The sequence below is a fragment of the Toxorhynchites rutilus genome, chromosome 3 (assembly GCF_029784135.1).
Source record: "Toxorhynchites rutilus septentrionalis strain SRP chromosome 3, ASM2978413v1, whole genome shotgun sequence".
In the NCBI taxonomy this organism is placed as follows: Eukaryota; Metazoa; Arthropoda; class Insecta; order Diptera; family Culicidae; genus Toxorhynchites; species Toxorhynchites rutilus.
This window is the reverse complement of record NC_073746.1, coordinates 61,631,812-61,703,900: the sequence shown is the minus strand read 5'-3', so window position 1 is coordinate 61,703,900 and position 72,089 is coordinate 61,631,812. Positions and strand designations below refer to the sequence as shown.

The 72,089-nt window shown below is 39.5% G+C and overlaps 4 protein-coding genes across 7 annotated transcripts in view; 2 read left to right on the top strand and 2 right to left on the bottom strand.

The window, feature by feature from the left end:
• The window catches only part of LOC129773179 (zinc finger and BTB domain-containing protein 17-like), a 14,915-nt gene extending 3,456 nt beyond the window's left edge, over positions 1-11,459 (bottom strand). Inside the window, exons 1-2 of the mRNA XM_055776755.1 lie at positions 11,371-11,459; positions 9,748-11,298 (exon numbers count right to left, since the gene is read on the bottom strand). Coding sequence (XP_055632730.1) covers positions 9,748-11,298; positions 11,371-11,433 — 1,614 coding nt within the window. The 5' untranslated portion in view covers positions 11,434-11,459. The remainder of the gene's footprint in view (positions 1-9,747; positions 11,299-11,370) is intronic.
• An 8,097-nt stretch (positions 11,460-19,556) lies between these two features.
• On the top strand, positions 19,557-20,531 carry LOC129778406 (uncharacterized). Its single transcript, XM_055785288.1, has 2 exons — positions 19,557-20,088; positions 20,149-20,531. The coding sequence occupies exons 1-2, from the start codon at positions 19,639-19,641 to the stop codon at positions 20,479-20,481; spliced, it is 783 nt and encodes a 260-aa protein (XP_055641263.1). The 5' UTR covers positions 19,557-19,638; the 3' UTR covers positions 20,482-20,531.
• A 19,978-nt stretch (positions 20,532-40,509) lies between these two features.
• On the bottom strand, positions 40,510-43,660 carry LOC129776393 (zinc finger protein 540-like). Of its 2 annotated transcripts, XM_055782018.1 has the most exons (7): positions 43,524-43,660; positions 43,131-43,344; positions 42,844-43,032; positions 41,463-42,766; positions 41,000-41,401; positions 40,802-40,935; positions 40,510-40,744 (listed from the first exon to the last, which is right to left on the bottom strand). In XM_055782018.1, the coding sequence occupies exons 2-7, from the start codon at positions 43,195-43,197 to the stop codon at positions 40,588-40,590; spliced, it is 2,253 nt and encodes a 750-aa protein (XP_055637993.1). In that variant the 5' UTR covers positions 43,198-43,344; positions 43,524-43,660; the 3' UTR covers positions 40,510-40,587. The 2 variants fall into 2 exon arrangements, with proteins under 2 accessions (XP_055637993.1, XP_055637994.1); XM_055782019.1 differs by having other exon boundaries at positions 42,844-43,029; positions 43,131-43,653.
• Positions 43,661-48,336: 4,676 nt separating this feature from the next.
• Positions 48,337-71,866, top strand: LOC129775248 (zinc finger protein 490-like). Of its 3 annotated transcripts, none has more exons than XM_055779729.1 (8): positions 48,337-48,499; positions 50,870-51,125; positions 51,182-51,289; positions 68,191-68,337; positions 68,469-69,781; positions 69,847-70,275; positions 70,345-70,478; positions 70,542-71,866. In XM_055779729.1, exons 2-8 carry the CDS (start codon positions 50,870-50,872, stop codon positions 70,693-70,695), a joined length of 2,541 nt encoding a protein of 846 aa, XP_055635704.1. In that variant the 5' UTR covers positions 48,337-48,499; the 3' UTR covers positions 70,696-71,866. The 3 variants fall into 3 exon arrangements, with proteins under 3 accessions (XP_055635704.1, XP_055635703.1, XP_055635706.1); XM_055779728.1 differs by having other exon boundaries at positions 68,191-68,391; positions 70,542-71,865; XM_055779731.1 differs by lacking the exons at positions 48,337-48,499; positions 50,870-51,125; positions 51,182-51,289 and adding an exon at positions 67,500-68,123 and having other exon boundaries at positions 68,191-68,391.
• Positions 71,867-72,089: the final 223 nt, after the last annotated feature.

Sequence of the window (72,089 nt, the reverse complement as noted above, 5' to 3'; positions counted from 1 at the left end):
CTACCAACATGACTCATAAGTGATACACACAACGCGTGATGGTGCGCATATTGAGTCGCAGTTTGGTGTGAATAACATTCCACTCGCATACAATTTACTAACACAACCACCCGACCGGCATAACCGTACAATGTTAGTTTCACGGCGTTACATAATTGTTCACCAATACAATCACCACACCCGGCACGATCAGCACGAGAAACTGTGGTTCAGCTACAGCGTTAACCGAGTCGCGTCTTTTGAGCAATGCACCATCTCGCGTCGCCTGACCAATTTGCACCGTTCTATCTGTTTTCATTAGCCACAAGAACAAGCGCTATATCGCGCCAAGCTACTCGCGCTATACGCGTCTCAATTTGCGCCTAGCCTAAAAGTGTTATCATGTAGATTATTTGATGCTATGCAATTCATGTCTTCTGTTTGTCTATTAATTAGTTTTTTTTTTTCCTGTTTGAATAGATGAGCAATTTATGAGACGTAGTCGGCTAATAGATTTTCCGTGGTTTTGATTCCAAGACTCAGATGATATTCCGCTATTATGCCTACAAACTCTTTCTGACTTTGGTTGCAGAATTCTCCCGTATTACTTCTTTCCAAGAGCAATTTTCTGTTGATAGAGTTTCCCAGTAGAAATATCAGCTGGTTCAGACCAAATGAATTAATCATACGCTGAGGCAGGTATTAAATAATTATTCTCTTCATGTAGTAATTTCGAAGAACTAAAAAAGTTAACTTACGGTATCTTGCTGCCATGCGAAAATCTATCTATATATAATATATAAAATATATATATATATATATATATATATATATATATATATATATATATATATATACTGCCATACAAATGAAACCAAATTTGGCATGTGGAGGTTTTAGGGTGCAATAAATGTTTCTATAATGGTATGACACCTCTCCCTCCTCTGGAATGGAGAGGCGTCCCATGAAAATATTACAAATATTTCAACCAAGAATTTTCGGAAAACTATGAAGGAAAAAGGGAAAATTCGGAAAATTAAATTCCCATATGTTCTACAATTACATAGTGACAAGGGCTGTTAGTCCAGTTGATGTTTGTGCTAACGAAATTGATCTTTGTTCGAAACTGGTATTGGATTTTAATACGATGAAACGCGCTCCTATATCTTCTTCTATCTATACCAAAACAAAGGGTCGCCGGATGTGTTGATAAGAGCAGAACTTGAGGAACGAATTTAACTGTATTTATTCTATCATATTTTCTGTATAAAACATTTATTCCATGTAACGGAGAAACATGTTATTTGCAAGTGGTTGAAAAATCTTGAACGAGAATTGTGTCTGAAAATAATCTAATATTATAATGATGAGTTTTGTTAGAAATACTAGGATTTTTATAGTAAAAGGTAAATTCAACGGGGTCGATTAGAAGATCAATCAATGAACAGTTCTGCGATTGGACCCATGAACTTGCTCATAGTAAGAAAACGTGGATGGTATTGATAATAAAACACAAATTTTGGGCGGGACGAAGTTTGCCGGGTAAGTAGTTTTATATAAAGAAAGAAATTTGTTTGACGACGAAAACGGGAACGAACCCAAAACCCGGCATGATAATGTATAACGACAACCACTCGGCCATAGGAACTCTAACTTGTGTACATTCTGTCAAATATAGGGTTGGGGAAAAAGAAATGTCGTATTTCTGATCGAAGTTCGACGCTTTATTTAACATACTTTAAACTATCAATTTAAGTCAAATACGCGCCGTTTTGTTCGTAAACTTGTTGCCATTCAGAAGGCAACTTCATTATCCTCCCGTAGCTTCTGGCGAGTCATCAAAGATGTGTGAGGCCGAGCGTTGTCCTGGTGGAAAACAACACCATTCCTATTGATCATTTCTGGCCGCTTCTGGTCAATTGCCTGCTTCAAACGGTCAAGCTGCTCACAGTAGAGAACCGAGTTGAGGGTCTGGCCATAGTTGAGCAGCAAAACCTTCCTGGCCGTCAATCCGAGCTTGGCGATGGTTTGGGCCGGCTCACCGCGCTACGACCACGACTTTTTTCGCTTTAGGTTGTCGTACGTGATCCACTTTTCGTCACCAGTCACCATCTTCTTCAAAAGGTCGAGTTCGTTCCGTTTCAGCAGTGCATCGCAGGCAGTCTTCAGAAAACAAACGCAACGCTGCGCTTGAGTTTAATTTCCATCAGCGCGCGCTCAAAGAACACTCGTATTCTCTCTTGATGCGAAGCGCACAAACTTCATAAGCACGACAGCACAAAATGTACCCGGCGCAGAACTCAGATACTAAACATTTCTTCTCACTTGTGTGATGCACGTCTCATTCTATATACACACACACATACACATTAAATTCTAGCGCATGCTTTGTCTTCGTTCGTTCTAAGCAAAGCATAAAAACAACAGCGCGCCACCATTTGAACCGTATTCGCTTGTGTGAAGAAAAATATCTCAACAGAGAGAGCAATCCAGATTCAAGCGCACAGCACGGCGCGTAAGCACGGCGCAAATTTTAGCGTAAAACTCAGCTCAAAACTGGGCTTGCGCCCACGGCGCTGACAACCAAACATTTCATCTGTGTTTCGGAGCGTGCTTATTCGCCAGAGCGCATGTGCGCAAGGAGTGGGAGCTCAACTAGGTACAAAAATCGTGTTGCGCATCAGCACCGAGTTGCATTCTGAAGACTGATCGTAGGTGTTGATTCGGTCTGAAAGATTTTTTTGCGTCAACTCGTGTGGCACTCATACATCCAGCTTTTTTTGGAATCCAATCTTCTGCAAATGGTTCCAAACGGGTTTATGGTCTATACCCAGTTCCTGGCCAATCGAGCGAGTGCTGACACGCCGGTCTACTTGGATGATTCCAACGATTTTATCGGTTTCCACGACGATTGGCCTACCAGTACGGGGTGTATCTTCGACAGCCACTACACCAGAACGAAATCGATCAAACCAACGCTGTGCTGTGCGAATCGTTACAGTATCGGGTCCATAAACTACACGAATTTTTTCGGCCGCCTTCGTTGCAGTTTTACCTTCAGGTAGTAAAAATGTAAAATATGGCAAATTTCTTGCTTGGTGGACTCCATCTTTGACGCGCTATAACTTGAGACTGAAAAGGACAATCACATCACTGTCAAAACGACACTTGTAGCACAGATTGTCGTCTTTAAATAGCCGTATAGTATGACCCGATGCGATAAGTACAACATAAGATATGTTTAAGTGTTGCCATATATTGACAATACACGATGTTTCTTTTTCCTCAACCCAATATTTCAAGGGATAGCAGTGTCAAAAATGAAAAATATAATCAGACTACCCTTCACTTAACCTCTATCGAGCTAAATAATCATATAGTTTGCACTCTCTGAGACTTCTGAGAAATCAGGATCTGCTACATTAGTTGAATATGAATCATTCGCTTTGCGTAGTCCGTATGATCCTGCTGTTTCATGATGCATGGAGAGGTTCGATATGTATATGTTAGAGGCAAAGAAGAAAATAAACTTTCTGCACCGAAAGCGTACATGATGGTTTTGCTTGCGTGCTGGTGTATCATGAAGTGCGAACCGATGCAGAGTTGTCTCGTTGTCTTTTGTGTCGTGATTTGTAGCACGTAACAACAAAAGAATGCCGCATATTAATATTGAGTTCCGCTGTTCGGTGAGAAGCAGTAAATACAAATAAAAGATCGAGAATAAGGGAAGCAATATGGCTGTGTTTCAAATTCAGAATATCGATGTGACTACATCTCGATTGAATGACAACGACGAAATAATGCGCCACCAAATTGACCGTTACCAATGAAGTTGTCTGTCATATCTTTGGTTTCACAATTCACGAACGGGACCCAACAGTCATGAATTTGACTGTCTATTCAGAAAACCTATTTTTTTCTAACGAGACCGTAATTGAACAAAATTAATATTGATTTATTTCATTTTCTACTTTAAGACGAAAAAATATTACACTCTTTCACTTCACATTTTACTTACTAACATTATTTATTTTATACCTATTTTCATATTAACATTTTACATTAAACATATCAGTTACGTAAATGAAATACATTAAAAATAAGATGGTTTGAATGATATGATTTTTTTTATTGTTGTCGGCTCTTATCTTTTTTTCTCTATTATAGGGACTTTCAACACATTTCGGCTGGTTCGTCATTTTTACTTCCATTTTTGGAAGAATGTCGGGAGTGAGAATTGAATTCATGATCTCTGCGTGAGAGGTATGGATGTTACTACTACGCCAGATCGCCTCCACATTCGGCTATTATCGACACATATTCGTTTGATTTTCATCAACGAATGGATCAAAAACGTAAAACCATTCAAACATACTTTCAATAACAGTTCGGCTGAAAAGTTCATAAGGCTGACGTAAAATTGCATGAATTGGGCTTTGAATTGCTTCCGCATCTACCGTATTCTCCAGATCTGGTCCCCCAGCGACTATTTCCTGTTCGCAGACCTGAAGAGAATGCTTGCTGGCAAGAAATTTAGGATCGATGATGAAGTGATTACCGAAATTGAGGCCTATTTTGAGGAAAAACCGAAAGAGTACTATTAAAATGGTATCGAAAAGTTGCAAGATCGCTATAATCGGTGTATCGCCCTCGAAGGCAATTGTGTTGAATAATAAAATTGAATTTTGAAAAAAAAAATGTTTTACTGCGTTACCTTATAAATTTTTCAGTCGAACTGTTACATGCGATTTGACGATTTAGTGAAATTGTTTTATTTTCAATAGTCTGCTTTCAGATCAGCTTTTGAGCTATTGAAACAAGTAGACCTTTTATCTCTCGAATGAAGGGGTATAACTTCTCTCAGCTTGCCAAAAGCCGGAAAATTTTAACGTACACTCCAGTACAGTAAAGAAAGACGTAGTATTTATCTTGAGAAATTCGTAGAAATCAATTGATACAAACATCTTTGCGATCTATCAAAAAAAATTCTAGTTATAAGCCTTCTTTCATTTATTACATTCAGCTTCTAGATTTTCATTCTACAATTCCTTACATTTCTATTAGACGAAGTCCTACGCTCAAAATCGTAGAATAACGGGTTTTGAAACTAAATGTTGGTCATGGTTATTCATCAAATAAAAGTGCGGATTTGATTTAGCAACATCGAACATTGTTGGTTGTCAGTCAATCATCAATAGGCATACGAAATGGAAATAGTTAGCGCTCATCTTCCGAGCCAAGCAGACGCGTTTCACGCTTTAGCCAAAATAGGAAGTCAAAACAAGCTAACTTTTCTATCGTTCCGCTGCGTCATTATTGTCGCCGAGCCGTTTGCGTGTTGTCGCATACTACGACTCCGCGATGGTACGCCGCGAAAACACATTCCGCATAGATTATGCGGTGTTGCAACGAAAACCGGACTATGAGAAAGTGCAAAATTTCGTTGGGACTGTTCTGGGTTTAAAACCAGGTGAAGTGACACGAATCCAATGCAGCCGAAGCCTTGGATGTGCCTTCGTGAAGGTCGTTGATCTAGCGCTGGCACAAAAAGTGTGCGAAGAGCACGATGGGAAGCACGAAGTGACAGTGGAAGGAGGGGTGAAGCTTCCCCTACGAAGTACGATGGAGGACGGGGCAGTGGAGGTCAAATTGTTCGATTTGTCTGAAGATGTATCGGATGAAGCCATCACTGAATTCCTTTCCGCATATGGTGATGTTATCTCAATACGAGATCAGATATGCGGAAATGACCAGCAGTACTTCTTTCCGGGTATCTGCACAGGTGTTCGAATCGCGAAAATGATCGTGAAACAAAATATTGAGTCGTGGGTCGTCATTGATGGCGAATTAACATTGCTGTCTTATTTTGGACAGCGTCAAATATGTCGACACTGCCGGGAATTCATCCATGTCGGAGCGTCCTGTGTGCAGAACAAAAAGCTGCTGGTGCAAAAATCGTACGCCGATGCTACGAAACAGCCCGCAGCAGCAACGGCAAAGCCGATTGCGAAGCCGCCAGTCCAAAAAATAGCGAAACCGAGTCAAAATACGTCAGCATTGCGATTCCCGCCGTCGAAAAAGCATAAACAGCAACAACAGCCGATGCCTGTACAGACAAATAAACCGATCGATACGCAGTCGGTAACACAATTTCCTCCTCTCACTATTCCCATCATACCCATATCGGATTCGAAACAACCATCGGATAGCAGGTCAATGCCAAGCACTTCTGGTCAACAACCTCCTGCTAGTGGCGAAGTGTACCACGGACCTGCTAGTGGAAAATCCGATGGGAACGAAACAGACGAAGCGGCAATTTCAATCACACGCTCGAGAACACGCCGGCAATGCAAGAAGCGCCGGGACGAAAGCGACGACGAGCGGGAACAGGCCAATATATAATGACTCATATCGCCAGTTACAGCGTCGCCACTATAAACATAAACAATATTACCAACGAAACGAAGATCAATGCCCTCAAAACCTTCTGCAGAACGATGGATCTCGACATCGTGTTCTTGCAAGAGGTAGAGAACGAGCAGCTGCTTATTCCTGGCTACAATGTCGTCATAAACGTTGATCAGTCAAGGAGAGGGACGGCAATAGCACTAAAAGAGTACATACGTTTCTCCCATATCGAAAAAAGTTTGGACGGCCGACTGATTGCTCTTCGCGTCGAAAACACGACGTTGGCCAACATCTACGCACCATCGGGCACAGCAATGCGCGCCGAACGAGAGCGTTTCTTTAATGACACAATTTCTTTTTATCTACGTCATAATACCGACAATATAATTCTCGCTGGCGACTTCAACTGTGTGCTGCGCACATGTGACTCGACAGGCTACAACAACAGCCCCGCCCTCCAATCCACCATACAGCAGCTCCAACTCAGCGACATCTGGGTGAAATTGTATCCCACGACTCCTGCCCCCACATATATAACGCACAACTCTGTCTTTCGGCTCGATCGCATCTACGTCACCCATGGACTTTGCAGGCATCTGCGAAATGCAGCAACACACGTGTGCTCGTTTACAAATCATAAAGCGCTAACTGCTCGTATATGCCTCCCAAGTCTCGGACGCGCATACTGGTAGCTACGTCCACATGTTTTAACAGCAGAGAACATAGATGAATTCCAAATCTCATGGCAATATGTTACAAGACAGAGGCAAAACTACCCAAACTGGCTCACGTGGTGGCTATCATTTGCTAAGAAAAAAATTCAGTCCTTTTTTCGATGGAAATCCCGAGAAGCGTACAGCGTATTTTACGCAGAACATCAACGACTATACACGCAATAAAAGCAAGCGTATGATGGGTATTTCCAGAATCCTGCAATGCTAACCACAATAAACCGTGTTAAGGCACAAATGCTCGCGCATCAGCGCAGTTTCTCTCAAAATTTCATGCGCATCAACGACACCATTATTGCTGGAGAAAACATCAGTACATTTCAGCTGGGTGTGAGACGTAGGAAAAAAAACATTATCACAGAAATGCGTGGCGAAAACGACGAAACTCTAAACACTTCCGAAGCGATCGAGAACCATCTACTTCGGTATTTCACGAGATTGTACACAGCGACAGAGGTAGAGGACACATCTCGGTATCCATTCCAATGCGAGAGGGTGATACCAATAAATGACGAGTCGAACGAAGCTTGCATGGCTGAGATAACAGCAGAAATTTGGTCAGCAATTCGAACATCAGCTAAGAAGAAAGCGGCGGGGAGTGATGGGTTACCCATCGAATTTTATCAACGCACATTTGACGTCATCCACCGAGAGTTGAACCTTGTGTTAAACGAGGCCCTAGTATCGGAGATGCCGTCAGAGTTCGCGAACGGTATAATCGTGTTAGTACGAAAGAGAGGAGCAGAAAACACTGCACGAGGATATCGACCAATCAGCCTTTTGAATGCGGACTTCAAAATCTTGAGCAGAATCCTGAAGTCTCGCCTCGAGCGTGTAATACAGACTCATCAAGTATTGAGCGATGCACAAAAGTGCTCTAACGACGGGCACTCAATCTTTGAAGCCACTCTTTCTCTGAAAGATAGAATCGCACAGCTGAAAGCGAGCAAGCAAAAAGGGAAGCTGATTAGCTACGATCTCGACCATGCGTTCGATCGGGTATCCCTTTCTTACCTTCACCAAACTATGCGGCAGCTAGGAATAAACCCAGCTTTCGTAAGCTTATTAGTTCGAATTGTCGAGCGATCTTTCTCTCGGTTACTAGTGAACGGACACCTCTCGGAGCGCATCCGCATCGAACGCTCGGTTCGGCAAGGAGATCCGATGTCGATGCTGCTCTTCGTCCTATACCTCCACCCGTTTCTGAAACAACTAGAGCGACAACTCGGTTCCGATCTTGTTGTGGCCTATGCAGATGACATATCTGTGATTGTAACCAATACAAATACAATAGAGAGTATCAATGATCTATTTAATGATTTCGAGCACGCTGCGGGAGCAAAACTCAACAGGCTAAAAACTGTTGCAATAAACGTCGGGCTCATAGATGAGAATCCATTGAATGTTCTGTGGCTGGTCACAGCAGAAAAGGTGAAGATCCTGGGTGTGATTTTTACCAACTCGATCCGGGAAATGGTAAACATAAATTGGAACGCACTTGTATCGAAATTTGCTCAGCAGGTGTTGTTACACTCGTTGAGAAATCTAAATTTACAACAAAAAAATATTTTACTGAACACCTTCATTACCGCAAAGATATGGTATGTGGCATCAATCCTGCCAACGTGTTGTATCCACACATCGAAATTAGCGGCGATCATGGGCTCCTTCCTGTGGCGCGGAATACCGGCGCGAGTTCCAATGGAGCAACTGGCGCGTGACAAAGAAGCTGGTGGATTGAAACTGCATCTACCAGGCATAAAATGCAAAGCGCTATTGGTAAATCGTCACATGCAAGCAAGTGGTTCCCTTCCCTATTATCAATCCCTTCTGAACCAAGCTACTCCTCCTTCCGCAGACCTTCCCTGCCTCAAAATCCTTTCCCAACAAATCCCCCTTCTCCCCCCACTTGTTAGAGTACATCCCACGAGCGATCTAATACACCGCTTTTTCTTGGACGCCTCGTATTGAAAGGAGAAATCCGGAAGCGAATTGGAAACGAATATGGAAGAACATTGCGACGAAACAGCTATCATCATGCCAGCGGAGCAACTTATATTTGTATATAAACGAAAAGATAGAGCACAGAAAACTGATGAGAACCATTCAACGAGCAGACGGTGAAGGCTGCTTACATTGTAATGCTGCAGTAGAAACACTACAACATAAATTCAGTAGCTGCCCCCGCGTAGTAGGTGCATGGGCTTACATACAACGGAAGATAACTGACATACTAGAAGGATGGCAACTCCTGTCTTTCGAAGAATTGATTAAACCAGCGCTGCCAAACATCGGACCTACCAAACGAAGTCAAATACTGAAAATATTTATATTATACATCTCCTATGTAAATTCAATGAACGATAGAATCGATGTAGGCGAACTTGCATTCATTTTAAGATGCGAAAATTAATTTAAATGTAAATAATATTTTAAAATAGAATGGAATAAACGATATATTAAATTTAAAAAAAAAAATGGAAATGGGTTTCAAGATGGATCTAGTGATAAAGATTGATAATATGCAGAAAGAATTTAAAAGTTTTTTTTACATTCATTTATTTGGGAAACGATAAATATGCTAAGCGTGATAAATGGATCGCTGTCTTTTACGATAAACCTGCTAAACCCCTTTGCTGTGCATGGAAACTTGATGCCGGCGGACTAAGTTAGGTACGGAAAAACGCTTGCCACAATCGGAACACTCATAGCGTTTCGTGTGACTCGCTTTATGTCGCGAAATTGAAGTGCTATTGTATGTTGTATACGAGCAACCCTCATGTTTACAGATAAATTGTTTCCGTCCGTCTTCAGTCAATACGAAAAGATTCCGATTGGAAGCACACTGGTTGTTTCCCGTATGGTATCGTTCTCGGTGTTTTCTTAGGATTACGGTATCGCGGAAGGTTTTATCGCATTCCAAGCATTTGTGACATCGCTCATTGGTATGGATTCGTTTGTGCATCAGCAAATTACAAGCCCTGCTGAATTTCTTCGAGCAGTAAGGGCAGGTAAAATTCCTCTCGCCGGTGTGTTTGCGACGATGTCTCGCTAACAATAAACGGGAACCGCAAGTTTCCCCACAATCTTCACATTTGTATGTTCCATTGGCTTTGTAACGGTGGCGCCGAACGTGGGACTGAAACGAACGTCGCTGGTTGAATCTCTTTCCACAGTAATCACACGTGTGTCCTTCCTTATCTCCCATATGCATGCTCCAGACATGTGTGTACAGACTTCCAGTGGAAATGAATCTTCGGAAACAAAAATCACATTTGTGTGGCAATAGGTGCATCATTCTGTGACGATTGAGGTTTAACACACTTTTAGAAATAACTGGTTCCGCCTCGGAGCTACAACTTTCACACCGATGGGGCACCATATCGATGTGTTCATTGAGATGTTCATCTCGATGCTTCAGCGTTTCGTGCGAGGTGTCACAAATATAGCAGGTAGTCAGGGGGAATTGTGCGAGCAGCTCTGCATCCGCCTTCGCTTTTCTATCTATTCCTGTGAGCAAACTTTTCGATTTTATACCATTCTTCCGTTTCGGTTTGACGAGATCTTTCCAAGAGTAGATAAACTTCTCCTGCTTTACAGTATCTTTCTCCGAATTAATGCATTCATTTTCTAGCATTTTATCATCGCTTGGAACGAGAATTTCGGTAGTTTCCTCGAGTTCTTCCACTGATTCAGCGTTTTGTTCTATGGTCATATCTTGGTCATTCTCATTTTTTACGTCGTTAAATGTGATATCCATATCGTTAGGTACCACAATATCCTGCAATTCTATTTTCGTCTCTAATATATCCCTACTAACTTTCAGTACTTCATCAGCAGACGAGATTTTCTCTTCGCTGGTTTTTGTAGACTCATACTTTGCATAATACGTTGGAAGTCTATCTTCAACGGCCAATTTTAGCAGCAGCTCTGTGCTATTCAAAAATTCTTGCCTAACACCATAGGCAAAATCCAACTTAGTCAAACAGTTGGTGCATATCTTTGTAGGATACAGCGGGTTTACCTCCAGCTCAATCCCGGTAACTGCTTCCAGCATTTCCATCACGCTGACCTCTCGCTCGATGGTAGCCAAAAGCGGAAGTAGGAGACTGTCCGATTTGCTCAGACATAGTCGGCAAAAACGATCCCGTGATACAAGCGCCGATTGTTCCGATGCCATCTGCGGAACGGGAAATAGTGTTCAGCGTTTTTACCCTAAAAGGATTTGCGAGCATGGAGAGTAAGACAGTACATGTGTGTTGCGTAAATCTTTCGTTTTATAGATTAGATTTATGAAGTTGAAATACATTAACATTGACCATATATTGAAACAATTCCGGAAATAAATACCTTTTGTTTTTTTAGTAGATGACGTAGAACATGTTATCCGAATCAAGATGGTGGAGTTAACAGGTGGCTCGTAATTTACACTATTTAGTAAAGACGTTTGAGGAATGGCAATACGAAAAGTTTGGATTTGTTTATGTTATTACTTACGTTGGTATGGTTACATTTGATTTCGTCGAAGGTATTTGAAGCATTATAATAAATAAACAGTTGTCGTTGAAAATAGTAACGTAGTAACCTTTATGCATATGCTTCCGCCAGCTGGCTCGGCTAATGTGATTCAGGGAGTGCTTTGATCGTGGTACCGCCACTGGCGCATAATTTGCAGCTTTGTTTTTTGTGCTGGTTCATAACGACAATCAACCGTGCCGGCGAAACTGTAGTCAATGTTTAGTGTTGTTTGGATACCATCTATGTAAATAAGTTCAAACTTACGGGATACGTCCGAACGGCAATTCTGACATTACGTTTTACCTTCCACTCTACTTTCCTTGATCCGAATTATTATTTTAATCATACACGATAAATCGATTTATTTAAAAAATATATATTTACCCTGAAAGTTAGCCCGAACCAAGGAGCTGGAATTGACAGGTGGTTCGTTTTCGACAGTATGAGGACCAGGGGTTAGACACCAATTGAATATAGGCTATCCAAAATCAAAATCAATATGGCGTCATTTGTTTATCAACATTTCATTTACGAAGATTGAAATCGAAAAATGCGCTGCTTTATTCTAACTGCATGAGCGATTTTCATATTTCGGTTTCACATGGAGGTGTTCACATTTAACATGGAGTTTAAAGTTAGCCACTATTCGACTATATAACCGGACCGAGTTGTAAACAACAGTAATTGATAGAACCAAAATGTCAGTGAACCGCAGCAATATTGAGTACACTGGCAATATGAGGGATTTGACGTTTTAGTCGTACCCCTGATGAGGACAAGGCATGGAAGATGCGAGAAGTGATGAAAAATGACAGCGACTTTTTTGGTTTATAAACAAAGCTGGTCTATTTTTATGCTACATAGCGGTCCCCACCAACATATACCTACGCTGGGCCGGTTTCAATCGAACTAGCTGTTGTGTCTCACAACCCGAACGATCAGGTGAGTCTCCAGCTAAAGCAGTACGGCACAAGCCCGGCGGTAGCGGCTCTTTCATATACCCACTAGCAAAGCTCCCACAATCGCTGCCAATCCCAGCAGCAACGGCAACAACGCTCACGTCCCGTAAAACAGCAATGCAGACAATAACTTGCAGCAGTCACCGAAACACAACAATGATGCCAACAGTGTAAACAAAACCAACGTTTATGCGCAGCAAATACATAGCGGTATGCACTCCTCATTGCATGCAATTTGTTATCCACTTTCTCGGAAAACTCTAGTCATTCGTTTGGTCGCTGTCAATTCGAACTCAAGTAATGGCTGAACAGCAGTTCTGACATAACGTTCCACCTTATTATACCGCCTTGGCCCGAACATTGCACCATATCACCCAGAGAAATGCTTACTAAAAGAAGCTACCCCATTTTGACAATGCAAACAGTCGTAGAACCCAGCAAACATTAAATCGTATAATTTTGCACGTGCCAAGTCTTACAAGAAATCCGAATAAATCATAATCGCATATAATATCAATCAAAGTATGTGTCGTGTATAATTGAAATCGCATTAAATGTAAAAACTCGATTTTAAATACCATTATCAAATTAAGTCGCAATGCGGTATAATAAACATCAATCTTATGATGCACATTGTCGTCAAATATATTTAATCCGCATCATATGCGTATATTACGCTGATGCAGTTTGTGTGTCGTATAAGCGTATAATTTAAATCAATTCAGTACTGTAGTGAATCGTGTTGCATGCTGAAGAAAATCATGAAACAGTGAATCATATTAGATCCTAATAAAGAACATATTACATCATATTGAAATGTCAATGAAATACTGATGCACTCGAAAGTTTTAACCGCTGTTGAATTAAATTTCAGATAGCCGCGCGAGATAGCTGGTGGATGATAATCCAGACGACCGGAGTTCGAACCCACATCGGAGCAGTTTTCATCAAACATCAATCTGTGCCATTTCAAACATTCATATTCCACTCCCAACACAAGTCAATCAAACAATTATTATTTCTACAAACATAAATACTCATATATAAAAATGGCGATTCGGGAGGCTATAATAAACATTTCACGAAAATATTTTGCGCCATTTGTTTTTTTTTCTATGTCTGTAATAAATCGTATATGAGTATGGCAAAAGTCGCTATTATAGCCGGCCAAAGTTGCATATTCATCCAAACAAATTCGGTAAGCATTTGCCATGTATGTATATGGCCTCCACTTTTGCATGCATATGCCAGTTAGGCGCATTATATGCCAACCAAATTTTAGGGCATATGATGTTATATATACGCTTGTTATGCGATTTAATGTTTGCTGAGAATGTATTGATTTGCTGTACATATTACCAACCCAAGGTGGCTCAGTAACTTACACTATTTAAAAAAGACGTATGAGGAATGGCAAGACGAAAGATTTGGATTTGTTTATGTTATTTCTTGCGTAGGTATGGTTACATTTCATTTCGTCGAAGGTATTTGAAGCAGAATAATAAATAAACAGTTGTCGTTGAAAATAGTAACCTAGTAACCTTTATGAATATGCTTCCGCCAGCTGGCTCGGCTAATGTGATATGATTTATTCAGAGAATGCTTTGATCGTGGTACCGTTACTGGCGCATAATTTGCAGCTTTGTTTTTTGTGCTGGTTCATAACGGCAATCAACCATGCCGGCGACACTGTAGTCAATGTTTAAAGTCGCTTGGATACGATCTATGTAAATAAATTCAAACATACGGGATACGTCCGAACGGCAATTCTGACATTACGTTTTACCTTCCACTTCACTTTCCTTGTTCTGGGTCATGCTGATACGATCAAATTGGTTGTCAAAACGAATCCAATAGAAATGTCAAGAGATATCCAATAATCAGGAAGGAAAAAAACTAGAAGTGGGTTATATCTGTGATATAACCGCAAGGTAGACACTGACTCTGTGATCATTCGTTTGAAATTGCACCAGAATCAACTCTCAATGAATGAATGAATAATTATTTCTAAAGATTACTGAATGTTTTCCTTGTAAGTGTGTAAGTAGACGATTAACATGACATTCAACTATTTTGAACTTGTTGACGGTCCAGAAAAAACCGTTAGGTTTGCGAGGTTTTGCAAAAGCAACTGATGAAGTTTGATATATAATTCTTTTTTTTTTCTCGTGAGAATAATACACGAGAGTTTTCATGACCACTCCACGCGGAAGCATAATAGGAACTGATGCTCCTGGATACGATTGCATCACTGGAATGGAATGTTCAAATCTTCCTTCGCTCGACCATAATTACAAGCAAACATTCCCTCATGACCATTCCATGCAGAAGCGAAACAGAAACTGATTCTTTTAGATACGATTGCATCACAGGAACCGAATGCGCAAATCTTCCTCTGCTCGAGCGCATTTGCAAGCGAGTAAAAGAAATCACAGACTGCATGTGTATTCGCGATGACGGTTTCTCCATTCCGATCACCACAAAAGCAATCATCATCAATGAGTTAGGGTGTTATGATTTCAATAGCCTGTTTTCAAAGCATTTTTTAAACTATTGAAACGATTTTTGGAGCAATAAGTGACAGTCATATAACCCTTTGGCATTTTATCTTTCGAATGAAGTGATTATTCCGTTCAGCCAGTTAAGAGGTATGCCCGTTCAAAACCTTGCACTCCAGCTTCACTCTCTCGTTTTCGAAACTTTGAACTTACACCCCGGTACAGAAATGAAAGACGTAGTCCTACGTCAAAAAGTGTTAAGGTGGAAACAGAATGCCGCGTTGTGCGTCGCTTCTCATCAGCTGTCATTGCTTGCGTTTTGTACTAAAGCGTTTGCCTGACGCAATCTGTTGATTTGTAATCACAATGTAGCGTTCGCATCGCCGCTTTTCACGTAAACAAAAACGAAATAAAACACTCAACAAATTCATTCAACTAGTGAATCTTGTATTTCATTTTAATAATTCTATGTATGCAGATTACAGCTAGTTTAAAAATTGGAACTGAAAAAGACATGAACCGACATCGGAGAGCAGCCGTCGTCGTACTAACCGAAATAATATGCGAAACACTGGCTCCCGTAGATGGTGAATTTGACTTTCGAACTAGAACCGCGATTTTTGGTATAGCTGATGCGACAAAGAGACCGCGATTGTTTTCTGACTTCGATGCATCTGGTGGAGAATTTCGCAACGGCGCTTCACAACTTTATAGGTGTAGTGAGTTTTGAAAGTTCTATGAATTTGAGAGAATGGTGTGCTAAAGTTACACTTCTTATGGATTTATCAGCAGCAGAAATATGAATAAGAACAATTCTAGTAAGGCTCCGTATCAGCTACGTGACACACTCACCGGTTATGTAAAAGATAATTAAATTAATTAAATGTGAATAAAAAATTAAAAAATAGACAACATGGCGTTTTTATTTCATTCCTCAACAATTGTGATCATTTAGGACACAATCAAGGTTTTTTGCGATGGATCATGGCTCGGAGGTTATGCTGCATACATTGTTTTCACCATGAGCTTAATGTCACGGAGATCAATATTTTTGTGCTGCTGTTTGTTCCATTTCCGTGGAGTTTTGTGATTACTCCCAGCAGCCAGAACACAAGTTGTTTCGTCGATTTTTTCTACACGAGAACTGATCATTCAGGGTCGTAGTTGCTGGCAGTTCCACTATAGAAAAAACAGTTAAGACATTGAGTATCCATATAACTAAATCTTTTATTTACCTTCATTTGCTGATAAGTGTTTACAAAATCTTTAATGCTTCAAAATACTGTCATGATGAAGCCGCCGTCGGTGCCAATCCTATACTTGGAGCTTGTGAAAGCGCATTTATTACGCGAATATCTGTCACGTAAAGGCTCTTCCACTATCGTTTCAACACTTCCACTACAAAAAAAGCATACAAACAAATCAAATAAGATGTCCTAATATTTGAAAAATGTTCAACTGTAACATACCTCCTTGTTTCAGTGCATTTGGTATATCAGTCCAAATTTTCTTTCTTGTGTGGCTGGTTTCACACAGTCGATGTTCCTTCGAACTGAAGCATTCGTTTGTTTTCACAAATTCAACGAGATTTGTTTCACACTCCGTTTTCAACGAATTTCAGATCGTGGGAAAATCTTTTTCTTGTTGTGTCCATGGCACCAGTAGAATGTTTTTAGAAACAACACATTGACAAATTCGACGCAAGCAGTTTAGAACAAAGTAAGAGTTTAGTACAACGATGCAAATGACACGACGCATCATTGTGGGCAACTATATGGAAACACACATATTCAAAATAAACTGTCAAAGCACAACTGTTGCAACGCGACGCATAACGCGGCATTCTGGTCCCACCTTTACTTTTGTGTTTGATCCACTATATGGAGAAAGTATTGCAATCAAAGGCAAAATTAAACTAAATTAATAAAATATTCGAACTACATTTTTGCATCAATTAAGGCTGGCGTTCAGAATCAAAAAGGTTCAACTGTTATTATGGCATGAGCTGAAATTTCAGTATCATTGAGATAATTTAAATAAATTATAATTTAATTTTTTTTCCCACCAAAAAATACGTATACAAATATTTTTCTTTTATTAAAACAAAAATAGCAATTACACAAATACAACATTTTTTCCATTCGAGTTCATGCAAAAGGAAAAAAATCATACAAACAGAAAAACCTCAACATTTTGGTTTTTTTTTGACTTTTCCCCGAATAAAATTTCGCAAGGCCTTCAAAAATTTTCGGAATTTCATACTCAGATTCTGCTATGCGACTTACGAGAGTATTTTTACTCGTATTCGGATAGTCTTTTAATGAACATTTCTAATCACACTGATCACATTCTCGAGTAAATTTCTGCTTCGGACACAAAAAACAGTCAGGCTTGTTTCTTTGATCGAAGAAATATTTAACAGATAGTGTGAGGGGAAAAAAGTTACAAGATATATTTTTTTTAAGTAAAATGCACTTGAAGAAAATGCATTATTGAATCCACATAACCCAGATGGCAACGAAAGGTGCTATTCTAAATAGCAACGATTATAGCAACCCGAGATGGAAAATGTGAGGTGGGAAAAGTTTTAAATCTGTGACGTCACAGATTTTGTTTATTTGTGTTACTTTTCTTATAATAGTCCACTACATAGGAAAAGTATTGATATTAAAAGTAAAAATAATCAGATGAAATGAACGAACTTGTTTTTTTCTTCAAACAATGCTAGCACTCAAAATCATAATGTCCCAACTGACATTTTAGCAGAAACTGAAATTTCAGTATTATTGATGTGTTCTTAACTTAATTTCAATTCAATTTTACTTCTCGTTACTTCGACCAAAAACGTAAATGAACAAAGTCAGAGTTACAGAATCGTTTGTTCCTTTGACGAAATAAATGTTTTTCGTCAAAGGAACAAACGATTCTGTAACTCTGACTTTGTTCATTTAAATAAAATTCATTTAAATAAATGATGATTTGACCAAGACGAGTTATTTAAAGTTATTTTTTTTTCTCAGCATTGAAATCACTTTAGAAAAAAAAACGAACTGATTTTATTTACAGATATAAGTTCAAAAAAATTAAATGTCAAAAGACAAGCCAATACTCAGTCTTGTCCGCCACAGAGCTGATACGGTTCCGACAAGGCGCTTGCAGCCATATGGTCCACTAAGACACAAGTCCAACCGCCAGCCTTGTTTTGGATTGACTTAAATATCCCCATCCAGAGAAATCGAGAAATTTTCCTTCACGAAAAATTTCTAGACCGGCCCTTACAAAACTTTAAAATTTTTATCTTTTATATCTGCACCACGCGCGCTACGCTCAAACTTTTGTAGACTACTTTTATTTTTTTTCAACTACAATATAAAAACATAAAATAAAAATAGTCCATCATCACCAAGATCATGAGAGACATAATAGAGATTAATACAAAATAGAAAAAAAAAATGTTAAAAAATTAAATCGTCTACAGTGTATGGGAAAAAGGTTGCATGTTTTTTTTTGTGTAAAATGCACTTGAAAAATAAATTTTATTGAATCCATATGACCTGGACTGAGACGAAAAGTGTTCCGCTAGCGCCCTAGTTTTAGACAAATGAAGTGTTCTGCACCCTAATTGTGAAAAAAGTAATTACAATTGCTGACAAGGGATAAACTTCCATGAAGTTGCTCTAGAATTCATACATAGTAGACATTAGAATGCTAATTCTGATATAAGAAGAGATCAAAGAAAAGATGTGTTCGTGACATGTTCTGTTTATTTTTTAGATGATAAATGTAATGCGAAAAATATTTTTTGGAAATATGTTATTATTTTCTATATATCCTTTTCTGACGTTATTCATTGACACATTCAATTTTGCACCATTTGAGTAACTGACTTGATGTCTGGTATGTGAACTTCCTATTTTCCTGGCTAATAATACAATCAAAGTTTAACACAACCAAAACCCGTGAATCTTCCCATTTTCTATTCTTCATCTCGATAGCAACCCACCGGTGGGGATGCTCTAATATTTGCATCAAGGCGCCTAGAAATATATCCTAAGGTGGGCCAACTTGCTAAAACCACTCTTCAGCCATCTTGGAAGTCTACTGTGTTTTGTTTATAAACAAAACACTATACGCTAGTGCCCAAGCTCGCTCATTATCAGTCTGTCTCTTTCACACTTCAAGCAAATAATTGATAGAGGCGAATGAACTGCAAAGTTTAAAGCCTCTTAAAAACAAAGAAAGAAGAAGAAGCAAATAATTCCCCTTCTGCTTTCTTCCGTACTGTTTTCATATACCACTCCCCTAACCAACTTAGTGACGAAACGGCCTCACCTTAGGATATACTTCTAGGCGCCTTAGTTTGCATTATCAAAGATTTGGTTGCTTCTTTTGCCAAGGATTTATATGGGTGTAGTCGTTTAAAATTGCATCGTTGGATGAGCTCGTCTGGCATCACTGGTTATTTATTTACCTCTCTTCGAATGCAACCAAAACATAACAACGTGTTCTCCGGCATCTTTACACTCGACATAACACCCTGCCCAAATGGCCAAAACCAAGCGAAAGCTGCCACCACCTGCTCCAATTCAGCATGAGGATGACGACAGCGGCTCCGATTACGAGGTGGACCGTATCATAAGACCCACAAAGGTCGCCAAAACTGTGGAAGAGGAATTCCCGCTGCCAGCTCAAGTGAAGAAGGACCTGAAACGGAGTAAAGGAACTGCTGAAGATGAATCAGATGAAGAATCCAGTGAGGATGAAGACGATGGAGCTTTGCCTACACTTACCAAAGCCCAGATCGAACAAATCTTGCAGACCGTCAAGAACAACAAACGGTTAGTGCTGAACGTATCGAATGTGAATTTCACCACTGCCAAAGAGGAAATCGAGCAGCACTTCCGCCAGGCTGGTCGTGTCAAGAGTGTGCGGATACCTAAGCGTAGAGCCTCCGGATTTGCCTTTGTGGAGATGCTCGAGCCAGAAGGATTTCAGGTAATGTTACCTTGTCATTTGTTTTTCTTGTCACGGTGCTTATCTTGTTTCCATTTTTAGAAAGCATTTCTGTTGGATTGTAGCTACCTCGATGGACGACAGATAAGGGTTCGCCTCTCGGAGAGTGGCAAGAAAAAATCACACCAGAAAATTCTACTGCTCGAGCAAAAGAATTCAGAAATCCGTAAGATGCGGAAAAAGAACAAGAAGATAACGGAAGCAACAGACGTTTCGTTGGTTCCGAAAGTGCTGCCCAAAGAAGTCGAACGGGATCCAATTATGGATAAGCAAAAAGCGAAACCACACACGAAGAAACAGATTAAGGCACACAACAAGAAAGTTTCGATGAAAGCTAAGTTTAGAAATCTGGCTAAGAAAGGGATCAAGGTGTGATGTGTTAGGATGAATTGTTACGTGTGTCGAATAAATTTTCCATATTTTAAGCCTCTGTTTTGGTGTTATCGAATGGTTTTAAGTTTTTCCAGGATCTTATTTTTCTATTAGAAACAGCCTTGAATGAACCAAACCCTTTCGTTTGGCCCAAGTCGGTCCCTGCAGATCGCTAATTTTAACATTAGTGGTATCGTTCCTAGAGTAGACACTTAAATCGAAAAGTCCTCTAACGGTTCGTTGGGACCTGTGCGAAAAAGGCGAAAAGTTCACAGCCCTATTCTGTATTCCGACGGATTTCCATTTCGTTCGAGTTATAATTTCGCAAACCCTAATTCGAACGTTTTACCCATTTAATGTTCGAAGAGAAACAGATCGAATGAAATGGAAAAACAACTCGAACGGAATACAGAATGGAATTTTATCAAGTTGTTCGAAATATTTCGAATCGATCGAAATACAGAATATGGGTGTCAGTGTCAGTCCTTTAAAATAGGCCCTTTCTGAAGCAATACACTTTTTCCAACGAACAATCCAATCGGTGCGTGTTCAATTACATTCGTGTCATTTTTGGTCAAACATTCGTTCACAATGATCGACCGAGAAGTTGATGCTAATGCACGTGGTGCATAATCCAAGTGCTATCTGTCCATGAATCTTGCCGTTTGCGATGAATTTTGTCTCTAAAACGTCTCATAACGCTTAGGTTTATTGGCAGTTTGACCCTCCGGGAGGAATTCCGAATCGATAACATCATATCTAAAATCGTCGAACAAAAAAAGCAAACTTGTTCTTAAGGCTGATTTAGACGATGCCAGTCAGCGCTCTAGTTGAGGTATCCAGTGAACAGAGAACAGACACTCTGTCCAAGTTACTTGTACCAGTATCGAACAAGTAATTGGCCTCTAACTTGAACAGAGTGTCTGTTCTCTATTCACTGGATACTTCAACTGGAGCGCTGACTGGCATCGTCTAAATCAGCCTTTAATGACACTGTAAACAAGCTAAATGACAGATCGCACTAACAATTTATATTAAGTCCACTGACAGTAGTACACTGAGAGAAATAATTAGTAAATATAACGAATTTTTTGGTAAATACTACCAATCTATAGTCATTTTCGACCGTACTAATAAACACATATGTCAAGCAGAACCATGATTCGGAAGCCCAATATCGGCTACATTTTCTCGCCGAAAATGCACGTATCAGAATTATATCCTTATTATACCTCCGTATTGCCTTATGGGAACAATGAAAATGGTTAATACGCACTTTTCTCACCAATTTTCAGATATGACTTACTAATGTTATCGAGTAAAATATACTAATCTCTGGTAGGGATGCGGGTTTGTTGACAATATGTACAAAAAATTTGTACATTCTACTAATTTTGCATTACCAAATATATTTAGTAGTTTTCGACCGAGGATTTTTCTAAGGGTACCAACAAATAAAAATTTGAAATTACAAATTCCCGGAATATATTTGACAGAATGTAATATCGGGTTTTTCAATAAGAGCGCTACAAAAGTTTTTTGAAATGAAACAAAAACGCTTTTGGATATCAATGAAATTCTTTATTCATGTGAAAGTACAATTGATGCCATTATGTATGGAACTCGATTTCTTTTGCATGGCCACCACTGGCAAGCTTGCAGAAGTCCAGACGCTGAACCCAATTTTCGACGGTTTTCAAGCATAAATCGGTCGATACTGTTGCAATTCCACGTTCGATATTCGTACGAAGTTTATCAATCGTCGCTGGCTTGTTGGCATAGACCATAAACTTGACGTATCCCCACAGGAAATAGACTAACGGCGTCAAATCGCACGACCGAGGCGGCCAATTAACTGGGCCATTTCGTGAGATAACACGCTCACCAAACTTGGTTTTCAATAAATCGATTGTTAAGTTCGCTGTGTGGCTAGTGGCGCCGTCCTGTTGAAACCACATATTGTCAAAGTCCATATCCAATTTGGATCAAAAATATTCGGTTATCATTGAGCGGTAGCGATTCCCATTCACAGTAACGTGCCGGTCTTGATCATCACGGAAGAAACCGGACCATTAACCGCGTAATTTTTTCGGGATGCAATGGTGACTCATGGAGTACGTGTGGATTGCTACCTGACCAATAACGCATATTTTACTTATTGATGATTTTTCGATGAAAATTCGGATCATTTTCAAGTTATTGCTCAGCCCAATTCACGAACATATGACGCTTATGGTGGTCAAGCGGCTTCAGTTCTTGCGTCAATTTGGTGTTGTAAGGATGTAGGCTAAAAATTTTTCGTAAAATTCGCCACAACGACGTCACAGAGATGCCCAACGGTTGAGAACGACGAGTGAGACTGATTCTGGTCTTCCTCAATTGATGCGCTGACGGCAGAAATATTCTCGACACTACGGGCCCTTCTTTGTCTCACTGGCACGGGAACATTTTGTACTGTGCCTGTGGATTCAAATTTTTCGACTAGACACTCAATTGGTTGATCTGGCAGGACGATTATGACGACCATAAATTGGACGTACCGCTCTTAAAATTGACTACGAATTTCGGTGGTAAATTTTAATAATCTTGACTCGTTGTTGGATCGTATATCTTTCCAATATGAAATGGTAAACCTTACTGAAGAGAAATGTCAAGAGAGTGGGAAAAAATATGGCGTCGTTTGCTGTCCCTATCGGTATACTTTTGTAGCGTCCCTATTGAAATACACGTTACAACGAAACTCTCAGAAAAGTTGCTGATACATTCTGAAGAAAAATAGGGAATATTACACTACGCCTCGAAAGCGGAACTTTCCGAGGTCAAACAGCTGGACCTTTCAAGCAATCTTGTAAGCATCTAGATCATCACTAGAAAACCAGAAACAAGCTTCTAACTGAAGAACTTCGAACATAGGCACTAGCAGTGATGTCACTTTTTAAGTTGCAACTTCTGGCAATAATAATAAAAAATCAATCAACAATCGATCTTCCTACTTCCTACTTCCAATCGATCTACCTACTCGGGATGTTGCTGCCGAAGAAGCTGCTGAGTGGTTGATGCTGAATAGCGAATTAGGTAAGAAGCACGAAAAGGCCACTTATTGTCACGAAAATGCATTACCAGAATTTTTACAACATATCCATAGTGTCAGCATGGTTTTCAACTGGTATAAGTTTTCAAATAATGTCACAGATAATTTGAATCTTTTTAACAGTATTTTAATTTTAGATCGACATTAATTTTCAGAAAACTTTTCCCAAAACGAAAAATGGATTGCAGGAATTACTACAGCTGGTACCACAGATTACAGGATATATTTCTAAAAAGTCGTGGACCTATCGGCTGTATAGTTTTTCGAAAGATTGATATTATAATTATAGTAAAGTGCATCTCAGCTGTTAGATATTATAAATTGATGTAAGTGCGCTTTTTTGTTTCGACAGATAAGCAAATTTGTACACTTTTGTTTGCTCTAACAGTGTTGCCATTATCGATGCTACAATGAGGTGGGTATTCCAATCATGCCAAAATTAGTTGTAGGGGGTGAAAACTTGGACTAGTTGCAGAGAACATTCTTTGTTTTATATGGCGACGGATGTTATGAGCTTCAGTGGACATCAAGAGCACTTGTCGTACTAATTAAACTGACTGCAATCCTCGGCCCCTTTTTTTCGAAAATTTCGCACTTTTCTTTAGCACTTTCTCAGTGGTTACTGTAGAGTATAGAATATAATGATTTAGAATATTAGAATAAAATAAAAGAAGAATAATAAGAATAAGATATAAGAGAAACATGCCATGAAAACGAAGGTCCAATCAGAAGACGGTAAGGTGTGAGCCATGTTATAAAAGCGTGAGCAATTCGGCGCAGCGATTATCCTCTCATTCCACACCGACCGTCGACAGAGACGAACGTGCTTGGAGCTCTATTCACTACCTGTTTTTTAAAAGTTATTTATTTCTCTTTTCAGATTGTCTACCTGCGATGTACTAATTGTCTTGGTTTCGGTCACGGAACAAAAAATTGCCACATGAAAACTCGTTGTGGCAAGTGTGCTGCTGACCATCCAAGAAGCGCTTGTAGCCTTCCAGAGGAAGAATCTCGCAAGTGCGTTAACTGTGGCGAAAATCATCAAGCCACCAGCCGTAGCTGTACAAAACGTACGGATTTCAAACGCATCCGGAAGCAAGCTACGAATAAAATTCACCAGAACCGAAAGAAGGCTCCGAAACTGACGGAAAAAGAGTTTCCTTCAATAACTTCTCGTCAAATATCCATTCTTTCTCCTCTTCCACTCCCTACAGGTCGCCCCCAAACGGCCTCTTCTAGCGAAAAGCCAAAAAAGAAGCAACCGAGCTATAGTAAGGTTGCAGCTATTGGTTTGCCACCTACGCCAACATTTTCACCTCACTCTTCTTCTAGTGAGGATCTTTATAGAATGCAAGAACCTGCAACCCTGTTTCTTGAACTAGATCGACAGACTAGAAGTTGTCGCAACCAACAGGAACAAGTGCAAGTCATGCTACATTTTTATTATAACCATGGATCGGTCATCTCTCAGGCTAATTAATTGGAATGTCTGCTCTCTCAATTCTCGAATTCACTGACTTCTTATTGACATACAGCATCGACGTAGCTATCGTTACCGAGACGTATCTTAAACCGAATATTAACCTTCGAGTTCCGAATTATCGTCTGTTGAGAATGGATCGTACTGGTTCTGGTGGAGGAGGTGTTGCCCTAGCCATCAGATATCGACGTTTGTCGTGTCTCAAACTCAACATCATCGATTGGGCTTATCATCATGATTGCGGTCTACTATCCCAAACAGACGTCAATCAGAGATGGCTCGGCGTTGCTTCTTAAAAACGATATCATCAAGCTAACACGAAGGCAGTCGAAATACGTCATCGGCGGGGACATTAATGCTCAACATCAGTCGTAGGGAAACCAAAGGAGGAATCAAAATGGAGTGACTCTAAATGATGATCTACAGTGTGGGCACCACAGGATTTTAGCCCAGCAACCCCCACTCGCATTTCTCGTTCTGGAGTAGATTCCATAATTGATTTCTTCATTACCAACATGGATCGCCACATCGGTGATCCTATTGCCCTTAACGAGCTGAGTTCGGATCACTTCCCAGTGATGGTTGAATTGGGAGTGAATGTCGTAGTCAGGAGGCCACAATGTAGACGAGACTATCATCGTGCGAATTGGGTGGAATTCCAGCAGCTTATCGACAACAATATTGATCTCGATCAGCCTCTTGAATCTCCCGAAGATATCGAAACAATAGTCAGCTATATTCAAACTGCAGTTATTGAAGCTCGCCAAAACCACATCCCAGAAACGATTCAGGTGAGTGACTCTGTTCAAATTGATCCAATTACTAAACATTTGATTAGACTTCGGAACCTCTATTGAAGGCAGCACCAACGTACTGGTATTCGAGAGAGGAAACGACAGTATAATCAGTTGACCAAGGTTATCCAGGCCAGAATGATTAATCTCCGTAACAAAAAATTCGCAAAAGATATTAGTAAACTTCCGAACAACTCCAAGCCATTTTGGAGGCTCGCTAAATTCTTAAGACCAAGTCTAATCCTATTCCTCCTCTTCTTCAACCTGATAATTCAGAACGATTGATAACACCTGCCGAAAAAGCTAACGCAATTGGCAACCATTTCGCTAGTTCACACAATCTTGGCCAGAACATTACAAGTCCATTTGAAGCTTTTGTGAATGATACTGTAAGGGCTATTGGCAATATCCATTCTGCACCTCAAGATAATGAAATCATCTCGACTGAAGAGATTATCTCGGTTATACGCTCGTTGAAGAATATGAAGGCCCCCGGCTTCGATAGTATATTTAACATTGAGTTGAAACATCTTAGTAACAACTTATATGAAATTATGACTTCTATCTTCAACAGATGTCTATTACTTGGCTACTTCCCCTCGAGTTGGAAGTTGGAAAAACTGATCCCGATACTAAAACCCGGAAAAGATCCTTCTTCTTCAAAGAGCTATCGACCAATTAGCCTCCTCCCAGCATTTTCGAAGGTATTCGAAAAAATCATATTAAAGCGCATTCTTGCTTTTGCAGATGAGCAATATATATTTTTGGATGAGCAGTTTGGGTTCCGAAAGGGACACTCTACTATTCACCAGCTTCGTAGAGTATACAACATAATTATACGAAACAAGTCAGTTTCAAAATCATCTGCCATGGCACTTCTTGATGTTGAAAAAGCATTCGATAATGTTTGGCATAATGGTCTCATTTACAAGCTTCAGAACTTTGGTTTTCCTACATACATAAAAATTATCAAAAATTATCTTTTTGATAGAGCGTAAAATGTTTGTATAAACAATATTTCATCAGAAAAATTCATCGTGAATGCAGGTGTTCCTCAAGGATCCATCTTGGGACCAATTCTTTTCAATATCTACACTTCAGATATTCCCGCACTCTGATGGGAAACTGTCATTATTTGCAGATGACACTGCCATCATTTACAAGGGCAGAAATATCACAGAACTAAGAACTAAACTTTAAAGAGGATTAGACGCTTTGTCTGGATATTTCAATAATTGGAAAATATGCATAAATGCAGCAAAGACACAAGTCATATTGTTTCCCCATAAGAACACTCCAAAGCTTGTTCCTCCTCAAAACATGACAGTCAGTCTTTTTTTTTTTTTTTTTTTTTTATTCTTAAATCGTTTATTTTTACTGGCTCAGTTACATAAGTTTAAAGGAGCCAAACTCCTGACTGTATTGTTACAAGTATATATAAACATTTTTCCTTAATTCTAATGTTAATGGTGTAGAAAACCGATTACTCGCGGTCTACTCGAGTTTAGAAGGGTGACATATTTTCTTCAGGAAAAGGAAGGGATAAAAGGATATGTTGACAATGTTCACTCTCACATTCACACTCACATTCATTACACTCAATTCTTAAGCCTATCTTATATCTAATATGTTTTTACATTTCACCTTATTCTATTGTTAAAAAGAAGGGATTTGATTTCTCGCGAAGGAAAAGGAAAAGGAGAATATAAGGATATAAGGACAATCAGACACGAAGATCGATAACTTTTAGGAAGACATATATTTGGGACATGTAATCAAGGTCTAAACCAGCCAACATATCTCTCACCGGCACATTGGGCTGCCTTCCTCTAGCCCGAAGAGAGTTTTCTGAATTCGATCTGGCAACAAGATACTCCTCGCACGACCAAACAACGTGTTCGACGTCGTGGTAACCTTGGCCGCAGGCACAGATATTGTTTTGAACCATGGTTTGAGGCTAACCTTAGGGATAATTGAGTGGAGCCACCGGCCCAATTCATCTTCGTTCCATTTGCGTTGCCAGTTAACGATGGTATTTTTACGAACTAAAGAATAAAATTCATTGAAGGCGATTTGACGCTGATAAATTTCGCCTTCAATTGCACCTACTTTTGCTAATGAGTCAGCCCTCTCATTACCCGGAATTGAGCAATGTGAAGGGACCCAGACAAAGGTAATGACATAACAGCGTCTGGTTAAAGCACTCAAAATTTCTCGTATTCTCTCAAGGAAGTACGGCGAGTGCTTTTCCGGCCTCACTGAACGGATAGCTTCGACAGAGCTAAGACTATCCGTTACAATGTAATAGTGTTCAACAGGTCGTGAGGCGACGCTGTCCAGCGCCCAGTGTATTGCTGCTAATTCAGCAATATACACTGAGCAAGGATTCTGAAGACTGTGGGAGGTGCTAAAAAATTCGTTGAACACTCCAAATCCTGTGGACTCATTCATAGAGGACCCATCAGTGAAGTACAAATTATCACAATTGATACGCCCATACTTTGCATTGAAGATCGTAGGAACGATCCCCGATCGATGATAATCTGGAATTCCATGGATTTTCTCCTTCATGAACAGATAAAAAAATACAGAGGAATTGATGTAGTCAGGAAAACAAACACGGTTGGGAATATACGAAGAAGGATTAACCTGCATGGAGACGAATTCATGATATGAGCTCATGAATCCAGAATGAAAATTTAGCTCGATCAGCTGCTCAAAATTTCCGATCACCAATGGGTTCATAACCTTACACCGGATGAGGAACCGAAGAGATAATAAATTGAAGCGATCTTTTAGTGGGAGTACGCCTGCCAAAACCTCGAGGCTCATGGTATGCGTTGAGGGCATACATCCCAACGCAATACGGAGACAAAGATACTGAATTCGATCGAGTTTAATTAAGTGTGTTTTGGCAGCTGATTGAAAATAGAAACTGCCATACTCCATCACTGAGAGAATAGTTGTTCGATACAACATTATAAGATCTTCGGGATGGGCTCCCCACCAGGTGCCGGTAATTGTCCATCTCTGTTTTCTCCGTGGAGAATTCGATCCCTAGCCCAATGGCCCAGGTTGAAAAATTGTTCAAGGTATCTTGTAAGGGTTCTTGCAGGTCGGATTCGTTTGATCCTACGACAGACACCACTCCATCATCTGCAAGTTGTCTTAGGCTGCAATTTTGTGTAAGGCAATTGTCGATGTCACTTACATAGAAGTTGTACAAAAGGGGGCTTAAACATGAGCCCTGGGGGAGGCCCATGTAAGAGAACCGACTTACTGCCGAATCTCCGTGAGAAAAGTTCAAATGTTTCTCACAAAGCAAGTTATATAACATATTATTCAATAGAGGCGGCAGACCCCGAGAGTGTAATTTGTCTGACAAAACCTCTATTGAAACAGAATCAAAGGCCCCCTTTACCTCCAAGAATACTGAAGCCATTTGTTTTTTTCCGGCGTAAGCCATTTGAATTTCTGAAGAAAGCAACGCAAGACAATCATTCGTCCCCTTGCCCCTGCGGAACCCATATTGTGTATCTGAGAGTAAGCCATTCGTTTCAACCCAACGATCAAGGCGAAACAAGATCATTTTCTCCAACAATTTCCGTATACAAGACAGCATTGCTATTGGGCGGTACGAATTGAAGTCGGACGCGGGCTTTCCGGGTTTTTGAATAGCTATAACTCGTACTTGTCTCCAATCATCTGGAACAATATTATGCTCCATAAACCGATTGAATAAATTCAACAAGCGATGTTTCGCCACATCAGGGAGGTTTTTCAGCAAGTTGAACTTAATTCTATCCGATCCCGGCGCAGAATTGTTACATGAAAGGAGAGCAAGAGAGAATTCTACCATCGAAAACTCGGAATCAAGATCGCACCTATCTTGTGAAATATCTCGAACAATTTTTTGTACAGGAACGGAATCGGGACATACCTTCCGTGCAAAATTTAAAATCCATCGATGTGAATATTCCTCGCTTTCATTCGTTGAAGAGCGATTCCTCATGTTTCGAGCCACTTTCCATAATTTTTTCATTGACGTTTCTCGTGACAAACCTCCCACGAAATTTCGCCAATAAGCACGTTTTTTCCCTTTGATCAAGTTTTTAAATTGATTTTCAAGGTCCAAATACGTTTGAAAATTCTCAATGGTTCCACGTTTCCGAAAAGCATTAAATGCGTTCGATTTATCCTGATAAAGCTTGGAACATTGGCTATCCCACCATGGATTGGGAGGCCTTCGACGAATAGTGGAACCTGGGATGGGTTTCGTTTGAGCGCGAACCGCGCTGTCATAGATCAAACGAGAAAGGAAGTTATACTCCTCCAATGGAGGTAAACCATCTTTGGAATTGATGGCTAGAGCAATCGCGTCCGCATATTTTTTCCAGTCAGTGTGTCTTGTGAGGTCATATGCCATGTTTATAGATTCAGAAGAATTCGACCCAATGGTGATGGAAATTTCGATTGGCAAGTGATCACTACCGTTGGGATCCTGGATTACATTCCACTTGCAATCTAACGATAGTGAATTCGAGCAAAGCGAGAGGTCAAGAGCACTTGGGTTAGCAGGAGGTTTAGGTACACGTGTTGTTTCCCCAGTGTTCAAAACGGTCATATTGAAGCTGTTGCAAAGGTCATATATCAACGATGAACGATTGTCGTCGTACTGTTCCCCCCAGGCAGTTCCGTGAGAGTTGAAATCTCCCAAGATCAATCGTGGCTCAGGAAGGAGTGAGCACATGTCAACAAGTTGCTTGCGGCTAACCGCAGATCTCGGAGGCCAATACAAGCTGACTATACAAAGGTCTTTGCCTCTGATGTTTGCATGACAAGCAACAGCTTCGATCCCTCCAATAGGTGGAAGGTCAATTCTAAAAAAAGAGTGACACTTATTGATCCCCAATAGTACCCCTCCGTATCTGTCATCGCGGTCCAAGCGTATTATATTAAAATCGTGGAAAGAGAGATCATTTTGAGAAGAGAGCCAGGTTTCGGACAGTGCAAAAACATCACAATTGACTTTATGAATAAGAAATTTGAATGTATCCAATTTAGGGATAAGACTACGACAATTCCACTGTAAAACAGTGATATCTCCGACCTCTCTATTTAAATTAGACATCAAGAGAGATAATCATTGCAAGGCGGGGCCATGTTTGCATCAATTGTTGCAAAATTGTCTTCAATACTGGAAGCATTGAGATGACAATGGTTCTGATGGAGTCGGAAACATTAAAACACTTGAAGATTTGATCCAAAAGGTCAGACAACTTTATAAATCCCGATTGGGAAGTTGAGCTGGACGGAAAAATAGGGACAGTTGGGGTTTTTGATGTCCCCTCGAGTGCTGGGTCGTTCGAAGATGAACTATTCCCACGGAAACCAGGAGGAACCTGATTTTGATTGTCCGCTGCACTCGATTTTTTAGGCAAGCTAACAGGGGGTATCACCGGTGGGACTTGTTCTTGAACTTTGGGAGTGGTCACATTTTTGCGCCGGTGATTCCCTTTGGAAATAACCGTTGTGCCCCCGCTAGCTGTGTCCGCTTCTATTTCGTCAACTGGCAACGTAGCGAAAACATTATGTGTGTTGATTGGTTGTTGCTCTTGAGCCAGTGGAGAAGCGCCCTTCAAAATTTCCGCAAAAGTGCGCTTCGAGCGTTCCTTCAAAGAGCGCTTCTGTTTATCCCAGCGACTCTTGTAAGTTTCACAAGCTGAGAGCTCATGTGGGGATCCCCCGCAATATGGACATTTATGCTCAGTCGCACTGCAGGATTTCCCCTCATGTTGCTCTCCGCAAGTGGCACAGCGCTCCTTGTTGGCGCAATAATCTGCTGTATGACCAACTGACTTGCATTTGTTGCAAGTCATAGGCTTTGGCACGAAGAGTCGCACTGGAAGCCTTAATTTATCCACCATAACGTAGTCAGGGAGGGCGGAACCAGCAAAAGTTACTCGAAACGAGTCGGACGGCGTGAATTTTTTTTCTTCCCCATTCTGGGAAACTTTTCCTAGTTGCTGGCAGTCCAAAATTTTAATTTGCTTCAAAGGGAGCTGTTTAAATCTGCCATCTCCCTCTTTTATTATTTCGCTCGTCAGACCCGTTTTTGTAATCACCCCCGCAATTTCTACGTTATGGCAGGGCACATATACGCGATATTCTATTACAAAACGATTGTCGACAACAATATCGTTAGCGTGCTTCCGATTAGCCACGACAACACGCAGTTTGTTCGGTCTAACCTTTCTAATTTCGACCACGGAGGAATAATATCTTGCCAGATCTTTAGAAATTTGAATGACATTTAGTGATTTTCCTTTTGGTTTGGGCCGGAAGAAAACAACCCATGGGCCAGATCCAGGTGAATCTTCTGGATAGACCTTGACACGAGGAGAGGAAACAACTGAGGGGGAGGACGAGGTCGATTGTTGAGCGGGATCAGGAACAGTAGGGCTGGGAGGCAAGTTCGGGAGTTGATCGGAAGCGGGAGCAGGAGATTGAGGGGGTGAAGAGGAAAGGTTTGCAAATTTTCTTGAGGGTGGCTTGTTTAGGTGACTTAACTCTCCCTCTAAAGAGACATCCGAGGGGGGAACGCGTTTGAGCGACTTTCCAGCTCCCGTAGATATGGAGGGGTAGACAGTGGATTCAATCTCCATGTCAAAGGTTCCTTCTTCATCTGCCATTTAAAGTGGCAGATGTACACTTTTTAGTTAATTTTTCAATGTTTTGTTTGTTTTTTCTTTCTTAACCTAATAAACTTAACCTAATAAAATTATTGATACTTATAATGCACACCACACCAGTCCGGATAATCTCCAACGCGTATCAATCCTTCGGTGCAGCTGAACCGGTGTATCGCACCACAGCACGATAATGGTGTCGATGACGAGAGGCGATAAATTCACCAGCACACAGCACATAGCGCCCGCGCTGCAGGCCTTCTTCCTCCTGCTTGTTGTGTCCGCTTCAATGCAATTCAGTTACAATCTAGGGAATCCCGTTATTGCGCACAATAACTTGACCAGTCACGAGAATAACGGTATCACTTCAACGATACACGATCACGAAATATATGCGTCCGGCGGCGTCGAACTTAGGAAGACGAATCTACAGTCAGTCTTAATGGCAATAGTATTGAATGGTCTTCGGAAGTAGTGTATCTGGGTCTAACTTTCGATCGAAAGCTTACCTTCAGAGCACACATTGACAAAACAGACACAAGATGCAACATTTTAATCAGGTCATTGTATCCCCTGATCAATAGATACTCTCGATTATCTCTAACGAATAAACTTACAGTATACAAACAAATAATATTTCCAGTTATCGCATATGCGATGCCCGTTTGGGAGTGCTGTGATCCAACACATAAATTAAAACTTAAACGCATACGAAACAAAATTCTTCGTATGATTCTAAACTCTCCACCCAGAACGCGAAATTCGGAGATACATCATCTGGCCGGGATTAAAACCTTGGATGAAATTATCAATAGTAATTGAATGAAATTTGAACAGAGTTGCGCTCTCTCAATACACGGAATAATACAAAATCTGTATGATTATGCTACCTGACTCTCTAGTCGTTACCTTTCAGGGTAACGGCTTCGGATTAGGGTAGATATATTTATTTCCAGTTAGATAAGTAGTTTAAGTTGGGACAATGCAAATAATTTGGGGAGGGTATCTTATAAGTTAGATTTAGGAATAAAAAAAGGTAACAAAAAAAAGTCACAGGAGGGTTGTGTCCGAGACACGACCGCATAGTTGACGTAGGATTCCGGTAGGACTCCACCGAGTTTATCGAGTGATGATGACAGAAGGATGGTAAACATTCGTTATGTGGTGCGTATCAGATAAAAGAAGTGGAACGAGATATGATGTGATCCTAGACGAGATGCCTCCTATGTTATGTATGGATGAAATAAAGAGAAAAAAACTCACTAATGTAATATTTATTTATTTATTTATTCATCGTCTTCGAGAGTATCGTACAGACTGGTTATACTTATGATATATTCTTAATCCTAGCTTTAAAATAATCTTTGGTCATGTTAAAATCAAAAATTTGGCAGACATTGTTGAAGGCTCGAAGGCAGGAACTGAATGGATTATTGTAGCCATAGCATGTTCTATGTCCGGGAACAGCAATTAATGTGGAGAAACGCAGCTGACGTTGAGGAACGTTTATTGGAATATGCAGAAGAAGATCTGCACACTCGATGTTTTCACTGAGGATGTCGAATACAATCAGTCGTTGCATCTTCAGTCGCCTTGCCGTGAGCAATTCCAAGTCAATTAGACGACAACGTTCCGAATAATGGGGAAGATGGACGGGATCATTCCACGGGAGATGTCGCAATGCAAATCGAATGAAACATTTCTGTACACGCTCGATACGTACAATCTCGGAAACGTGGTATGGGGCCCAGACCGGTGCAGCGTACTCTAAGTTGCTCCTCACTAAACTACAGTACAAAGCTTTAAGTGCATATACGTCGGTGAATTGTGACGCATTCCGACGTATAAATCCCAGGATAGAGAATGCTTTGGAGGTGATAGCTGAGATGTGATCGTGGAAACATAGCTTTGAGTCCATGATAACACCCAAGTCACGGATAGAATGTACACGATCCAAGAAAAGAGTGTCGATGTTGTATCGGTAGTCTATCGGCTCGTAGCAACGACTAAAGGTGATCACCTTGCATTTACTTGTGTTCACACGCATGCCGTTGTCTTTGCACCACTGCGCTAGAGAATCTATATCGGCCTGCAAGCTGCAGCAGTCCGCAGCTGATTTGATGACTCGGAAAATTTTAAGGTCGTCGGCAAACAATAGTTTTCCAGAAGATATTCGTAGGCACAAGTCATTTATGAAGATTACAAATATCAATGGCCCTAGTACACTTCCTTGGGGGACTCCGGACGCTATATCGAATGTTGTGGATGGTGCTGAGTTCACCTCAACAAAAGCTTTCCTACCGGTCAGGTAAGACATCAACCAGTCGGATATCCAATCAGGAAAACCCATGTGCTTCAGTTTTCTCACCGTAAGAATATGCGGAACAGTATCGAAAGCCTTCGAGAAATCAATATAAACAGAGTCCACTTGATTTCTGTGTTCAACTTCACGAAAGAGCACGTTGGTGTAGCATAATAAATTGGACGTTGTGGAACGATGGGGTACAAATCCATACTGGAACTCAGATATCATCGATTTCGCTGCAGACAGTAGCACTGTGTGGATCAGTGATTCGAGTAGCTTCCCTAGGCAACATAGGATGGATATTCCACGGTAATTTTCAACGCGCCGCAAGCTGCCTGATTTGTAGATAGGAATCATCTTCGCAGTTTTCCATAGGCTAGGGAATGTTCTTTCCTCGAGCGACTTGTTAAAGAGTATTGTCAGAGGAAAGGCCAATGATGAAGCGCAGTTCTTCAACAGGATAGGTGCTAAGTCGTCCACTCCGGCTCCTGTCGTCGCGTCTAGTTTTTGCAATGATCTTAAAACTTCCTCGTGGGTAAAATTGAAGAATGGTAGGTGGATATGATGCGACGGTAGGTTGCGAAAACATCCAGATCCTGGTTGAGGCAGCTCAGTCATGAACACGCTTTGGAAGAATCGTCGAAAAAGATCAGCAACTTCATCAGTTAGGTTTGCTGTTGTGTTACCGTATTCGACAACTTGTGGTACTCGATTACTCGCTCTTTGTTCTCTAACGAATTTCCAGAACGCCGTAGGGTTCCGTTTCATATCAGATTGAAGTCTCTGCTGGTAGGCCCTGTAGCTGTTCTCTACAAGATCCTTATAGCATGTTTCCACGATGCGAAGAGATTCACGGTTTTCGTTTGATTTATTAATGAAGAATCGTCTGCGTGCTTTACGCAGTTTGTTTCGCAGCCTTCGCAACTCTGCAGTCCACCAAGGCTTCCTGGTGTTCCTATTAATAGAACGGTGGCGTCGGGGTACTTTCGAATGTATGATCTCAAACAGGGTATCATAAAACATATGGGTGGCGGAATCAACTGTACGATCTTGAAGAAGTTCCTCCCATTCGACCAATGAAAATACGCTATTTAAAGAGTTGAAGTCACATCGTCTAAAATCCAGGTCAAAGGAATCAGTCGTGGCTGAAATATGCACACAGCTCTGCATGTCCATTTGTAGTTCGAATGGTGGGTGGTGCGGATCAACGGGTAGAAGTGGTGATATCGGCGGCTGGCCTTCAAAATTATCTGGAGCGTTTGTAAAAACCAAATCAAGTAGTCTGCCATTGATGTTTGGGATAGAGTTGATTTGTACGAGGCCATAGGATGAGATGGATTCAGTGAGCACGAGTTCTGGATCGCTAGAAGCATTCACAGGCAAGTATCCGTTGACATCCTCATCAAAACCCCATTGCAGATGAGGAAGATTATAATCGCCGAGCAATAAAACGATATCGTTAGATATCGTTAGATAAGTGTGGTTGGAATACAACGCCGTCTCAGAGTTTGGTCGAAAGTAAATGCCGAGGAGGTACAAATATCGGTTGGATAGTTTCACACAGACTACCATTTGCTCAAGCGTACTACAATGAGGTATCGAAACCTCGGTACAGTGCAGTGTGGCTTTCACTGCCACAAGCACTCCGCCACCTCTTGTGAGGCTACTGGTTGCTTCACTACGGTCACAACGAAAAAGTGAATAATCGGATGATAATTCAGCGTCGCATATATCGGACCGGAGCCATGTTTCAGTAAGAATGACAACATCATAATGACTGCTCGACAATCCTAGCTGTAAGCGTGAAGTTTTAGTGCGAAGGCCTCTGACATTTTGGTAGTAAATGGAGGAAAAGTGTTGCTTCGGCGAGAAACTATCGCAATCACCACAGTCAGTAACCGGAAGCACAGGATGATGAGCTACAGGATCGTTCCGCTGTGTCGATGCGTTTGTCGGACGCTGGTGGCTCGAAGATGGCGATGAGCTAGAAGTGTTTCGCATTTCAGGCAGCGCATTGTTCGGAATGAAGGTGTACTTGCCTGCAATTATGGGTTGGATGCCAGCTGCCCCGCACTCGAGCACAGGACCGGGACGACTGGGTGTCGCTGACATCAATGGCTCGACTGTGACGAGGGAGTCAGAGGCATCCATAGAGCTTGCAGGTGTGCGTCCCGGTTGACTGGTTTGTGATGCATGCGTGGGTAGTAGACTAGGAATAACATATGTTACCGAGATGGAATTGCTCGAATCACAGCTGTACTTGCCTGAGTGAGAGGCTTGGAGAACCCCCAATCCAGACTCAATCGCAGGACCGGGATGGCTGCTGGGCGTTGGCGGAAATGGCTCGACTGCGATGAGAGGATTGAAGGCCTCCTTCGTGCTTGATGGTATGCATCCCGGTGAGTTAGTTGACTCAGGAAGTTGGTTGAATGAAGAGGATCTTGGTTGCTATGTTGAATAGTCCACCATTTTGTTTCGCCGTTCTCGCTGAATTTTATAAACCGGGCATTCACTGCTACAGGCAGAGTGGTCAGTTTTAATATTCAGCTTACGCTCAACACGCAGTTTCGCACAGTTTGCACATGTTTCTATGCGGGATTTGCATTCTTTAATCGAATGGTTATCACTGCAAATAGGGCAGATAACTTTCTCTACTTTACAGTCGACTATTTTATGATTGAACCCGCAGCATTTGTAACACCTTATGACCTGCAACCCATCAACCACTCGACATCGATTCCACCCGCAGTTCAGTTTCCCAAGTTGTATCACATTGAAAAACGTCTCGGGGTCCAACTCGACTATTGCGCTGTAGTTGTCGTATCTCCACTTCAGATTGCAGTAAGTTTTGCGCAATTTGAAATGTTTCAATGTTGCAAAAACTTCGTTTTGGTTAATCAGTTTACCCTTTAGTTCGCTTTCGTCGTATTCGTCGCTCATTCCTATTATTTTAATGGTTGGTTTAATGGTTGGTTTTAATGGTTGGTTTATATAAGATAATTACCAACACCGAACACAATTATCACTTTTTTCTCATCAATAAAAACATGTTTCTTTAATATAGAGAAAACATATTTGAAATGGAAAAGGTAATTTTCTTTAATATCTTTTATTTTCTGAGTGTCTATTCAACCCAATGCGAATTTTAATTGGACTGACAGTGTCAACTTTCCTTGGGTGAAAATGAACACAACATAACAGACAGCTTAAACCAAACGCACCTTTGTTTTTATTTATGAAAATTGAAATGAAACGTTTCATATATCAAGTCATTTTTAACACAACTGATACCATGTACAATTTTACACTTACACTTGTGCTAAATTTTCCACAATACACGATCGGTCATTGATATGAAATTTCACGAAGCAACCAACTTTAAAGTTTATTTTTAAATTTTATTTGCTAGAATTAATCGTATTACTCATCTTACTTGCAATAAAAAAATGCCCCCAAATTACATATATTTGAAATGCCGATTTCCCCTGGGCACCTTGGTTTTTATGTCTCAGTTAGGGAATACATTTCGGTAGGAACAAAAGCATCCCCTACTTTCATGTATTTGCAATGCGGATTTCCCCAGGCAGCTTAATTTCGATGTCTCTTTTAGGGCACACATTTCGGTAGGAACAAAAGCTCCCCCTACTTTCATGCATTTGCAATGTCGATTTCCCCCAGGCAGCTTGATTTTGATGTCTCTGTTAGGGACCCGCCGCATTTGTCATCAATTTCAACCAATCAGAAGTGGGTATTTCCGTTAGGATGGGGGCTGAGATTTTTCAATTGTTCGATAGTTAGTTTCATGACATATATTATTTTCTTCAATATAAAAAATTATTATGGAGTACCGAGATCGATTGACGCAAAAATTTAATCAATCCATCATGAAATGACTGAGCAATTAGCTTTTGAAATTGGACAATTTTCACGTTGTGCTCGATTTTGGATTTTCAATTTGTACCCCCATATGTTCCCGAAAGACGTAATCCTACGTCAAAAAACTAGAAAAGTTTAGGCATGATTTTAGGATAATGAAACAATCGGATAATGAGTATGATGAAAATCATTACAGAACTTGACATTGCAACTTAAAGATGTAGAACCCTAGGTTGATCACTTGAAATGTAGTATTATATTATGATGTAAACCAAATTAAGAAATAAAAAGAATTTAAGTGAAAAAAAAGTGCGCAGCGATTATTCTTACAACGGACGCGGAACGGATAACATCGGCAAGCAGCAGCAGTGGAAGTAGCACTTACCAAGGCGATCACTGAAGCGGTGGCAAACAGTAGCAACGGTCTACTTTTAGTGGCAGCAGTTACCATCACAAGCGGATCGTTTCGGGTACGCTCTGTCTGGTAGAGGAGCGAGTATGCGCGCTTGCTTGGCATCGGAAAAGTGGAAGTGGCTTGTTGAGATTTCCCCACGGCAGCAAGAGGCGAGCATTTAAAGTTGAGCGGCTAACAATCCGACTGTGCCGCACATAGATCTCTAGTGGCAACGACTGCAGCAGCGGTATCAACACCTAGCATTAAACAACCTGTGTCTCACTGTGTCTCGCATCGGTTTACTAGTGGCAGTAACAAACATAACGAGCGGAGCGTTTCGGACACGTTCTCTCTCTACTAAAAGAGTAAAAAAAAAGTTTTCTTGGAATCCTATTTACGTTGGGCATCAATTAAAGAGTTATAGAGTAATAGACGATCATCCTGGCAGTCGCGCCAGTTACATTTACGGCATAAATCAAGAAGAGTCTTGTTTCCATCAATAGACTCCAGGCTTACCTTGAGACGAAAAAGGCAAACAGTACACTATGAGCATCACGCGGATCACCTGCATCTACTCAAATATTAGTCATTCTTATAATAAGATGGTTCACTTAAAACAACTTATACAGTGTCTTGAATGTTTCAAATGAGAACTTATGCTAATTAATAGGGCTCGATTTTTAGACCTCGTTGACCACTAAAATTAGTTTTTGTTTATGTCGACCCCTGGGAAGCCGAAATCGACCCTAAAAGGTCAATATCGACACTTTGAGAAACCCTGGTCTAGACTGTATTTTATTATGTTTTTGTTTTTTATGTTTTCTTCAATAGTTGCATTATTTTTAAATAAATTATCCTAACTAGTAAGAGAAATGTTGGAAAATAATGCAATTATCAAAATGAACATCAACTGAAAATAAATTTGCGATCACACTGAAGGGGTATTAGGTACGGAAAAATTATGTAAGTATAACGTGAAATTCATTAGTTCATGAGTTCATTCTGTATGATCATTCTGATTATCGTCAATATCACGTGAAAAGTTCGCTGGAGAAAAATCACATACGTTTTCACGTAACATCAACGGGTAGATTTTTTTGAGTATACGCTTCATATACCACCTCAAAACATGGGATATATGATGCTATAAATACGATAATTACACGATTTAATGTTTGCTGGGAATTCGCCATCGCTCCATAATTTTGCTTTTTCTTAAAGATTCGTAAGTCGATGAGACGAAATTGTCCATTCCTGGACCGTTTTATTCAATAGATGAATTGCGGTACGCGCGGTATGGCACATTGCACTCAATTACGATGGTAACCGCAACGTGGACCCGTAGCGATCACCAATAACTGTTACGTTCTAGTGGGTATTTTACGAAAGATTAAAAAGTTTGAATCAATTCTATACTATACGCAGCATGATTTATTTTCATAGAATTTCGATTTAGGAAATTAAAGCATATTCAACTGCCTTAGTCATCTGCCTCAACTTCCTCCTCGATCAGGTCCGTATCACCCTGGCTGTCGTATTGAAAAGTCGTACGATCGATGTCTTCTTCTCTATGGTGTGTTCGTTCATGTTTTGATTTGTCTGTCCGATATCTAAACTTTTTGTTGCATATTCGACACCTGTAAAAGAAAATTAATCAGCGCAAAAGAAATCCCCGAGCATCAATACGAATATACTTATAATTCAGCTGATCCGAATGTTTCAGACGATGTTCCTTCATCGATCGTTCGCGTACGAAAGCCTTTCCGCACACATCGCACGCGTACTGACGAATGTTTTTATGTGCATTCATGTGCTCATTGAAAGTTTTCTGTAACAGAATGGCAGGCATCGGATGTAATATTACGTATTGCTGATAGTTATTCATTTTTTACCGTGAAACGGAAGTTTTTGCCACATTGGTCGCAACAATAACGTTTGATACCGTCGTGAACAAACTCGTGCATCTCGAGACGTTGTCTCGATGGAAACCGTTCCGGGCAACGCGCGCAGTGAAACTTCAGCGTGTGTTTCGCCCTGTGATTGTAGTACTGACCCTTATTTGTGGCAACAAAATCACAGCCTTCCGTTTGACACTTGATTGGCTCGACGAAGTATTTTGGATGCATGTTGGATACTGGTTTGTCTGGATTTTTCAGGCCGTCATGCGCCGTACCGATATGGTCACTTAGACAGTACCTGGTCCGATATCCTTTGCCACAAATATCACAGTGAAATCTGTTCTCACCAGTATGGATGCGCTCGTGGACGTGAAGATTTGTTTCGTTGGAAAATGTCTAAAATTCAAACAGCATTCCTTCTATGTAACGTGTTCAAATGCTTGACGTGTAGACTTACCTTTTCACAGTACCTGCATTTGTACGGTCTTTCCTGGGTATGAGAACGTTCGTGACGCGTCAAACGGGTCTTCGTAGCGAACTTTTTGTCACAATGATTGCACGGATACCGTCCATCGCTAATCGCTTCATGGGAACGCATGTGTTTATGGAACCGTTTCCTAGACACCATCTGATGACCACAAATTTCGCAAGTGTATTTCGTCGTCGAATCTGATCTATGGTAATTCGACATATGGCCATACAACGCCACACGGGTAAACGTTTGTATCGGGCAAGAGGCGATCGGACAACTGATCGAACCAGCATGCATTCGAAAATGCCTGTGAAGTAAAATGAGAGAAGTGAACTTTTTCACCTTCCCACTTTTATCCACACATCGATCACAGTTGTAAGGAATCATATCCACATGATCCGGCAGATGTAAATCCAGTGCGTCGGTGTCGTCAAACACGATGTCACAAATATAACACTTGTTTGGGTCGGGTTTTGTCTCCTTCATTTCCATGTTATAGAAACGCCTTGGCTGACGTTTCCCCAGTGCAAGGTGCTGTTTCGCATTCGTTTTCTGTGCTTTCTTAGGGGCTTCGTCAAATTCTGGCTCCGAATTAGTTTCGTCTGCGTATATCAACGTCTCTACCATCTTTTCCTCTTCTAAACACTCCTCCTCCGTTTGTTCGTTTGGTTCTTCTAGGTCTTCCATTGTTTCTAAATCTTCCTGAATATTCCTTTGCATTTTGGGGTAAACATTGAGAGTTTTATCAGTGGCCATAAGCTTTTCCACTGGCATATTTTTGGAAAGCTCCTCAAGCGCTTCATTTTCCACCTGTTTCTCCAAATACTCCTGCTTCTTCATTAGACGCATCCGAATGATATCTTTATGTTGGCGAAGTATTTTCTCGCTATACGATTCCGTCGTGACGCGAATTTTCTTCTGATAATTTTGCAAATGCTCCAACAGGGGCTGTATCCTAGTCAGAGAAAAGCTCTTCAGCGTACGATGCGTATCTAGGAACTCCTTTCTTATATTGTACGCATAGTCGAGCCTTATCAAACAGTTTATGCACACCTTTTTAGGCAGTTTGTCGCCGAAATTAATATTAATCCCCGTAACGATGTTAAACATTTCCGGAACGAGCACATTCTGAATACGGGACATAAGCGGGAAAAGATTCGGAATCTCACGCAGACACAAGCGACAATAAGAATTAACAGCTTCGTTTGGAACGTCCAGTGGATTTGTAGTTATTTCAACTAGAGGAAGTGGAAATTCCACCGATTCCTCGTCAAGTTCTTCCTTGATGTCTGATGATTGGAGAATGTCATACCAAAAAACCAGATTCAGATAACAATTATTCAAGTGAATGAGAAGTACCGATTACCTTCACTATCTGTGTCTAAATCATACAAACGTTTAACATCAATTGAAGGCTGCTCGCTCTCTGCCTGGGAAGAAACTATTGGCTCAATTTCCAGTTCTGCGACAATTTGATCGTCTGAATCATCAAGCTTTTCAATGATCATGTCGTCCTCATAACATTCCTCGCTTGTGTCCAGCTTACAGTCGTCTGCTGAAATGTGAAACAATAAAAATGAGTTATGCATCCACATTATACTTCCCCATTTCTGGAATCGGTATTTTTTGGAGGCTCAGAAGAGTCAGACTCACGGTTTCCGTCACACCTAGCATCGGGAGTGTCCGCAAATATATCGTTAGATAACAGATGTCGATGCATTTTTTCAATCGCTATGCAAAAATTACATATAACGAAAAACCTTTCCGACCTCCTTCCTAAACATTACGACGCTAACCACGACAAAAAAAAAACAGCTGTCGCCGTATCAATTCCTATGAACCGTAATAACAGATATCAGCTGATAATCTGCGACGAGGAAAATAGTGTTAAAATTTCAATGGAAGTCTTCATTTAATGTTATTTGGCTAGTCAAAACACGCAATCCTGGCATTTAATCAACCATTCTTCCATAATATTACTGATATTAAGGGTCTCTTTAATATTAAACTTTTATTAGACACAATTTTCGTTCAATTTTTTATCACCATTCAGCACCATCAGTTTTTTTTGTAAAACTATGTTACTCTATTGCATAGAATACACAAATCTGTACAAATTTTCATTCAGATTTTGAGCTTTTGAGTCTAGTTTCATTTCGTAAACAAACCACCCACACCAACGCATGGCGGTTATCACAAAAATTCCAAGATGTGTGGAATAAAGGTGTGACCGTGTCGTCAATAAGTGCCCGAGGGGAATCGGTATAAACATACAGAGGACTGTGGAAAGGGGTTTGACTGCAAATAGAGATGTCTAAATTTTTCGTTTATTCAATTGTCGATTAATCGTGGGGTCATTTTTAAATATTCGATTCATTCGAATAATTGTTTTTCAGTATTCGATTAACCGAGCGAATATTTATTTCTTGTAATCAAAAAGAACAGACATATTTGTAATAAAAAAGTATGATGTCATAATTTTAAAAGTTACATTAAATATAATTTTGAAATAAACATGGTGCAGAATAATTGTTTTTGAATGAAATTGTATTTTAGTATATTGATAAATTTACCATTTCATGATTTTTTGAGGACGATTGAAAAAAAAGTACACAATGAGAATGATGCACAATATTATTATTGTACCAACATAAAAATTTCTCTGTTCAAAATTACCTGTTCTTTGAATGTTGAATGAAATAGCTGATTTGTTTGAATATTTCTGCTTGGTCCTTATAGCTACTAGTTCAAAAGAGGTACATTTATAGAATCATTGACCACTAGTATGGTATATTTTCCTCGGCACTCTGAATTTGAATACTACTATTTTAGAACGGGAGCACCTTTTCTAAGTCCGCATTTTACTCCTGCAGACCCTGATTTTCTTCTTCCCAGTCTCCTCCACCACCAGGGAATTATTTTTATGGTTCAACCGTAAATGATTTAGCATATCCGAAGAATTTCGACGAAACACCATGACGGTTAACACTCCTATACTCGCGCATAGATCTGAGAGACCAAGAAATCAATAATTCGTTCATTTCTCAGAAAACATCAACACTACGACATTGCGATTCTCTCTAGCTTCGTCATTCGTTGTTCATCATCGTTTGGCGTATCATATAAGTTGGTACGAAGGGGACGTATATCACTTTTTCACCACCTTCGGTCTGAGACACCGACGCGCGTACAGGAGTAACTTTTTTGGACAAGTGACTTCTTTTCCTATTTTAAAAATATAATGCGTTATATCATTTTCGGACTATTCTTATTTGATTTTAGTCCTTTCGTCACCGGATTGAATGGATTCATATATTATTCGTCGATATACTCGTCGTTAGATTCATACGTGCAAAAGTAAAGTACAAATGTTTAACATTCTTATAGTTGTTCACTAAATATAATGGTCACGCATATACACACTTGTGCAATAAATGCACTTGCGGAAGAATTGTAAACTGTAAATTAAAAATTAATCGGTGGCTTATGGTTATTTTTACAGTTACAGCTTCGGGTTTTTTCTATAATATATGAGCTGAACAATATCGACAATAAAACAAGTCGCAGGAAGTTCCTAGAAATCCTTATATCATCTTTTTATGCCCCATCAAAACAAGGCATTAAGTTTTTGTTAACCAAGAACACAGAAACAAAGAATATTAGATATAGGAAAACTTGAAATTCCAGAAATCTTACAATCGAATAATTAACCGACGTCTCTAACTGCAAAACGCGGGAAAAATACCTCCATCACCGACCGACACCGAAAGTCGATTTATTCTCTTGAGCTGAAACATATAAGATAGAGTATATTACAAACCTAACTTTAACCGTAAAAGACTTACCTTTCAATTTTTCAATGCTCTTATTCCTACCAAAACAATACCTCACACAAAGAGCAAAAAAAAGATATTGAAAAATATTGCAGATTGTTTACATCAAGGAGCGTAGAAGTATATCCTAAGGTGGGCCAACTTGCTAAAACCACTCTTCAGCCATCTTGGAAGTCTACTGTGTTTTGTTTGTAAACAAAACACAATACGCTTGTGCCGGAGCTCGCTCGTGATCAGTCTGTCTCTTTCACGCTTCAAGGAAATAATTCCCCTTCTGCTTTCTTCCGTACTGTTTTCATATACCGCTCCCCTACCAACTTAGTGTCGAAACGGCCTCACCTAGTACCATAGACCCGTCTTGGTTTACATACAAAATCCAAGATGGCTGAAAGGCCTTTCTCATAAGTCGCGCTACCGTATTGTATCTATCGTGAAAAATTCAGCCCAAGGTGCATATAAAGTATCGTCAATAAGTTAGCGAGGGGATTGTTAAGTGGTGGAGAGTGTTAGAGGGGATTGTTTACAAAAAATGCGGTAAGGCAGGGTACGTATATGGAAAGGTAGTCTGTACTGACTAGTGCATCAATAATAGTGAGCCTGTGACTTGTTAGCTTTGCAAGTATCATGGAGCGGTATAATAAATTTATCTAAATAAGTTTATATCTATTGTATTTTAGGTTAATGTATATATTTATTCATTGCATCGTAAAGATAATTTATTTAAATTCGAAACCTAATCAAAACAAAGAGTAAATTGTGGTTCGGTAATTCGGATTTATTAAGATTCGGATAATTAAGTCATCAGAACCGGCCGAATCGCTAGATTTTTCATTAAAGATGTTGATGATGCTGCTCCCGATTTCCTTTGACGGAATATCCCTCTGTGGATAGTCTTGTTTAGTCCCACTAGAAAGCTAGGCCGATTCTGCGGATGTTACGGATGCTTTTACTAGATTCAACTCTTGCTTGATGTCAATCAAAACCTTTCAGCGAGCCGTCCGGTTTTGATTTCCCGAGGCATGAGAATCGTTGGCCTTTCTGACAGTAGGAACAGCTAAAAATAAACTGTTTTGTGTAATAATTGTAAAATCTGGATTTCTTTAATACCTGCCATTTCTTCCGAATGGTCATATCCATCGGGAATCGATGAAATGATAATTTGTGGGATATGTTTTCATAATTCGCGTTGGACTCGAGCCGGGTGCCACTCATCGAGCCATAGGGTTGTCTGAAAATGGAAATATTATATAAATATATTCCTTCGCAGTTGAGCCGCCAGTTTCAAAAAGCTGCACAGAAACAACACATTCAAGGTACTAATTCCGAAAAGCCTTTAACGTTAATGGTTCACTAACTTCTCTATCCTACGTATTAATAACGTATTTTCATATCGAATATCGAAACACGTAATATTTACAACAACAAAAAAACACTTGTTATGAATTGCTTTGCGATCGCTTCTTTTCGTCAAAGCAAAGAGGTCATAGTTGAGAGTGTATAAGTGAATCGTGTCTTACACACTTCGAGTCCAGGTTACCTTGTCATAAACGTACCCTGGCGGTAAGAGCCGGTGTACGTTTATGACATTGACGAAAAGCAGCGATCGCTGAGCAATTCATAGCAAGGGTTTTTGTTTCGTTGCAAATATTACGTGTTTTGCTCCTTTTTTTTCTCATAAATACGCCAATAATACGTGGGATAGAGGAGAGAGGCGGCTCGACTGCGAGGGAATATATACAAAATATTTCCATTTTTAAACAACTCTATGGCTCAATGTATGGCATCCGGATGCGTGAGCGTTCAGTCATTGATGCCCGGGCTCGAGTCGACCTCAAATTATGAAAACATATCCAACAAATTATCATTTCATCGATCCTCGAGGGATGTGACCATTCGAAAGAAATGGCTTCGATTCTTTGGACAGGACCTAAATAGCATACTAAATACATGTACATTTGCTCGCTTCACTTCAGTCCAAATTGTTTCATGCATATCGATTGGAAGTACAATATCGTCGAGAACTGATACCAACAGGTAAATTTAAATAAATCCAGATTTTACAATTAGTACCCAAAATAGTTTTTTTTAGCTGTTCCTACTGTCCGAAAGGCCAACAATTTTCATGCCTCGGGAAATCAAAACCGGACAGCTCGCCGAAAGTTCTTGATTGACATCAAGCAAGAGTTGAATCCAGTAAAACATCCGCAACATCCGCGGAATCGGTCCAGTTTTCTAATGGGACGAAACAAGACTAGCCCGAGAGGGGTATTCCGTCAAAAGAAATCGGCAGCAGTACCATCAACATCTCTGTATCGGAGAGATACAGAGAGCTTCAGGAAGCTAAAATCCGAATTACCGAACCGCAATTTCCACTAGGTTTTGATAAGGGTTTGAATCTAAATAGATTAACTTTACTGCAAAGAATAAATATATACATGAGGCTAAAATACAATAGAAACAAACTTATTAAGGCTAATTTATTATACCGCTCCATGATACTTGCAAAGCTACACGTCACAGCCTCACTGTTACTGATGCACAAGTCAGTTCAGACTACCTTGTCATATATGTACCCTGGGTAAGGGCACAGCTGATTCGTATGTATATAGTGATGTCTAAATTTTTCATTTATTCGATTATCGATTAATCGTTGGGGCATTTTTCAATATTCGATTCATTCGAATAATTGTTTTTCAATATTCTATTAATCGAGCGAATATTTATTTCTTGTAATAATCACGTATGACGTTGTCATTCTGGTCGCGTGGTCTATCGGGTTATCGATGTTAGAAGGCTGGAGAAAAAAATGTTGGAAAAAAAATATATAGCCTTATTCTTAACCCAAAAATGCATTAACCTTGAGAAAGATTTCTTCTTTCATTAATCGCGATTACAGTGGCAATTATTCGATGTATTCATATTTTGATTTTAAATTATTCGATGCAAAATTACTCGATTATAATTTCAGATATTCGATTATTTGAATTAATCGAACGATTAACCGACGTCTCTATATGTATATAAATACTGTCAGATACAAGCGTTAAAGGTTGTGTGCTGTTTGATTTTCAAAGCGTTTCAACAAAATCAAGTATTTCCGGGTATTTAACACTTCATTCACTTATTGTGCGATCAGTGCGATTGAGTGATTGGTTTTATAATTCGGTTCTAGAAGCACTGATTTACGGGGTAAGTTTTTCAATATTAAAAGTAAGGCGCCTAGAAGTATATCCTAAGGTGGGCCAACTTGCTAAAACCACTCTTCAGCCATCTTGGAAGTCTACTGTGTTTTGTTTGTAAACAAAACACAATACGCTTGTCCCCAAGCTCGCTCGTAGTCCGGCTTTTTCATGCTTCAAACAAATAATACCCCTTCTGCTTTCTTCCGTACTGTTTTCATATACCGCTCCCCTAAACAACTTAGTGACGAAACGGTCTCACCTTGGGATATACTTCTAGGCGCCTAGACTTCCTATAGAAATCGATTATAAATTGAACGAATACTGCGCAACCAATAATCGAAGCAAACGAATAATTTACGTGGATTAATCGATCCAAACCAAGAGAAAATAAAATAAGTAAAAAACAACTTTTTGAGTTAAACATGCAAATTTCCAATGAAATAATCTGTCCAGTTGAAGGATATTATCGGCAAAACGAGGGCTTAGGAGATTTTGCGGATTAAAACATATTGTGACGTAGAACTACGTCTTTCAGGAAGGGTGCCAATCAGAAAACAGGTCACGTTTTTATGAAATAAAGTTAACGTTAATAACTATTTTCACTGTGAACGAATTCTCATGATTTGCATACCAATCGAATTCTCTAAGATTTGTTTGATATGCTATACATTACAATTCGCTAATCTCTAAACGATTTAAATTCATGTAAACTGGAAGAACTTCTTTTTTTTCCATTCTTTTTTCCCATACATTTGTTCTGTCGATTTGTGTGCTAGCCCTACCCGTATTTCGAATGCTTATAACTCGAACATTTCGTAACAGATCGGAAAGATGTTTGCATTAATTGATAGGAAATATTTCTACGCGTCTATCACAATTAATGAAATATTATTTTTCATGAGATGAACAATTGAATAACTGTAAAATGTCGCGTTATTTAAACGCCTTAATTGCTAAGTTTTGATTGGCCCGATTTACGGTTTCCCCAACACAGACTTCTAAATCGATGTACCTGTGGAAATGCGCTCTGCAAATATACATGCAAGTCGGGGGTATTTTGGTTCCCACCGAGCTGTGTTTCCCTAGCACGGACTTCAAAATTTATGTGCCTGGGGGAATCCGCTTTGCAAATACTTCAAGTCGGGGGTATTTTTTGGTGTTGTGCACTTTTGTACTCGCTCGTCGTTGTGCAGACTGGAATATGTTTCCTTAAAACGTACTTTTAAACTGAGAAGCTTGGAAAAATCGTCATTTCAGATACTAGAGGTGAATGAATTTTCGCGGTTCGAGAACTACGTAAAAATGAGATGTGCAATAATTTCAGAGGGAAATGTAAAATACAATGATCGTTTAACAATTCTTCTATTCACATATTTTGGTAGTCTTATGCATCCTATCAAACGTAAAAGGACGTTCAATGAATTTATTTGTAACGAAGAACGTAATCTATTACAAAAATGTCGATGTGTTCTAAAATAATATTCGAAGTGGTAAACAAGTGGATTGCATAAAATAACTGCGTAGTTCTACGTCGAAAATATGAGGTCATGTCTTAGATACAACCCCTTACATTTTTTTTTCATTTGGAAAACGCTTGCGTCTATTTATGCGGACAATCAATCGTTTCAATGAACATTTGTTCGCATAGCTAGACGTAATCACCAGGTTGCTCTGTCTGTAGCGTTAGTATTTACATTTCTGATAATATTCAAAACGTCTCCGTCGGTAGTTTCACCTGTTATCGGATAAAATCAAATAGGTTTGGAAATTTAGTGAATATCTGGAAAAGGTGCTCTGGCTACGAATCCAGAATCCGAATCCGAGTCTATATTGCTAGAAACCAATATTATTTTAATTTTACTACTGATCTGATTGTTTCATTATTTACTTGAAGTTTCAAATGCAGAAATTTAGGTAATTATAACATTAAAAAACACAATTGGTTCTCTTTGTTCATCACAGTGCAGTGTACAGAAAATAGTAATTATATGAGTAGCGTTTCAATGGTTTCTTTTATTCATTAAACACTAAGTAATAAGACACTATCATGACAGGTATGTTCGGACTCTACAAAGAATGTGATTCAAATGTAGATTTTGCTTATAGCACATAATAATGCTAATTGTTGATTTTTGAACGACGTATGAAGGCTGTATGGAACTACGTCTGTTATGCGGACAAACAGTGATTCTTCGGAAACGTTTTTTTTTCAAAATTGCTCAAATGTTTTCGAACAAAATGTGTTTGTTTGCATGTTGAACAAACGTGTTACATTGCGCAGAATGCATAACAGCGAAAAAGTCGATTTTGTTCATTTTGTCGCTTACATCTCCTATACAAACATGGGCAGTATATGAAAAGCTTGTTTTCTTCATAGATGGCTCATTACTGTGCTGTTCATGGTTGCGGAACAACACGTTTGCACAGCAGAAATACGGATTTTACTACAACTGTGCATGGATTTCCCACGAATGAGAGTCGTCTCTCTCATTGGATTGGCTATTGTGGTAAAAAAAAAGGATGGAAGCCTCAAGCCAACCAAGGAATTTGTGCAAAACATTTCGCACCATACTGCTACATTGAGAATACTTGCTCGAACTCAGCCAAGCGGCGCCGGAAACTCAATGCTGATGGTAAGTTGTGATTTGTGTAGACCTAAGTAAGTCTAATGAATTATTGCTCATTTTAGCATTACCAGGGGATCCCGAACATTGTACAATATCAGAGGTGAACGCAAATCAATTCACTGATTACGATAAAACATGGCCTGAGGCGATAGAAAATGTTGAAATACCAGGTAGGTTTTTGTTATTTAATTTACTACACGAGTAGTCAAAAAGAACAATTTCACGCGAATGCCTGATGAATTCAATTGGTAGATTTGATTATGTTTTTATTCAGATTGCTTTTTGTTTGCATAATGTATTACATGAAGTATAGAAAATTTTCATGTCATTCTGAAATGACCATCGGTGTTAATCAGAACATTGATATTGGCGATCTAACGCAAAACGTAAATAATCGGTGAGACATCTGGATTTTGTTTTTGAACTAAGAAAATGATGATAAGGTAGCCTTAAAAAAAATCACGTATATTTTACTCTCGGACTTTCCAATGTAGTTCTCGCATGCAGGAACCATTCATTTTTCAACTTGTTTTTGATTGTGCTCTCGAATTTCCTTTATTGATTCAACCATTGTCAACATTTATACAATTTTCACTACTGAAAGAGGTAAGAAAATAACATGTCATATATAAAATTGTACAGAATAATTTCTTTTCCAAACTCATCGCAATCAAATAATCTTTTATGACTATAACATTGTGCGACATATACATTAGAGCTCAGAGCCACAAAAGTGAGGGTATTTGATTATTTTACGCACTGAAACGCAAGATTCGGTTGTGATTATTCATTTTATTTCAATTTAGATTCATTTCAGCCATTGAATGTCGTCAGTATATGGTAAGAATGTTGGAGTTTTTTATATTTACGATTGTTTCAACACGCGATTTGACCAAAGTCATACATAACCTTCGAAAATTTAAAGTTTGATAATGCATACTGGTTAGTGATACTATGGATAATTGCGATGAAATCGATATCTCATCAAATTGGCTGATATCATTGATTATGTAGGGGCCGATACGAGAAGGATTTGCAGTATTTTTAGCGGAAAACACCCTATTCATCGTTTACTTTGTTGTTAAAGTTGTTAAAGTTACAATACTTATAACAAGCCATTCCTCGTAATATACATACCACATTGTAAAATGATGATTTTCTAACCTTTTCAGCGTGGAAAGAATACTTGAATTCGACAAGCAAATATTCAATTATTGGATGTCTAAAATATTTTTTCAGTCTGTTCTTCGAACCTGTCGGTACATGGTTAGGTTACCTTGAATATTTCAGCGGATTTTTTCCATGTTCGGTGTTTGACATTGTTTACCACTGGCAAACAAGTGGCAAACAAAATAGTGTTTGTACAAATATGAAATCAAAACTTATCTGTCAACAAATATCAAATATTTGACCTTCGGGCAAACAGTGTACGGCCTCCTTCTGTTTTAACCAGGGGTACAACTAAAACGTCAAATCCCTCATATTGCCAGTGTACCCAATATTGCTGCGGTTCACTGACATTTTGGTTCTATCAATTACAATTACAACTTGGTCCGGTTATATAGTCGAATAGTGGCTAACTTTAAACTCCATGTTAAATGTGAACACCTCCATGTGAAACCGAAATATAAAAATCGCTCAAGCAGTTAGAATAAAGCAACGCATTTTTCGATTTCAATCCTCGTAAATGATATGTTGGTAAGCAAATGACGCCATATTGATTTTTATTTTGGGTAGCCTATATTCAATTGATGTCTAACCCCTGGTTTCAACCCAGTTTCGCACCAGGTTCAACCAGAAAGCTGTTTGTTTCGCACTGAGATGTTTCACCGGTTCGCACTCGTGTTCACCAATACAACTATACTGAACTGTGAAGTTCCGAGTGTTGTTTTGGAAAATCTAAAAAAATCTAAAATAATTATGGTTTATCAGGTGAAACAAACATGCTTTCAAAATCAAAATTATGAATGAAAATTTACTTTAACGTATCGAATACTAATTTTATGTGATGAAATAAGAGTTTTTTTTTTGAAATTGCTAAAACATATTGAACGAAAACTGTGTCTGATGATGATTTTATATTATATTATCAATTACTTGTGTAACAAACAGGAAATGCATCGACAAATGGTTAAGTGAGTGTCAGGAGTACATTAGTTAGGTAATTAAACAATATGAAGTAGAAATTTTCATTCAAACTTTTTCATTTTTATACTGCACTTGGCCCTTCTGATCTGATAGAGAAAAAATTACCTCCCAAGCACTAATATCACCATCAGAAGTCGACACTGCACATTTGTCATCGCAAATATAAACAAATCAGACTATATAACGCACACCAACAAACCGACGCATTCGTGAACCTGAAAAGGTTTTTTGACGTAGGACTACGTCTAACCGGAAGATATAGGGGGTGAAATGGAAATCTAGGCACTGAACAAGTAGGAAAAAATGCAAGATTTGGAACGCTTATAACTCGAGCATTTCTCAATAGATCGCAAAGGTTTTTGCATCAATTGATAGGAAATATATCTACGCATCTATCATAACGAATAACATTTCATTTTTCTTGAGATAAATAATTGAATAATTGCGAAATATCAAGCATTGTCAAAATGCACTATGTGCCCATTTTTGATTGGTCCATTTTGTGCTCCTCAAATCGTACCGACCAAAACGGGCAACCAGAGCAGCAGCGAAATAGAATGAAGCACGATTGGAAAGGAAAAAGAAAAAAATGAACGAAACATTGGTCGCAGTCTCACACATGCGTAATTCTCGAGCCAGCCAGTCAGCTTAAAAATCTCCGCTCCGCTGCCGTAACGATCATTCTCATTCAAACCGTACACCACATCGGTTCGCATCACAACACATCAACAAACCAACCCAAGCAGCCATGTCTGGACATGGTAAAGGAGGAAAAGTGAGGGGAAAGGCAAAATCCCGCTCGAACCGTGTTGATCTGGAGTTCCCCGCAAGGGTAGCTAGGCCTAGCGCGTTAGTACCAGTGCACCAGTCCACCTAGCCGGCGTTATATAGTTTCGGCCGCCGAAGTGATCGAGTTAGCTGGCAAAGCTGCTCGCGACGATAAGAAAACCCGCATTCGGAACAGAACACATTCGGTTCGGTGGACATCAAGACAACAGGCAGTTGCAGCGAGTGGCGAGTGGCAAACGCAATCGCAAAACGGCATCAGGTAGCAGAAGAAAAAAGTTTGTTCTTTATACAAACTGCTTTGGTGGCAAATCCAGAAAAAGGCGGCATCGAGGGCGTTCGAAATGTTTTTTTTCAAAACCACGAGTACTAAGTTTTCTAAATTGGAACCATTCCATAATACAAGGCGCTTTTCAGGGCCATTAAACCTTCCAAAAAAGAGTTTAGGAAATACAGTTCAATGCTTTCTAAAACATTATCCAAAATAATAATAAAACACAAATTGATTTTTTCATAATTTGTTTGCCAGGATCTGTTGAGTATGTGAATTTGGCAGTTGTTCTGAGCTTATTGATTTTCACCAATTCTTAAATTGCTTCTAGATTGAAAGTGCAGTAATTTACACTTATTTCGACATTTAGCTAATTGTAATGCGACATATTTAGTTGGACATTTTTGTAAACATAGGGATCCAAATTATGACCCCACATTGAAAGTCGACACTGTACCACTGTCATCGCAAATGTTCAATTACAGGTTAAAATTACCTCCAATCCGATACTGAGTGGTGGTAATGCGACGTGTCATTGAATGTGATTTACTGTAAAATATGTCACAAGCTGGATGGGAAGAAATTTTCCAACTGTGAAAGCTGTGGCGAGCGGCAAATGCAATCGTTAAACAGAAAGGTTTAGCCGAACAAGATGGGGATATCGAGTGATAACAAAACAATAAACTCTTTAGATTGAAGATAATTTTGTGATCCTGAAAAGGATCCTTTTTAGCCTGCATGTGAATCCAACGAGCGAACAAATCGTAATGAATGTATTTTTTTGCCATCGCTCCCTTTTAACGCTCATTCGTTCGTCTCGTTGGACTCGCCCCTCTGGCTGAGTCTGCTGATTTTTCTATATCCTGTGAGTGTGTACCGCTAGAGTATAAAACACGCGGAGCCCAAAAAAATATCTTATTTTCTTTCAAACCGTAAACCCGTGTGGTTGTACGGCATCGGCATCGTGGACGTAACAAAGGAGGACAAGTTAAGGGAAAGGCAAAGTCTCACTCGAACCGTGCAGGTCTCCAGTTCCCTGTTGGTCGCATTCACTGATTGCTCCGCAAGGGTAACTAGGCCGAACGGATTGGTGCCGGAGCACCAGTATACCTAACAGCGATTATAGAGTTTCGGCCATCGGAGTGCTCGAGTTGGCTTGCAAAGCATCTCACGACAATAAGAAAACCCGCATCAAGAACAGAGCAGCTTCGGTTCGGCGCTCATCAAGGCAACAATTAGTTTCAGTGAGTGGCAAAGTGTTTCTCCGGCACGTCGCATTAAATGTAATTTACTGAACAACATGTCACAAGCTGGATGGGAAGAAATTTTCCAACTGTGAAAGCTGTGGCGAGTGGCAAACGCAATAGCTAAACAGGAAGGTTTAACCGAACAAGATGGGAATATCGAGTGATAACAAAAACACAACACCAAAGGTTCTTTTCAGAACCATCACATATTCATAAAGAGTAAACAGTAAACTAATCCATTTTTCAGGTAGATAGGTAGGTATTCACGTAGGAGAAGAAAGTAAAACAATATATTTTAAATATATATTTAACAAAAGCTGTCCCCTTTGTATAGTCCTACGTCACTCCGGTTATGTCCCCGACATTACCCACCCGTCTTTTTTTATTTCAGAGTCAGTGTGACACTAACTCAGTTTTAAAAACGAATTCGCTATTAGATTTACAACCAGGGCCCTGTTGCATAATCAGCCTCATAGTATTGGTTACAAGTTACAAGTCTAGAATCTAAAAGTTCTAATATTTTGTGTTGCATAATAATCTTACATCGGACTAAAAATATTAGTACTTGTTTTATTAGTAACGCGTCATTGTTTTATTAGTAACGCTTCGTTCATCTGTCAAAGCCAAAGTTTGCTTATTGGGCACCTTACACGATCGAAATGATTGACAATAAGTGTCTTCAATATCGTGACAGCTAGGCTTTCGACATCCGATCTCACCTCAATCAATATTTTGCCACCTTACACGGTCAATATCGCCCTCAACCCGAAACAACGAAAGTATCCGCAATGGCTAGTGGCGACATTCGAGTTTGGGATCCAAAATATTCTTCATCAGATTAGAAGGCTAAAAGGCAATTTTCAATTGGTCAAATTTGAATGAAAATAGCTACTTGGCATTATTTAATTAGTTGAAGCGCGTAGTCCTAACCCTAACTTAACCTCATTTCCTCTGAATTTTCAGACATTCCTACTAAAATTTATTATTACAATATAACGTCAATTTCAGACACAATTTTTGTATGGGATTTTCTCATCACTTACAGAAAATAGTGATTTGCATTCACATAGAATACTAATTTGATTCGGAAAAGGTAATTTTCATTCATAATTTACACTTTAAAACTCGTTTTTCCTTCTCAAAAACACATCATAATACTCGCTTCACAAATACAGACTGTTCCTTTCAGTTTCAGGGATGCCAAATTATTTTAGATTGTGAAAATATATGCAAATTATATTATCTGCAAGCAAATGTTTTTATTCCATAAATAAGACTATGACAGTAGAACCCCGATTATCCGCGAGCGGGTGATCAGCCGTGCGGATTATTCGCGACTGCGAGTTCCATAGTTAATCAAGCTTTTCCGGAATTTGTTAGTGAGTGCCAGGCCCATGATCATTTGTTGTGGTCATGGCTTTTACATTATTTTGCCACTGGTATACACGACCTTATAGATGGATAGTTTAATGATTTCTGTATTGATAAAACATAGTTTTTATGTTGAAACATCTTTTTTCGTGTTTGCATTTCTTTTTTGGTCCTTTAATGGGTCATCCGAGATTTTCTGTTATTCGCGGTTAGTTTAATAGACTATTCCGCGGAAAATCGGGATTTTACTGTAACTTGAATTAACACGTGATGTTTTTTTCATTTCTTCTCCAAATTTTTCTAGCGGAGTGTGAAGAATTACACAACTTAGACTAAAGTGGCTGCCCCGCTCGCTAGCGCAAAGAATGATCGAGTTCAATGTTAAAAAAATCCTAAGACGTTGTTAATTTTTATTCACTTACTCACCATCACCTTGTCAGTTTACTTTGAGGTTTTGATTCGTTTCGTGAAAAGTACCGTATTTCGCTGTTTAAAGTACAGTAATTTACATTTAAAGCGCCATTTTTCTAATTGGACAGACCTGTAATGCGACACGTTTAATTGGACATTTTTACCTCTAATTGGACATTTTTGTAAACATAGTAAAATATAAAGATAGTAAACAATAAACAAACACATCCTCGGCATGTCGCATTAAATGTTAATTACTGTATTAGTTTTCCAAACCAAAAGCTTTCATTTATGATTCCTACAATTTCAGAAGTTTATAAATTTCAATTGCAATCGCAAAAAAAGACTAACATAAATTAAATGTCCGCTTGCAAACCTGGCAACTCAGTCTTGAAGTCCGTGAGGTAAAACTTCAACATCATGCATCCATATGAAATGTCACGATATTGATGCCCGAAAATCAGAAAATCCGGATTTCTGCGTTGTCGGCCATGTTGAGCTGTCATTATGCTCTCAAATGTCATCATATTGTCAATAAAATTGACCGTGTAATGGGCACCTTACACGATCAAACTGAATGATAATAAGTGTCTTCAATATCGTGACAGCTAGGCTTTCGACATCCGATCTAACCTCAATCAATATTTTTCCACCTTACACGGTCAATATCGCCCTCAACCCGAGACAACGAAAATATCCGCGATGGCTAGTGGTGACATTCGAGTTTGGGATCCAAACTATTCTCCATCCGATTAGAAGGCTAAATTGCAATTTTCAATTGGTAAAATTTGAATGAAAATATCTACTTGGTATTATTTAATTAGTTGAAGCGCGTAGTCCTAACTCTAACTTAACCTATTTTCTATGAATTTTCAGATATTCCTACTAAAATTTATTATTATTATATAACGTCAGTTTCAGATACAATTTTTGTATGGGATTTTCTCACCACTTGCAGAAAAAAGTGATTTGCATTCACATAGAATACTAATTTGATTTGGAAAAGTTAATTTTCATTCATAATTTACACTTTAAAACTCGTTTTTCCTTCTCAAAAACACATCATAATACTCACTTCACAAATACAGACTGATCCTTTCAGTTTCAGGGATGCCAAATTATTTTAGATTGTGAAAATATATGCAAATTATATTATCTGCAAGCAAATGTTTTTATTCGATAAATAAGACTATGACAGTAGAACCCCGATTATCTGTATCTGTATCTGTACCCCGATTATCTGTATCTGTATCTATTTCTGTATTGATAAAACATAGTTTCTATGTTTAAAAATCATCCCGACTATTCACGGATAATCGGGATTCTACTGTAACTTGAATTAACACGTGATGTTTTTTCACCTGTGATTTTCCCAGATCTTCTCATTCTCCAAATTTTATAGCGGAGTGTGAAGAAACACACAACTTAGACTAAAGTGGCTGCCCCGCTCGCTAGCGCAAAGAATGAACGAGTTCAATGTTTTAAACAGTCCTAAGACGTTGTTAATTTTCATTCACTCTCTCACCATCACATTGTCAGTTACTTTGAGGTTTTGGTTTGTATCGCGAAAAGTACTGTATTTTGCTATTTTAGGTACAGTAATTTACATTTAATGCGACATTTTTCTAATTGGACAGACCTATATGCGACACGTTTAGTTAGACATTTTTGTAAACATCGAGTTCGGGCCCAAATTATGGCCCCACATTGACATTCGCCGCCAGACGTCGACGCTGTACCACTCTCATCTTCAATGTCCAATTACAGGTCAAATCGCCTCCAATGCGACACTGAGTGGTACTCCGGCATGTCGCATTAAATGTAAATTACTATATCAGTTTTCCAAACCAAAAGCTTTCATTTATGATTGCTACAATTTCAGAAGTTTATAAATTTTAATTGCAATCGCAAAAAAGACTAACAAACATTAAATGTCCGCTTGCAAATCTGGCAACTCAGTCTGGAAGTCCGTGAGGTAAAACGTCAACATCATGCATCCATATGAAATGTCACGATATTGATGCCCGAAAATCAGAAAATCCGGATTTCTGCGTTGTCGGCCATGTTTAGCTGTCATTATGCTCTCAAATGTCATCATATTGTCAATAAATTTGACCGTGTAAGGTCCGCTTATGGATATTATGGTTTTTCCCACTGTTAATATGTGGATTTCCTGACATAACCCGGTATCATTGCATTGGCTTCGTTGATCGGGCGATGTAATGTTGTACTCAAATGTTGGCGTGGCTTGAGTGCACCTCCATGATTTTCAAAACTCGTTGTAAATATCAATTATTCGTAAAATTTGCACTACCTTCGCAGGAGTCATCCAAAACGCTGTAAAAAATTACCTTCATTATGAAAAATGAAATTCTTTTTCGGTGCGTGCGGTGCGGTTGATTATGCAACAGCCCAGCAAAAATTTAATCGTATAACTTTGCACATGATAAGCCACAAATAAATTCGTATCAAACCACAATCGCATAAAATATCAATCAAAATATGGATCATATATATCTAAAATCGAGTAAGATGCAAAAACTCAATTTTCCATGTCATCGATGGATTAAGTCGTAACATTGTCGGATCAAATCGCATATCAGTGTAGAAAGCATCGCATATCGCTATATGCGGTTTTATATACGTATATAATATGGCATATACAGTGGAACCCCGATTATCCGCGAGCGGATGATCCGCGAATGCAAGCTCCATAGTAAATCTACAGGCCTTCCCCGAATTTGTCGGTGAATGATAGACTCATAGTTTTCATGCCGAAATATCTTTTTTTGTGTTTGGAACTCATTTTTAGTCATTTACAGCGTTATCCGCGACTTTCGTTATCCGTGGTGAGCTAGCCCGACTGTTCCGCGGATAATCGGGGTTCTACTGTAGGTATATCGCCTCCGCTTTTGCATGTATATGCCAGTTCTACGCAAGACATTATCTAAATGTGTCTTGGATGTATGTATATGGTCTCCAATTATGGCATTTTATACGATTTAATGTTTGCTGGGAGAGCTCAAAATGACGATGAGTAAAATGACGATGCTTGGTTTTGTTGGTTTGTAGTTCGCTTGAATTTTGAGAAAAAATCAGAATTATTTTCTTCAAATTTCCCCGTTTTAAATATTATTTCTACGCTGAAAAAGATAGAAAATTATCATTTTATATTATTTCTCGCGTAACTTTCGAAAACGTCCTAAGTAACAAATGTAAACAAATCGAGTTCATGGATTCACACTATTAGTTATCAATCATTTAATGCATTGAGAAAACAATCGTTCAAGTATCTATCCTTTTCACCTTTTTATCGCCGATACAAAAAATGACCAATGTACAGATTCGAATTTTAAGCACTCGACTGTTACTTCGGACACCACTTTCCTCTGACGCTCGATACATCCGAAGTAACAAAGCAACCAATACAACACGAAATCGCACTTCGGTCATTTTGAGTTTTTGTTATTTTCGGGTGTTGATATCGTTTTTAGTTCAATTCAACGAGTTATAACAATAATGATCTGCTTTTAGCACGAAGTGCAAGTATTTGGATCGTTGTTTAGTAGTTATTTTCAGATTCTCATCGTGCAACGTTATTTGTCCAATGTACAAAGCGGGCAGTCAAAACGTCCAATGTAACATTTTTCGCTCGAAGGCTTGAATTTCTAACTAAAATCACATGACAACAGTTACGATTGGTTTTTCAGAGTTATTATTGACTGCTAGTGGTAAAAGTAGTGATAAAGATTGATTCCTTTTGAAACAATTCGCGGAACAATATTCCGATCTTCAACTCCGTTTTTCTCGAGTTGATGTGAATGTTACATAGGACCTTTTCAAAAGTTACGCGAGATTTCATTCATAATATATGAAGAATGGCTTGTTATAAGTGTTGTGATTTACATCCTTCTACTAGGCGAACGATGTGTGACATATATTTGCTTCAAATACTGCAGATCCTTCTCGTATCGCTCGAACGATGCATAACCTATATCCATTATCAAACATAAACATTTCGAAGGTTATCTATGACTTTGGTCAAATCGCGTTGAGAATATAAAGTAAGTTACATCTAATTTGACATACCGAAGCACCTTTCTATGTCGCATTAGAGACGATTGTAACCTGTAATGGGATATTCGCAATGCCAGTGGCACAGTGTCGACGTCTGCCCAGCAAACATTAAATCGTATAACTTTGCACATGATAAGTTACATATAAATTAGTATCAAATCACAATCGCATAAAATATCAATCAAAATATCGATCATGTATATCTAAACTCGCATAAAATGCAAAAACACGATTTTCCATGTCATCGATGGATTGAGTGGTAACATTGTCGGATCAAATCGCATATCAGTCCAAAAAGCATCGCATATCGTTATATACGGCTTTATATGTGTACAAAATATGGCACATACGTATATCGCCTCCACTTTTGCGTGTATATGCTACCCAGCAAACATTAAATCGTATAATTTTGCATGTGCCAAGTCTTACAAGAAATCCGAATAAATCATAATCGCATATAATATCAATCAAAGTATGTATCGTGTATATTTGAAATCGCATAAAATGTAAAAACTCGATATACCATTATCAAATTAAGTCGCATATCGGTATAATAAACATCAATTTTATGTTGTACATTGTCGTAAAATATATTTAATCCGCATCATATGCGTATATTACGCTGATGCAGTTTGTGTGTCGTATAAGCGTATAATTTAAATCGATTCAGTACTGTAGTAAATCGTGTTGCATGCTGAAGAAAATCATGAAACAGTAAATCATATTAGATCCTAATAAAGGACATATTACATCATATTGAAATGTCAATGAAATACTGATGCACTCGAAAGTTTTAACCGCTATAGAATTAAATTGCAGATAGCCGCGCGAGATAGCTGGTGGATGATAATCCAGACGACCGGAGTTCGAACCCATAACGGAGCAGTTTTCACCAAACATCAATCTGTGCCATTTTAAACATTCAATTCCACTCCCAACACAAGTCAATCAAACAATTATTATTTCTACAAACATTAATACTCAATAATAAATATATAATATATAAATATATAATACATATTTTGCGCCATTTGTTTTTTTTCTATGTCTGTAATAAATCGTATATGAGTATGGCACTAGTCGCTATTATAGCCGGTCAAAGTTGCATATGCATCCAAACAAATTCGGTAAGCATTTGCTATGTATGTATATGGCCTCCACTTTTGCATGCATATGCCAGTTAGGCGCATTATATGCCAACCAAATTTTAGGGCATATGATGTTATATATACGCTTGTTATGCGATTTAATGTTTGCTGGGTAGTTATATGCATCATATACCATACAAATGTGTCTTGGTTGTATGTATATCGCCTCCAATTATAGCTATTCATATGACTTAATGTTTGCTGGGTGGTGACGACTATCAATCTGGGGCCATTTGAGATCAAACTCGATGTTTACCAAAAATGTACAATTAGAAGGAAAATATCCAATTATTCTTGTCGGTATCGTTGTCTCAACCGAGGGTTGCCGCACGCACTGTAGCATTGTGCATAATGACCAGGGATACCCAGCAAACATTAAATCGTATAATTTTGCACGTGCCAAGTCTTACAAGAAATCCGAATAAATCAGAATCGCATATAATATCAATCAAAGTATGTATCGTGTATATTTGAAATCGCATTAAATGTAAAAACTCGATTTTAAATACCATTATCAAATTAAGTCGCAATTCGGTATAATAAACATCAATTTTATGATGCACATTGTCGTAAAACATATTTAATCCGCATCATATGCGTATATTACGCTGATGCAGTTTGTGTGTCGTATAAGCGTATAATTTAAATCGATTCAGTACTGTAGTGAATCGTGTTGCATGCTGAAGAAAATCATGAAACAGTGAATCATATTAGATCCTAATAAAGAACATATTACATCATATTGAAATGACAATGAAATGCTGATGCACTCGAAAGTTTTAACCGCTGTTGAATTAAATTTCAGATAGCCGCGCGAGATAGCTGGTGGATGATAATCCAGACGACCGGAGTTCGAACCCACATCGGAGCAGTTTTCATCAAACATCAATCTGTGCCATTTCAAACATTCATATTCCACTCCCAACACAAGTCAATCAAACAATTATTATTTCTACAAACATAAATACTCATATATAAAAATAGCGATTCGTGAGGCTATAATAAACATTTCACGAAAATATTTTGCGCCATTTGTTTTTTTTTTCTATGTCTGTAATAAATCGTATATGAGTATGGCAAAAGTCGCTATTATAGCCGGTCAAAGTTGCATATTCATCCAAACAAATTCGGTAAGCATTTGCCATGTATGTATATGGCCTCCACTTTTGCATGCATATGCCAGTTAGGCGCATTATATGCCAACCAAATTTTAGGGCATATGATGTTATATATATGCTTGTTATGCGATTTAATGTTTGCTGGGTAGCATCTGGTGTTCGACTAGCTGTCGAGGGTGGGCGACGGTGAGATGGGGGGACAAGACAAACAAACTAATAACGAAAAAGAAAAACACAAAAGCATTAAATACTTATACTAGACCGTTTCACAAACATATAGATCAACTGCATATAGCAGATGTCGCGAGTTCCCAACACGTCTCTAACAGGAACATAGGGTTGTCTTCCTTGGACCTCAAGGGCATTCAAAAGGTACTCTCTGGCTGCGTAATTATCCGTACATTGCCAAACTGCGTGATCGATGTCATCGTAACCGTTTCCACACCGACAGACGTTGCTTTGAACAAGATTTATTCTGTGGAGATGCACATCTAGCGAGTAGTGGTTGGACATAAGTCTACTCATTACACGAATGAAGTCACGACTTAAGTCCAAACCTTTGAACCACGCTCTCGAAGAAACCTTTGGAATAATTGAATATAACCACCGCCCAAGACTTCCAGTGTCCCAATCGGTTTGCCAACTCAAGAGGGAACTCTGACGCAGTAATTGGAAAAATTCATCGTATGAAATCTGTCTATCAAACAATTCGCCTTCCTGGGCACCCACCTTTGCGAGAGTGTCCGCCTTCTCATTGCCAGGAATTGAGCAATGAGAGGGGACCCAAACAAAGGTTAACTTATAAGATCTTTCGATCAGTGCACTCATCTGCTGTCTCACTTTTGTGAGGAAATAAGATGGGTGCCTACTAGTTTTCATCGACTGGAAAGCCTCAAGCGAACTGAGACTATCCGAGAAAATGAAGTAATGGTCTGCAGGCTTGTTGGAGATCATCCCCAATGCGAAGTCGATTGCTGCCAGCTCAGCAACATAAACGGAACAAGGTTCCTGCAGTTTACGGAAGGCGCTTGAATTTTCATTGAAAACACCGAAGCCAGTGGATCCATTGAGGCGAGACCCATCAGTGAAGTATCTTTTCATGCAATTGACTTTTTGGTACTTTCGGTTAAAAATACGGGGAATGAAAGTTGGTCGAAGCTGATCTGAAATCCCAAGTATTGCTTGTTTCATCGACAGATCGTATTCAATTGAGGAACTGCTGATGGTGAAGTGAGCACGGTCTGGAGTAAACGATGGAAGACAAATATCTGATGAAATATAGTGATGATAAATTCTCATAAACCGAGATTGTATATTTAGATGAAGAATTTTATCAAAGTTTTCAATCACAAGTGTGTTCGTGATACCGCAATTCACCAGTATTCTGAGAGAAAGTTCCCAGAATCGGTTCTGTAGAGGAGTTACTCCTGCCAGAACCTCGAGACTCATGTTATGCGTTGAGACAAGTTATCTAGTGAATTTTGCAATAGTCATTGCAAGTTTTCGGCATGGGGACCTCTGAAGGAAACCACACCATCATCTGCAAGTTGTCTTAGCGTGCATTGTTCTGCCAAACAACTGTCAATATCTTTCACATAAAAATTATAAAGAAGGGGGCTGAGACCAAGATGCTGAACTATAGGTGTTTCGTTCTTGACACTTTCAGGACATGACGTGAGACGAGTAGCGAGACGTAACTTTCAGAATTATTTACTTTTTGTTTGGGTGTGTGGTTATGATTTCAATGTCAACTCGCTAAGGAAAATAATTGAAGGAAAAAATAAGCAAATATATATTCGTGGAATATAGTGCACAACCTCCTTTTGCTCTAGCCAATTACCGTTACAAGCTCTTTCCGGATCTCCTTCCAGGTATATGCACAGCATTCTCCTCCTTCCTGAGCGAAATCAGTGGAGCCACAATCAGCGTTATTGTTTGTCACCATCGCCGTAGCTGATAGTACTCTTTTCCCCGCCGATGGGAGCCAAACAGAAGTACATTTTACAATAAACAATAAAGCGCGGGCAGCTATTTTGCCAACGAATGCATTTGTCACCAAAAAATACGACTTGTTTTGTAAACAAATTTGTTTTTTCACGAGCAATGGCCGAACAGCAATTTTGACATTGCGGTCCACCTATAATACAACGCCTTGGCTGAGACATGAGCCTTGGGGTAGACCCATATAACCTTGGGCACTCTTGTAGAGGGTGAGGATTCTCGCCACAGTGAATACATTTTTCCACTGTTTGAGTGCAAGAATCCTCACTATGTTTATCGCCACATTTGCCGCAACGAAATTTGTTACCGCAGTGGCTAACCGAGTGTCCCAACTTTTTACATTTGGTACAATTATAAACCCGCGGTACAAACAGGCGCACTGGGAAAAAAACATTTTCTACTTTCACATAGTTTGGGAGAACAGAACCTGCGAAAGTAACTCGAAAAGAGTGCGAGGGCTTATAAACTTTTTTATTTTCTTCCAAAGATGCTGAATGCAGATTTCTAACATCCAGGATCTTTACAAGATCTCCAATCATCGAGTTTTTGAAGGAACCCGACGCTTGTTTTAGTTCATCGACACTCAGACTCGCGTCGGTTACTACGCCTTCTATCTCCACTTCTCGAGAAGGGATGTAGATGTGATACTCCCTGTTAAAAACTTCGTGGTCAACAATCTTGTTGGCCACATCAAAAGTCGGCGCTTCTACACGCAGTTTGTCCGGTCTCTCTTTATGTATCGAGACGCCCTTATAATTACGCAGCAAATCTCTTGAAATATCAAGAGTTCTCAAAGCTTTTTCCTTGGGTCGAAAGAAAACAACCCATGGTGCCTTCGAGGACTGCTGATAATAACGCGTCCGCGCAACATTGGCATCAGCAGATGTCATAACGGTTGCGCAGACGGTGCGCAACCGCCTATGAAAACGAAAAAGAAACTCGCACGCACACACACAACTCACACGCACACACTCGCGCAAAAACTCAACTTAAAACTAACTTAGACTAAAAACTAACTTAAACTAAAAACTAGCTCAAATCAAAAATCTTCTTGAAAAAAAAACAATAATTTCGTAAAAAAAAAATAATAAATAAAAACTCAATAAAGAAATTTAGTCTGATGAGTTCGAACAACTTGAACAACCCTATTCAGGGAGCTATACAACGCTGCACGCTACGGTATAAGCACAATAGCGAGACGGCAAAAACTATTCTATTGTACTTCTCTGTTTGATGTTTGGTGAAGATACAAATGTGACGCTCAATGGAACCAATTCACAGAACACCGGTCCAGCGTCGCTGGAGAGGTGCTGCTTCCTCGCTGTTCTGGATGCGTTGGCGCTTAACTTGTCACCAATGGGCGAAAGAAAAAAAAACAACAACCAAAAATCACTTTGGCGGAGAGGGAAAAAAACTTTCCAGCTTCGATATTGTAGCGGAGGACGGACAATGTGTGTCCGTCTCTTTCAAATAATCGACGAGGAATGAGGAACCATTTTTATTTATTTATTTATTTTATTTACTATGACTACATCACATTGATATTATTCAATGCTCTTCTCCAATAAACCCGGTCCATGGCTGCAGTTTTCCAACTCCCGGCTGCACCGATTCTTGCCAAGTCCTGCTTCACCTGGTCCAGCCACCTCGCTCGCTGGGATCCTCTCCTTCTTGTTCCTACCGGATTAGATGCGAACACCATCTTTGCAGAGCTACTGTCCGGCAATCTTGCAACATGCCCTGCCCATCGCACTCGTCCAGCCTTGGCGACTTTCTGGAACCATACAACATTGAATTAAGAACCGTACACACCCGCCCGCTTTGTATGTTTTATCTTATTTGCATTCCATTATCGAGGCCCCGCGGCGGCCTGTCATTTCAAAATCCGCGCGGGAGAGCCGTCCAGTGTGTTCTTACGCTTAGCTAGATGTCGAATTATATGTAACTTACTGTGAAAGAATTTAGCTTTATTACCATTTGATGACGACATTTTACGGTTAAAATGGACCTAAATAGAAATTAATAAAAATAATCCCGACCGAATCGCACTTTCAAGCGCGTTGGAATACAAACATCATCACTTTTGTGGTTCTGAGCTGTAATGTAGGTGTCGCATGGGGTGATGCAGCTTTGCGTTAATTCAATTTTGTTTGTTTGTTTGAGTATTCTTTTACCAAGGATTTTTCTGGGTGTAGTTCTAGCAGACCATTCCACCTTACTATTCACCTTGAATACGGCGAAAGCTGACACTTTTGTTTTCGTGCTTAGCATCGAGTGGTTTATTGCTGTAGTGCAGAAAACCGAAAGGATTCATTTATAGCTTTCGTTATATGTAATTTTTACATAGCAAATGAAAAAAATGCGCCGGAGACTGCTATCTAATAATATGGTTGCAGACACTCCAAGTGTTGTGTATAATGAAACCAGTGAGTCTGATGCATATAAATAATATATTTTGAAAAATCGCAAACGGCTTAAGTTCATTTTTATTAGTTAACATTTCAGCAGACGATTGTAGACTGGATACAACAGAGGAATGTTATGATGAAGAGATGATCGTTGAAAAGCTTGAAGATTCAGACGACGAAATCTTCGAAGAGCTGAAAATTGAACCAACATCCGTTTCATCTGTCAAGAAAAGTGAGCCTTTATTTGATGCCAATTTATGGCATGACTTTGATCTAGACAGTGATGGTAACCAGTATTTGTGATTCACCAAAATAGCTGTTATCTTAATACTTTGTTTTCGTTTGATATTTTCCAATCAACAGACATTAAGGAAGAACTTGACGAGGAACCGGTGGAACTTCCACTTCCCCAAGTCGAAATAATAACCAATCCATTGGACATTCCGATTGAAGGTGTTAATTCGTTCTGTCGCTTGTGTCTGCGCGAGATTCCGAATCTTTTCCCGCTTATGTCCCGCATTCAGAATGTGCTAGTTCCGGAAATGTTTTACATCGTTACGGGGATTAATATTAATTTCCGCGACAAACTGCCCAAAAAAGTGTGCATAAATTGTTTGATAAGGCTCGACTATGCATACAATATTAGGAAGGATTTTCTGGACACGCATCGTACGCTGAAGAGCTTCTCCCTAACTAGGATACAGACCCTGTTGGAGCATTTGCAAAATTACCAGAAGGGAATTCGCCTCACGACGGAATCATATGGCGAGAAAATACTTCGCCAACATAAGGATATCATCCGGATGCGTCTAATCAAGAAGCAGGAGCATTTGGAGAAACAGGCAGGGAACGAAGTGCTTGAGGAGATCACCAAAAATATGCCCGTGGAAAAGTTTATGGCTGCTCTGGTTGACAAACCTCTCAAAGTTGAGCGTGATTCGCAAAGGCCTGTCGATACTGTCGATTTAGAAACAGTGATAGATTTAGAAGAATCAAACGAGCAATCGGAGGAGGAGCGTATAGAAGAGGGAAAAATGGTAGAGACTTTCATTTACGCGGAAGAAGTTAATCTAGAGCCAGAGTTTGTTGAAGCTCCTATGGGGGTACAGGAAACGGATGAACGACCCGTATTTATTCAGAGGAAACGTCAGCCAAAACGTGTCTACAATATAGATATGAAGGACACAAAGCCTGACCCAAACAAGTGTTATATTTGTGATAGCGTGTTTCCGGACACCGACGCACTGGATATACATCTGCCGGATCATGTGGATATGCTTCCTTACAGCTGTGATCGATGTGTGGATGAAAGTGGGCAGGCGAAACAGTTCACTTCTCTTATTTTACTCCACCGGCACTTCCGAATGCATGCTGGTTCGATCAGATGTCCGATCGCCTCTTGTCCGATACAAACGTTCACTCGAGTGGCACTTTACGCCCATATGTCGAACCACCATAGAGCAGATTCGAAGACGAAATACACTTGCGAAATTTGCGGCCATCAATTGGAGAACAGAAAACGGTTCCATAAACACATGCGCTCCCACAAAGCGCTTGACGATGGACGTTATCCGTGCAGTCATTGTGACAAAAAGTTCGACACGAAAACCCGTATGACGCGCCACGAGCGTTCCCATACTCAGGAAAGACCGTACAAATGTAGGTACTGTGAAAAGGTAAGTCGACCCACGTATCCGCCAAGCATTCAAACACGTTACATAGGAGGAATGTTGAATTTCAGACGTTCACCAACGAAACTAGTCTACATGGCCACGAGCGTACCCATACGGGTGAGAAAGGATTCCGATGTGATACTTGTGGCAAACGGTTCCGATCCCGGTACTGTCTGAATGACCACATCGCAGTGGCGCATGAAGGTCTGACGAGGAAGAAGAAACCACAGCTCCCAAGTACCCAGTATCCAAAAACTCAGTATCCAAAGTCTCAATTCTTCGCTGCGCCGAGGAAGTGTCAAGTGGAGGGCTGTGATTTCAGCACCACAAATAGGGCCAAGCACTACAACCACCTGGCGAGACACACACTGAAGTTTCACTGCGCGCATTGCCCGAAACGGTTCCCTTCGAAACAGAGTCTTGATATGCACGAATATATTCACGACGGTGTCAAACGTTTCTGCTGCGAGCAATGTGGCAAAAGTTTTCGTTTCAGGGTAAGTTCGTTCACCTAGCAGCAGCAGTACGTGATATTACAACCGCTGCCCGTCCCATTTTTATTACAGAACAGTTTAGTTGAGCACATGGACGCACACAAGAACGTTCGACCGTGGGCGTGCGACGTGTGCGGGAAGGCTTTTGTACGCGAACGAACGCTGAAAGAACACCGCTGGAAACATTCGGATACCTTGAATTATAAGTATGGCGGGGATCAAATTAGGGGTCTCTTTTGCGTTCACTTGTTTCTTTTTTTACTTTACAGGTGTCGAATATGCGACAAAAAGTTTAAATATCGGGCAGATCAGTCGAAACATGAACGAACCCATACGGAAGCGGAAACCGATCGTACGGCTTTTCAATTCAGCAGTCAGGGAGATATGGACCTAATCGTCGAGGTAGTGGAGACAGATGATTGAGGCAAAAAATAATCTATCTTATTTCGTTCTGCTTTAATATATAAAGATATGAAAATAAATAATAGTGCGAGACATTTTTGACGTGGGACTACGTTTAACCGGAATATATGGAGGGTAAAATGAAAACCTAAACACAGAACATGCAGGAAAAAATGAAAGATTTCGAATGCCTATAGCTCGAACATTTCGTACTGGATACGAGAGATGTTTGCATCACTTGATAGGGAATATTTCTACGCATCTATCGCAACTAACAAAATGTTGTTTTTCATTAGATAAACAATTGAATAACTGTAAAATATTAGGCGTTATCTAAACGCCCTAACTGCATCGTTTTGATTGGCCCGATTTACGGTTTCCCTAACACAGCCATCAAAACCAAGCAGCCTTGGGGAAATCGGCATTGCAAATATATGAAAGTAGGGGGACTTTTGTTCTCATCGAAAAATGTTCCCTAACACAGACTTTAAAACCAAGCAGCGAAATCGGCATTGCAAACACACGAAAGACCCTAGAGGCGAGTGAACTGAAAAGTTCAAACCCTCTTAAAGCCGAAAAGAAGAAGAAGAACACACGAAAGTAGGGGGAGCTTTTGTTCCCACCGAAATGTGTTCCCTAATAGAGATTTCTAAACCAAGGTGCCTGGAGAAATCGGTATTTCAAATTCATGCAAGTCGGGGGTATTTTTGTTCCGACTGGAATGTGTTTCCCTAACACGGACTTCAAAACCGAGGTTTCTGGGGAAATCGGCTCTGCAAATAAATGCAAACTGCTAGTACTTTTGTCCTCGCTTGCCTTTGTGCAGAGTGGAATATGTCTGTCCTAACATAATCTTCTAAACTTAGGAACCTGGGAAAATCGTGCAGACACTAGAAGCGAATGAACTTCCCAGTTTCAAGCAAATTCAAGATTCGAGAAGTATGTACACTTTTGGGATGTAAACTTCAGAGGGAAATGTAAAATAGAATAATCGTTTGATAATTTTTTTTGTCTTTATTGGAAAGATTTTCAGCCTTAGGCTGGTTCATCAAACGTTTGATAATTCTTCCGTACATATATTTTGTTCTAGTCATCATACCAAACGTAAAAGGTCCGTCATTAAATTTACTTGTAACGAAGAACAATCAATCACAATAAATGAATTGACTTTACACGGCATTTGTTCATTTTTTTCACTCACAGAGCAAATATATTGAACTCAATTGAATTTGGAAACTGTTTCATTCAATCAAGAATTTAATCAATACAAACGAATGATTGCTAAGCTAAGGTAGTTCCACGTCAACCTTGCGGTTATATCATAGATATAAACCACTCATTTTTTTCTCTAAATAGTAATATTCAGACAGCGAATAGAATGGGTTACAGCGCATTGTTTAAATACTAAATTTATT

Coding starts and splice junctions, on each gene's coding strand:
- LOC129778406 (XM_055785288.1), top strand. CDS start 19,639: ATGGCCAAAACCAAGCGAAAGCTGCCACCACCTGCTCCAATTCAGCAT. Junction 20,089..20,148: donor TCGAGCCAGAAGGATTTCAG/GTAATGTTACCT, acceptor TTCCATTTTTAG/AAAGCATTTCTGTTGGATTG.
- LOC129776393 (XM_055782018.1), bottom strand. CDS start 43,197: ATGCATCGACATCTGTTATCTAACGATATATTTGCGGACACTCCCGAT. Junction 43,033..43,130: donor TGCTAGGTGTGACGGAAACC/GTGAGTCTGACT, acceptor TTCACATTTCAG/CAGACGACTGTAAGCTGGAC. Junction 40,745..40,801: donor TCGGATCAGCTGAATTATAA/GTATATTCGTAT, acceptor TTTCTTTTACAG/GTGTCGAATATGCAACAAAA.
- LOC129775248 (XM_055779728.1), top strand. CDS start 50,870: ATGGCTCATTACTGTGCTGTTCATGGTTGCGGAACAACACGTTTGCAC. Junction 69,782..69,846: donor AATGTAGGTACTGTGAAAAG/GTAAGTCGACCC, acceptor GTTGAATTTCAG/ACGTTCACCAACGAAACTAG. Junction 70,479..70,541: donor TCGGATACCTTGAATTATAA/GTATGGCGGGGA, acceptor TTTACTTTACAG/GTGTCGAATATGCGACAAAA.